The sequence below is a fragment of the Papaver somniferum genome, chromosome 7 (genome assembly GCF_003573695.1).
Source record: "Papaver somniferum cultivar HN1 chromosome 7, ASM357369v1, whole genome shotgun sequence".
Classification (NCBI taxonomy): domain Eukaryota; kingdom Viridiplantae; phylum Streptophyta; class Magnoliopsida; order Ranunculales; family Papaveraceae; genus Papaver; species Papaver somniferum.
Genome location: NC_039364.1, coordinates 86,585,628 through 86,657,716, shown reverse-complemented (window position 1 = coordinate 86,657,716; position 72,089 = coordinate 86,585,628). Strand labels below are relative to the sequence as shown.

The 72,089-nt window shown below is 37.8% G+C and overlaps 3 protein-coding genes across 8 annotated transcripts; 2 read left to right on the top strand and 1 right to left on the bottom strand.

Annotated features, from left to right (window-relative positions):
• Positions 1 to 38,725: 38,725 nt before the first annotated feature.
• Positions 38,726 to 43,055, bottom strand: LOC113292797 (carbon catabolite repressor protein 4 homolog 1-like). Of its 5 annotated transcripts, none has more exons than XM_026541648.1 (8): positions 42,923 to 43,055; positions 42,671 to 42,809; positions 40,737 to 40,878; positions 39,808 to 39,894; positions 39,648 to 39,728; positions 39,482 to 39,568; positions 39,288 to 39,374; positions 38,726 to 38,962 (listed from the first exon to the last, which is right to left on the bottom strand). In XM_026541648.1, the coding sequence occupies exons 3-8, from the start codon at positions 40,770 to 40,772 to the stop codon at positions 38,813 to 38,815; spliced, it is 528 nt and encodes a 175-aa protein (XP_026397433.1). In that variant the 5' UTR covers positions 40,773 to 40,878; positions 42,671 to 42,809; positions 42,923 to 43,055; the 3' UTR covers positions 38,726 to 38,812. The 5 variants fall into 5 exon arrangements, with proteins under 5 accessions (XP_026397433.1, XP_026397434.1, XP_026397436.1 ...); XM_026541649.1 differs by having other exon boundaries at positions 42,671 to 42,805; XM_026541651.1 differs by having other exon boundaries at positions 42,671 to 42,773; positions 42,923 to 43,008.
• On the top strand, positions 41,567 to 42,178 carry LOC113294869 (protein FAR1-RELATED SEQUENCE 11-like). The gene has a single exon (XM_026543244.1). The coding sequence runs from the start codon at positions 41,567 to 41,569 to the stop codon at positions 42,176 to 42,178; it is 612 nt and encodes a 203-aa protein (XP_026399029.1).
• An 11,965-nt stretch (positions 43,056 to 55,020) lies between the features above and the next one.
• On the top strand, positions 55,021 to 59,599 carry LOC113297809 (UDP-galactose/UDP-glucose transporter 7-like). 2 transcript variants are annotated; one of them, XR_003333722.1, is made up of 9 exons: positions 55,021 to 55,432; positions 56,124 to 56,229; positions 56,333 to 56,578; positions 56,836 to 56,946; positions 57,027 to 57,185; positions 57,702 to 57,845; positions 57,939 to 58,112; positions 58,455 to 58,670; positions 59,126 to 59,599. XR_003333722.1 is itself a non-coding variant. In XM_026546390.1 (8 exons), the coding sequence occupies exons 1-7, from the start codon at positions 55,392 to 55,394 to the stop codon at positions 58,101 to 58,103; spliced, it is 972 nt and encodes a 323-aa protein (XP_026402175.1). In that variant the 5' UTR covers positions 55,022 to 55,391; the 3' UTR covers positions 58,104 to 58,112; positions 59,126 to 59,511. The 2 variants fall into 2 exon arrangements, 1 of the variants encoding a protein (XP_026402175.1); XM_026546390.1 differs by lacking the exon at positions 58,455 to 58,670 and having other exon boundaries at positions 55,022 to 55,432; positions 59,126 to 59,511.
• Positions 59,600 to 72,089: the final 12,490 nt, after the last annotated feature.

Genomic DNA, 72,089 nt, shown 5'->3' with positions numbered 1-72,089 from the left:
TTCTAAACTGTCTTGTGATCGTCGAGACTGATTTGTCAAGATCTTCATCTGATGAATCAGTCTCAGAGTGACCATTTTCAGAGATATACACATTTTTTTACTTTTATCAAGTAATTTTGTGTCTTTTTGTGCTTTGAACGCAACATCCTTGCTAGATTTGGATGTATGCTCATGATCAAAGATCTTTAGCTTCCCAACCAAAGTATTTCTAGAGAGGGTATCAAGGTATTTCCCTCAACAATGGCATGCTTCTTAGAATCGTATCTAGATGGCAGCGATCTGAGAATTTTCATCACAATGTCCTTTTCAGGAATAGTCTTACCCAATGCAAAAGATGCACTAACAATTTCAGACACTTTGTGATTAAACTCATCAAAAAAATGTTCATCTGCCATACGAAGGTTTTACCAATCGGAATTTAGTTTTTGAAGCCTAGCTTCCTTTTCACTGGTATTCCCTTCAAATACGGTTTCTAAGATATCCCAAGCATCTTTAGACTGAGTGCAATTAGACACATGGTGTTGAAGATTAGGGGTAATGGCATGTATGATGGCATTCACATCGTCGGAGTTTTGCTTTGCACCAAGTATCTCTGCAACATCGTATTCGCCAATATTCTTTGGAACAGTAGCGTTACCTATTGCCACAACAGGAGCATCATAGCCATTAACTACATATACCGATGATTGAAAATCACGCTATTGAAGAAAAGATCGCATAACAATTTTCCACCATAAGTAGTTTGAGCCATCGAAGACTGGTGGTACATTAATTGAGATAGCACCTCTGTCCATAGAGTCAGATCGCTATAAACACAAACTTTTGAGGTCTTGAACGTGTTTTCCTACTCTGATACCAATTGAAAATGCGGGGGTCTAACAATCTCACCCAATATTTCGATTAGCAATATGTATGGACTAACTCTAATATAATTTTAAGAGAATCAACTAGACAGTCAGACTCAATCTTAATAAAAAGTATATCAAGGAGTTAATATCTTTATCTCTTGATTTAATCCATACTCAAGAAAATAGAAATCTGTGAGTCCTTATTAAATAAAGAGATATAAACTTGGATGGTACGAAAGACCAATATCCAAGGATCAATCAATTTCCAATCAACAACCAAAGGTTGGATTTCACTATTGATCGATACAACGCACAACCTGTGATATTTCAATTATATAACAAAATATAATGCGGAATAAAAATAACACAGACGCCATAAGTTTTGTTAACGAGGAAACCGCAAATGCAGAAAAACCCCGGGACCTAGTCCAGATTGAACACCACACTGTATTAAGCCTCTACAGACACTAGCCTACTACAAACTAACTTTGGTCTGGACTGTAGTTGAACCCCAATCAATCTCACACTAATTCAAGGTACATTTACGCTCCTTACGTCTCTGATCCCAGCAGGATGCTACGCACTTGATTCCCTTAGCTGATCTCACCCACAACCAAGAGTTTCTACGACCCAAAGTCGAAGACTTGAATAAACAAATCTGTATCACACAGAAAAGTCTACGGTAATAGATAAATCTGTCTCCCACAGATAAACCTACGAGTTTTGTTCCGTCTTTTGATAAAGTCAAGGTGAACAGGAACTAATCGATAACCCAGACTTATATTCCCGAAGAACAACCTAGAATTATCAATCACCTCACAATAATCTTAATCGTATGGTAGCGAAACAAGATATTGCGGAATCACAAATGATGAGACGAAGATGTTTGTGATTTCTTTTTATCTTGGCCTATCGGAGATATAATCTCAAGTCAATCTTTCAATTGAACTCGTACGATATAAAATGGTAAGATCAGATCGCTCAACTACAAGAGAAGTAGTTTCGTATGGCTTCACAATCCCAATGAAGTCTTTAAGTCGTTAACCTACAGGGTCTCGAGAAGAAACCTAAGGTTAAAGGAGAATCGACTCTAGCTAAACCAACTAGTATCACATTGGAGGTGTGAGGATTAGTTTTTACAGTTGCTAGAGTTCTCCTTTATATAGTTTTCAAATCAGGGTTTGCAATCAATGTTAGCTTAGTAACAAAGCATTCAATATTCACCGTTAGATGAAAACCTGATTAGATACAAGCTAATATCTTTCAACCGTTAGATCGAACCTTAGCTTGTCATACACAAATGAAATGTATTTCATTAGGTTTGAGTAAATGTACCTAAACGTGTACACTTAGTTGGTTCACAAATAGTTAACCGATGGTTAGCCATATGAGCACTTTCATATTAACCGTATTCATCTTCTTCATAACTAGTTCAAATGACTTCAAAAGAACCAGTTGAAGAGTTGTTCAACTGCTTAGGTCTTTATACATAGACACAATTGAAACAAAGTTGGTTTGGTTCATTTGAATCAATTCATGAACAATATATCCACGGTTTGCAAAGATTGCATTCCTTATAATTTATTGTTTAAGTTCATGAACTACCGATTTGAGAAAATAACCAGCTAGGGTACGCGTACGGGTATGCGTACCTTAGAAACCAGATTGAGTTGGTTTTGGTTTCCAAACTCAGCAAAAAATTTCGGGTAGAAAATTTCCGCCAGTACGCATACGGGTACGCATACCTAAGGTGACTGGTTTACGAGTTTGTAAACTACAAACTCAACAGAATTTTCCAGGAGGAAAAGTTCCGCCAGTACGCGTACCCAACCTGTCTCCTTTACCAATTTCGTATGCACACATATGCACACACTTGGTTTCCGGTACATGGATTTATACACTAATGTGCGAACACACTATATATGCTTGTATCCATAGATGGTTACATAATCTCAACTCTACATTCCAATCATTAAAACATTCTTCTATAATGTTATAATAGTCGTTATTCACAACTATCGTCATCAAAGCAATTTTCAAGAGATTGAAACGTCATCATGAGTTTCGTCACGGATAAAGATGAAAAATGGTTAAAGCGAAAGCTTACCAACACATATTTCGAGAAATAGATAGGCGATATAAACTCGGCTCAAAATAACAAATGTGTATGTATGAAAACTATCATACTTATACGACTTTTGTCTCAAGAGTAGGAGATAGAGTAGATAGACTTTTGAGTGATAGATAAGTTCAAGTATCCACATACCTTTTAGTCGGATGAAGTTCCACTGGTTCCTTGAGTAGTTCTTCGTCTTCGTAAGATGATCACCGTGGAGTCTGGAGCTCAACTACACTTAACTATCCTAGTCCGAGACTTAGCTATAAGTAGACTAGAAATCAAGACATATAGTTTTGACAACTAAATTTGACAAACAAGCTTGAGATAACAACGCTTGCGACCGAGCAATGCTCTAATAAAAATTTATAATGAAAAAATAAAACTAACATAGATTATTTCTTATAGAACCTACAAATTTTATATATGTATGTAAATATAAAAGTGTCATGAATAACACTCCAAGAAAACACCTTAAAAATTCCTAAACTATCTATATGTTTTCTAAAAACTATATAAATATCCCTATTCTAACAGTTACAGATGTCCAACGGAATTTCAAGGTTGCATCTGGACCTAATCCGTAGTCCGTTGGATCCAAAAATTCCATCCGCATCCAACCCATTAGCGAACGGTTCGGGCATCCATCCCAAAAATGCGGTTGGTCCCGGTTAAATATGCGGATTGCGGGCCAAATGCTCACCTCTACCTTCTACAAAGTTGTAGGTAGTCATAGCACCTATCAAATGGACTATATAATCAACCCAATTAAATTAGTAAACCTTAGATATGCTAATGGTAGGGAATGAAAAGGTGTAACACCATGAATGGGTTTAGAACCATTGGACAGTTTACCTAGCCATTAACCGGAGATTTGTATGATATTATGCTATGAACCTTGTATGAGCCTATTGGGTAAACTCTTAGAGTGATTGTGTGATTAACAATTAGTTTTTATTAATAAAGATCGAATCCAAAGGGTGAGGCAGTGGATTACGGATATCGAGGTAGGCGAGGCTTGTCATCAGAATAGGTGGGAACTCTGTAACCTTCTTGTAATTATTAAGCTTTCCTTTATCTTCTTGTCATCAGATAAGACCTTACTATCTGTGTGCATGATTGCGTGTACTTTGATGTACTATTCCTGTATCTTTGAGTATGATGTTTATGTTGTATCTATATGTACGATGTTTGCTATGATGTGTTTGTGTGTGGTATGTATTGTGAGATTTTCCTGCGAGGAGTGATTGCGTTTCCCCACGACTCCTTGATAAGTTAAGTAAGGCGGATGATCTTGCGTCGACAATATTATCTTGGTAGGGTGGATGCTCTTCCGTTTGAATATTATCCTTTTTAATTTTATTGTCTTAATTTAGTAGGGAGGATGCTCTTCCGTTTGAATATTATCTCTTTTAATTTTATTCTCTTAAGATAGGAGGGTGGATGCTCTTCCACTTTGAATATTATTTAGTATGGCGGATGCCCTTCAGCTTTAATATTATATATACTATTTTATTTGGGGGGAATCAGTCGTGTGCATATTATACTTGATTGACTAACTTTATGATCTTGATGGTAATATTCTGAATCGGGATTTGGTTCAACACTTCATGTGGACGATGTTATCATTATTGGTTAGGGTTGTTCTCGCGTCGTCTTCTCCAATGAGTTTGGCGAGGTTAGGATAGAACTTGCTTCTTGATGCATAAATTGTTGAATGCTTTAATTCGTTACAATTATTTAAATAACTGTTATTATTTTAGAATTGTAAAGTATGTTAGTGATTGCTTGAGAGTTATATGTTTCCATTGGGCACCCCTTGAGATGATGTGCTCACTCGTTCCCATTTTAGTTTCCATTTTCTGAAGAAATGGTGCACGTGAAGATATCTGTATTCGTAGATTAAAGCTTCTGTATTCGTAGCTTAAAGCTTTTATGGAGGTAGAGATGTTGTAGATCCGTTGTATATGTATAGATTTGTTAATCTGTAAAACAACACACTGATATATTCATATCACTCGAGAGACTTTCATTTATATATAATAAAAAAGAGTTTTGGGTTTTGTTATTAGCAACTTATGTAATTATGATTCTTAAAATCGGTAATCTAGATTTGATGCTTCAATTAGGTTGTAATCCTATTGGCTAAGCAGGTGATTAGGTTGGGGCGTCACAAAATGTATTTCCAAGACTGCAACCCAGAAGATAACCAACCACACTTCTATTTACTTCGAAGCATCGTCCCCGAACCATGGTGAAGAATTTACATCTTTTAGCATCCATAACATACATATTACCATAAAATTCTCCAACAAGGCTAGGAGACCCAGTAGAGTTACCGGTGTGAATATCACCCCAGTCGTCACGGCTGCAATACAGACTAACATATTCCGGAAGATCAACATACATAAATTTCTTCTCAACAATAATCTTCTTATCATGAATTGATACATATTTATCAAGACAATCTTGATTAACAAAGTAAAGTTCGGAGTTGATATCGAAAATTATTATTCGAAGGGAATCAATAGTTCCATCAGAGAAGGTGAAATTTGGAGTACCTCTTCTATGGGTTTGATTTGAACCTTCTCCTCTAGTGAAATTCCAATTATGCATGTTACTAGGTTTTTTGTAAGAACTTATAAATTCGAACAAAAGTAGAAGAAACTTACATTCGGAATTGTCTGTTGATGTTCGAACTACTCCTTTCGAAGTGATGTTGATAAAAACCGCAAGTACCTTCTGAAGGTTGAGTGGGATTGAAACAAATTTTTGTTTTGAATTTAAGAGAGAATCAAAACTCTTATTGATTTTTGATTTTGAACCAACTTTTTCTCTTTCTTTCGGACTGTTCGAAGAAGAGATAATAAGAGATGAGTTTTCTCTGTTTGTTATTATCACCGAACTGTGTGTCGGTTCCGATTCGGTTTCACATGAGTCGGTTCTAGAGTTAGGCCATGGATCCGAAACCCATTCTTCAAATGGACTGGTTAGCTCATATCCGAAAATACTCATGGGCTTGGAGTATGTTGTATATCCAATGAGAATTTTGGATAATTCATTATTGTTTCCCATATGTTTTTCTCTAGAATCAGTATCTGTATATGATACATCATTGTTTATACAGATATTAGAGTTGATATCAAAAGTGCAATTTACTTTAAATTATACGAACAAATATAATTGCGGAAAACAAAAGTAAATCACACAACAAGATTTTGTTAACAAGGAAAACTGGAAGTGCAGAAAAACCCCGGGACCTAGTCCAGAATTGAATACTCTCAGAATTAAGCCGATATAAAAAATCTACACTAACTTCGTATAGTTGAGACCAAACAACTACTCTTAGTTCACTTAGTTTCCTCAGTATCCCTGCGCTTCCGACTTCGAAGGTCATGCACTGGTACAATTCCTTTGGATCGTATTCCAAATAGTAAAGGAACAACAATCTGTTTGGTAACAATTCTATTGATTCTTTCAAGATAAAGATACGCAAAGTCTCTTCCGTTTAATCTAATAAACTTCTTTTCCTGGTTAGATCAATCTATACAATAACTACCAAAGCATTTAAGTTTAGATTCGCAATCAATCGGTATAGATATCAACGAGAAACTATAAGTGATGCGGATCTCACGCAACTAATCAATCGAATAAATCTGATTCTAGTTGGATCCCATCCAATCAAGGTTTGTGCACACATAAATATATGAGAACTAATAAGAAATCTTCTTCGTCTTCAAATCTTCTTTAATCTTCAATAATAATCTGCACAACACCACTTGAATATCTTGTGATCAATCATGCACAAAACGGAGTCTGTTAATAATAGATTATCAGAAGATATCTTTAGATCGAACAACAGTTCTAAAGATCTCGTCGATACTTCGATCTAGTTTGAGTGAATATTATATCAGAAGAGAAGATTCTCAAGAATAAACAAACTAGGTGCAACCAAAGTTTCAACAACCGTTAGTCAATCAAATCAATCGAAAACTAATAACACTACAATTATCTAGTTTCCCACCAATGGTACTCGTATAGCTTCTTGATCCCACATGTCTTTAAACGAGCGGTCGTAAGAGATTTCACCTAATTAGGATAGTTTCCTCTCTGAATAGACGGCTCCACCAGAAATAACAAGAATGAAGTTTTCCTGGCTCTTAGGATAATTTGCTATAAATGCAAACTTAGGTATTTATAGACCAAGGATTTTTAGACATCAAGGAATTTCCAAAACCAAAAATATTCTCAAGATATGCAATGAATGGCAAAATTCGGTTTTCCTAATTCCAATAAATGCTTGTCCAATATTTATGAAATATCTCAATAGAAAATCTCCAATTAGTAAATGCACATTACTAATTTTTATTCTCTAGAGATATGCATTTAATTGCTGGTAATTAAAGCATATAAAATCAAAAATCTTAATTAAAAGATTCTCAATTTATTTCGGCATAGGATCTCCTTGAGTACTAAGGAATATCTTTGAACAATAATTGATAAGAGTTATTGTACGTATTCAAAGTATGTCGACATCTCTTCACTGTAAATCCCTATTCATATTTACATGGATTTACATTCTTGGAATCAGTTATACCACACTTCCAAACAAGTTTAGAATTGGTTGACCTGTATTCCAAGATAACTATGTGATTGATCAAATATCAAATCATATACATGGGTTCAATCGGTTCTACCAATCACTAGGATCGGTTATACCTCAATATGGAAATACTTGTGGTCGGTCACACAAGTTACCAGGACCGGTTATATCAGTTACCAGGATCAGTTCCATATTCCCATGGTATTGCTTGTGATCGGTCACACCAGTTACCAGGATCGGTTACACCAATTACTAGGATCGGTTACACCAATTACCAGGACCAGTTACCAATTACAAGGATCGATTACACAATTCTCTGTGATCGGTCACACCAATTACTAGGATCGGTTACACCAGTTACAAATATCGATCATACCATCTCATGATGATTACTTAGGATCGGTTACACCAATTAATAAAAATTAGTCATACCAAATCATAATTCAGGCATTGTTATTAGTTATACCAAGATACATAACATAGTTATGATCGGTTCTACCATCTTACACATATTGGTCATCCAAAGATTTGCAATGAATAGCCGAACCAATAAGCCTAATGATTTCCCTTTCGATTCATAAAACAAGTTCATGAATGTACTTCCTTTAAATGAATGTAAAAAAATTGTTTCCTAGGATGAAATCTTCACCATAACCCATTCACATAATCATAACAATATATACAAGATTATGTCGACGTCATATCTAGGAAGTTCAAAACATAAGCGTTATACTTCGTATTCTAATTTTCGTATACTATGATCATACAATTATGACCATGTCACATCACTAGAGTATTATACAATATGTACAGTATTTACAGCTTCGCAGTTATGTTTTTCAATATAACACGACTTGAAAGATACGTTAGGAATGAAACAGTTCAAGTCAATATTACTAACCTCAAGTGAAAGGATGATGTCGTCGTTGTTGTTCGCTACTTATTCACATTCTTTAGGTATTCAGAGTAATACTTGTATGTCTCAACATTTCTATACTTTCGAGTCTAACCTAAACGAAGTTGACTTTAGTATATAATCAAGCGACTTTAGATGAGTTTTGGCACACTAAAATATGACAACCAAACTTGACATACCAACGCTTGGTGAGTTCAACCGAGCTATGCGCTAACAGTAACAAACACTTATACATTTATCACATATCAGATCAAGCCAGTACCGAATTTATAATTATTTGGATAACAAATATCTAATATTTTCATAACTACAAGTTCTCATGGGTCAAAATAAGTCTTATCATAGTTTATAGTATTTATTTAAATCATTATGACCAAAAATTATATCGTTTCATGATGTGCCATTACGACACGAGTTATTTATAGTTGTAAACAAATGTGCTAACCTAGATTGAAAAATGAAATATGCTTATTTGTTAGAGGCAGATTGATACCAAAAGTCTTCACTGAAGTTGAAGTAACTCTGAGGTTGTAAAGTATGTCAGCTAAGGAATCAAACGCCTAAAATCTTACGAGGTTCAAGAGACATAAGGAACACGAATGCAGTTGAATTGCTTGGAGGGTTAATTTGGTCTCATCTAAATTCTAGTCCGAAGTTTGATAGTAGGCTAGTGTTTATAGTGGTTTAATATAGTATGGTGTTCAAAGCTGGACGAGGTCCCGAGTTTTTCTGCAGGTGCATTTTTCCTCGTTAACAAAAATTTTGGTGTCTGGTGTTTTTCCTTTTTGTGTTGTATTATTTTATCTTTTATAATAGGAATATCACAAGTCATACGTAATCAATCTAGATAGTTTAAGTCCTTATTAATTGAGATAAAAAACAAGATTTTTGTTCTTGTTGAATACGCATCTTGAAAAATATATTGCAAATTTCATCCTCTTAATTCAGATACGACTAAATTGATCATATATATTGATTAATGACATCGTCCAAGAACTCTTATACACAATTAGGTTCAAAAAAATTTAGTCTATATATCTTAATTGTGGAAGAGAAATAGAAAAACTGTATATACAATCTTATTCATGGGACTTTTCTTTGACCTACTTTTTGTATTAGATTTTGTCCATATAGGTTTTCAAACGAAAAAGTTGGTGGTGTAATTGGTACCCTCTCATTTTCAATTGGTATCAGAGTTAGAAAACATTGTAGACCTAATAAATCTTTGTTTGTATTGTTCCTAAAAGTTCTACCCTGATGGGTAACTGTTTTAGGTGGCTTTTTTCGTTCGCCTGTAACGTACACCTGTGCCTTAAAGATTCTTCAGAGTCTCTTATCTAGGGGATCAACTGATTGTTTAGTCCCTCTAGAGGCTCTCAACTCAACTAAGATTCCTGGTCTAATGATTGATGGAAAAGAATCTAAAGGAAAAAAGAAAAGTTTCGTTAGAAAGGGCAAAATTCAAGAATCTATCAGTTCATAGTATTATGCTTCATTATCTTAAAAGGTTGTCTCACAATCTTCTTAAGGAATGTGATAAATGACGGCCTATAGACGAAGATCTCTTCAAAGTCATTAAAGATACTCTCGGAGTCAAGGTCATATCCTTGCAAAGTTCCGACTCTGATAAATTCTGTTATCATTATGGGAAAATTGGACATGTTGGGAAGTCTTGCACAATCCCTAAAAGGAATATTTATTTATTTTTGATATGAAACCCCATTCCATACTTTGAGTTGATTCCCCTGATATATGAGAATACCTCGTCACCTTTTTATCCTCCCATGATAGAAACCTTTTTAAAGTGGACCAATTAAAATAAATAAATTATTTATAACTTTTTTTATAGTTAATTTATGTTTAGGTGATGATGTGTCCCATATGAGAGGGGATCCATAACCAAAGTATGGAAACGATCTCCATACTAGATGGTCCGTAAAAGGAAAATTGAAAGGACGTTGACTACTCTAATTGGTTATGGTACTCTATCAATTGATCACATCTTCAACATCAAGGGAATCGACCGGAAGATATAAAACCTGATCATGAAATATCACCCAATTGATCATGCTCCAAGCACGAGAGACAAAGATTATCATTCTGAGATGGTTCGTGAGCACCTACTTGCTCACCAAAATTCTTGGTAATAAGAGCTTGATAGCAACCCATCATTTATATAGCTTGAGATGGGGCAGGTAACATATAAGTAGTTCTTATTTATATTTGTGCTTATTATTGGTTTATTATGATCATTCCGTTTTTATGTCTTATGAGGTGTCTCTTGTGGGATTTGAATATTTTTTGATACTCTATGCTGGATAATAATGTGACTTATTTCGTAGTGAAGACATTAAAAGATCCTTATTGTCGTGTTGAGCCTTGTTCCATAAAGATGTGATTTTACAATGTAAATCCCTATGTGGTGTCATGTTTGTCTCATACACACCTATATCTGTACAAGAAAGTCAATGCGACTTGAGTGCTACCACATCACTAAAAATAAGTCCAAAACATAATGACTCGATATGTGTATCAACAAGTCTTATGCTATTAGAAAAATATTCTCACTGCCTATCTGACTTCCAAGCAAGAGATGAGAACATGATCCATGAGAATTTTTATTAACAAGCCAAGATTAGTCATGCCCTTAGATAATCATCACGTTGATACTTAAAACATAGGTATGTGTTTCAAAGAAAACCAACCACCTTAAGTATTCCTGTGGAATATCAGAAATATCTTAGGTAACACAGATCATCTTGGTGAAATATACACTATTGTCGGATTATGTGTGAATTGTCGGATTATGTATCAATTAACCAGTTTTATATCACAAGCTTGTTGAGTTTTTACTCATCATTTAAGTCTTGTCCGTGAGTCTTAGTGATTGCATCTAAATTTTCATATCGATATTCATATAGAAAAGATCCCCTAGAGAGGGTCCTTTTTGAACATTATTAGATGATATATGTGTTCCCCTCAAAATAGCCACCCGATCCCTAACCGTTTAAGACCAATAATCCCTATATAAGGTTTGCAGACTAACAATCTCCCTTATTCATCTCCTTCCTCAATAGTTCACGTACCGTGAGGAGAAGGTAACATAGGGTTACAAAACCTTTTATGGTTTTCATAATCTTGGAGACCATCTTCTACAATCTTGATACTATTTTTCTTGGAATCAAATTTATTCAACATGGATTGTGTCAATTGAGGTGATTGCTCTCTAAAAGGATTCTTCCAAGTAAGTTCTTTCCTGATCTCCTTCACTGTTTTTTTTTTAAAACATAAAGATTGAATTGATTAAGATTGAGAGATTACATAGTTTGCCTCTTTACTGCACTTTGGCAGTTATATCATTAGGAGGTTCTAACAAACATACACTGCTCAATCGACCTATTCTAGCAAGTTTGGATAAAATATTTGTTGCCTTATTCTTCTATTTAGGAACATAGTTACAATGCCATGAGTTGAACAATCTAAATAGAGATTTTTTTTCTAAAATTGAATTGCGAAGTCTCCAATCAATGTTGAAGCTATCCTTATTCACTGCATCCACCACAATCTTCGAGTCCATCTCAAACTCTACTTTCTCCATATTCTTCTCTTTTTCCCATTGTATTGCTTCCCATAATGCTCTGTATTCGGCTTGTTCCAGACTCGACAGGCGAGTTAGATAGATGCATTTTGATCCCCAGCGTGCACCTACAAAATCACATACAATTAGATTCCACTTGACATATTATAGTTAATAAAAGATCCATCAACATTAATTTTAAATATTCCTCTCGAGGAAGGAGTCCAATGGAGAATTTCTCTTGACTGAGGAGGTGATAAGCTAATCAAAGGAGATGGCTTTGCTTCATATTGTGCAATCTTCTTTTTACACCTTTGAATAATCAAATTTGGAAAATTATTACTGTTAGTAAACGCCTTGTCACATCTGGAAGTCCAAATGCACCAAGCAATGATAGGTGCATTATATGCACTAGTTTGGTACTCAAATGCTTTGCTTTATTGGTAGTTTTTGTATCATTATGCTTTGATTTTGTTTGTTTTGAGATTCTTAGGTGTTTGATGCTATCTTGACCAAAAGGAAGTGCAATTTGTTCAAATAAGGGATTTCTTAACACCATCTTGAAGAGAATGAAAAGACGAAGAGAACGGCGAAAGAATGAGGTCATTCCGACCTCGTACGAAGTAGTTACGAGCAATTGAAGCAACCCAAAGTTGAAGAATGCACAAAATTGATAAGGGCAGCCGCCTGAATTCCTCAGGGCAGCCACAGAGTATGAACTCAACTGCCAGTTTTCTAAAACTGACAGTTGAACGGATTTTGTTAAGGACACCAACAATTATGTTCGGGGCACCTCATTTTCTTCTCCAATTATGCTGATGATCATTCGATGGTGGCTTGGAGATTTATCTGGTGTCAACGGATGGAGCTGTGGTAGCCGTTGTGGTTCAGAATGGGTGTTGAACTGAAGCTTCAATTGAGAGTTGGTCTCTGCTGGTTTTTAGGAAGTAGTTTACTGATCATAGCAGAGAAAGAGATTGTTGCTCGAGTTTGAGAAGTTGAACATGGAAAGAGAACTGTGGTTGCTGCCAGCGAATGAAAGATGGAGCGATCATAATTTTGCTGATATGAATGAAGATGGCAGTTGAGCTCGAGATAAGCTGTGGTTTCTTTCATGGATACGTGTTGCTGCAGAGATGAAAGAGCGAGTCTGGCTGAGCCATCATTAATGGAGTTGAGTTTGCTGGTAACGCTAATGAAGGTTGGTCGATGATGAACTGGGAATTGGAGTCACTGTCACTGACTTGTGGGTGTTGTTGTTATCACCGGAGATGAAGGTAAGGTGTTGTAGTTGCTGGGACGAGATGAATGACATCGAAGAAGGAGGAAATGGGATTAATGATAGAGTTTACCGTGGTGATTATGGAGCTTAACTGTCGTTGATGCTGTTTGAAGATAGAGAAGGAAGACTTTGAACACGAGCTAAGATCGTGGTTTACTGGTAGTGATGATGGATGCTGGTGATCGGAATATGATGTGATGCTGGAAGTTGCTGGCAGATGGAAGGAGTTGCTGCTGGCATTGGCAGTTGACAGAGATAATGATGTTGTTGCTGTGGAGACGATGATTGAATCTCGAGATGAAAACTGAAAGCAGAAGCTGATGAGTTTCATGGAAGTGATGCACCTGTGCTCGATGGAGTATGGGAAAGTGATAAGGTCTGTTGGAAATGAAGATGATGGCGATTGATCGTTTGTTGTTGATTGTAATAACGCTGGGAGTTGAACTAGTGATGACGATGGGAAAGACTGCTCGAGAAACTATTGGGGTTAAGTGGCAAAATGCCCCAAAATCGACCCCAAGGTTGTGAAAATGCCCCAGACGTTGGGTAAAATATTAAAATGCCCCAAAATCTTATCAAAATGCCCCATTCCGTTACTTTTACCTATAATAGCCAAAATGGGGCATTTTGACAGATTTTGACTAGTCAACTGTGTTATGAATGGTCTCTTTTGCCCTTTGACAGAATCCATAATTTCAGGGTTTAGGGTTCAGGGCTCAGGGTTCGGGGTTCAGGATTTAGAGTTCAGGTGGTGGAGTTGGTGGTGGTGGTGGCAGCAGTGGTGGTAGTGGTGGAGGCGGTGGTGGTGTTGGTGGTGGCAGCGATGGTGATAGTGGTGGTAGCGGTGTTGGTGTCAGTGGCGCTGGTAGAGGTGGTGGTGGTGGTGGCGGTGGCGGTGGTGGTGGAGGAGGAGGCGTTAGCGGTGGCGGTGGTGTTGGTGGTAGTTGTTCTAGTGGTAGTGGTGGTGGCGATGGTGGGGTGGTGGTGGTAGTGGTGGTGGTGGTAGTGGTTGCGGTGGTGGTGAAAGCGGTGGTGGTTGGTGGTTGTTCGTTTGGTAGTGACAACCGTCCAAAACAGTCCCCCTCATGTCAGCTTATTTGTCATAAGGGAATAAATGTCATCTTTTCACACGTGCGGAACCACATGCGTGCTAATTTGACCACTTAACCATGTCTAACGACAAAAGTAACGGTTGGGGCATTTTGATAAGATTTTGGGGCATTTTAATCTTTTCCTTAACATCCGGGGCATTTTCACAACCTTGGGGTCGATTTTGGGGCATTTTGCCACTTAGCCCAAACTATTGCTCGGAGATGGTGTTGTTCACGGCTTGATGGACAGGGAAGATGTTGCTGTGATTATTATCAGTTGCAAACTCAGAATGATGCTTCTTGGTTGCACGAGCAGTGACAATGGAAGGTGGCAGTGGTGATGGTAGGGGTGTAAATTGGGTCGGGCCGGGCAGCCTGGCATAATTATTAAATGAGACGGTACAGGGCGGGCCAGAACATCTCTTACCCATGAAATTAAAAGGGTCGGGCGGGCAAGGTTATTTATCTACAGTTAGTACCCATGGCCTTCCCAAGCCTGTTATGTAATTTGGGCTCGGGCGGGTAGGGCCGGGAAGGCCTTGAATATATTACATACATATATATTATTAAATATAAAAATAAAGTAATTGTGATAATACACAAATTTTACTTTAAATTAATAATCAAATACGATATTGAGTTGGGAACAAGATAAACCAAGCTTCCTGTAATTTTTCCTACCTTAGATTTTGCTCAATATTTTCTCTAAAAAGTTAGCAAAGTTAGATTCCCGTGAAGTAAAAGTTAAGAAATACATACGAAAACTATGAGGGTTGACTGTATTAAATATCTGTACCAAGTATATTCTAGGATAAAAAAAATATGAAAATAGTTATTTAGGCTAGGTAAATGGATAACATTGACGTGCTAATAGGGCGGGTAACACTGACGGGCTAATAGGGAGGGTATTGGGCCGGGTAAGAAAATTTAAATTGTGGCATGTGCCCGCCCTCTTATTTAAATGGTCTAGGTCGGGCCAGCCCGTAATGGGTCACGGGCACCCATGCTCTGTCATGGGACAGGGCGGACAGTACTGGGCCTTGAGATGCCGGGAAAAATTTACACCCCTAGGTGATGGTTACTCGGTGATTGAATATGGAGGAGAAAGACTAATTGTTTGCTGCTGTGATGGCAAACTGGGATCAGAGTTGGAGTGGAGATGTTGATTGTTGACAACGACTGAAAGATGGACAGAGTCTGGTTGGATTAGAGTGCAAATTGAAAGAGATGTTGATCACGATGGTGATACTGCTGGATCATGGTGATGGCAGTGAGATCGAGTAACTCAGTTGGAGAAGTTAGAGAAACTCAGAGTTTGAGTTTTCACGGAGAGTATTGAGAAGAGATGAATATGATGTTATTGAAAAATATTTCAGCGTTGTTTACAATGTATTCTTACAAGCCTATTTAAGGCAAACCATTGAATATGTAATAACAGGACTACTCTTGTGTGAAACACACAGACACATTATAATAGTCAAGTCAACTGTTGACAGTGTTGACTAGAGACACAAACTAAACACACTTACAGTGTCTAATACACCCCCTCAAACTGTTATGGGCACAAAAAAAGTTTGAAAAGAACAGTGTTGACTAGAGACACAAACTAAACACACTTACAGTGTCTAATAAGAACAGAACACTTTATAAGAACTAAAAAAATCAGCACAAAATTACTGACAGGTAGTATCCATTAAACTCTTCAATAATCTGGAGAAAGTAGGAGCATAGAGACCTTTTGTAAAAATATCAGCAACCTGTTGTTCACTAGGCACATGTTGAAGTTGTACAAAACCTTGTTCCACCAGCTCCCGAATAGTATGGTACTTAATCTCCATGTGCTTTGTCCTAGCATGAAAAACAGGATTAGATGCTAAGGATAAAGCACTGGTATTGTCACACAAAAGAACTGTTGGCTTTGAAATTAAAACTTGCAACTCAGAAAGTAAATTTGAAAGCCATTTTAACTCTGCTGAAGCTACTGACAAGCATTTGTATTCAGCCTCTGCTGAGGATTTAGAAACTGTAGGTTGCTTCTTAGATGACCATGAAATAAGATTTGTACCAAGAAAAACAGCATATCCTGAGGTTGACCGTCTTGTATCTGGACAGCATGCCCAGTCTGAATCAGTATAAGCTCTCAATTCTGTTAAACTATCTCTCCTTAAAGTAATCGCTAAGCCAAGTGTCCCTTTCAAATATCTGAGAATTCTTTTAACTAACTGCATATGAACATCAGTTGGAGAGTGCATAAATTGGGAAACATAGTTCACCTGAAAACAAATATCTGGCCTAGTAGTTGTTAAATACTGTAAGCTACCAACAATAGTTATGTACTCACTAGCATCTTCCAATTTATTACCATCATGTATTGACACCCTGCTACCCTTCACAACAGGTGTATCACAAGGTTTACTGTCTAGCATATTAGCTTTTGTAAGCATTTCTAAAGTATACTTCTTTTGTGTCAATAGATAGAAGCTGAATTTCTGACAGCTTAAATACCCAAAAAAAATATCCCAAATCACCTAACTATTTCATAGCAAATTGTTTCTTGAGAGAAATAATAAGAGCATCAATCATAACAGAGGAAGTACCAGTTAACAAAATATCATCGACATAAAGCAGCAAGATAAGCATGTCTTGGTTGTAAGTGAACACAAATATGGAATTGTCAGAGATTGACTTTTTAAAACTATTTGAAAATAGAAAAGTACCGAATCTGTGAAACCAAGCTCTGGGAGCTTGTTTCAATCCATATAAACTCTTCTTGAGACGACAAACATAATTAGAATGATAATCTGGATCAGTAAACCCCTGTGGTTGAGACATATAAACAGCTTCATCTAAATATCCATGTAGAAACGCATTGCTTGCGTCTAATTGTCTAATTTTCCAGTTATGAAAGATTGCTTGACACGGAAAAACTCTCACAGTAGTACTTTTAACAACTGGACTAAATGTCTCATAATAATCCACACCATCTAACTGATTGTATCCTTTTCCAACTAGTCTAGATTTGAACCAGTCAATTGTACCATCTGATTTTTGCTTAATCTTATAGACCCATTTTGAACCTAAGATGTTCACATGTGGCTCAGGATCTACATAATCCCAAGTGTCATTATCTCTTAAAGCAGTGTACTCCTCTTTCATAGAAACTTGCCATTTAGGATTTGTAATTGCTTGCTTAAAAGTTGTTGGTTCAGAAATAGTAGTTAACAAAGCTACAAAAGAAGAAGAAATAGGATATTTAACAGACACATTAGTTACATGATCTGGAAAAAGCTTTGGTTTTGAAATTCCTTTTTGATCTCTAGTTACCACAGTGGAAGTAGAAGTTGGAGATTCAGAATCAGTAGTAACTGGAATTGAAAAAGACTGAGAAGTAGATGGAAGATTAGAAGAAACATCTGAAATTGAAGGCACAGGACAAGAAAAATAAAACTGAGACTCATCAAAAATCACATTCCTAGAAATGTAAGTCTTTTTAGAAATAGGATTATAGCATTTTAACCCTTTATGAGATGGACTGTATCCTAGAAAAATGCACTTTACAGATTTTGGAGAAAGTTTATCAGCTCTTGAGTGAGCCAAATGAGGATAACAAATAGTTCCAAAAACTTTTAGAAAGGAATAATCTGGAGCAACACCAAAAAGAACTTCAAAAGGAGACTTAAAATCTAGAATTTTAGTTGGTGTTCTGTTAATAAGATAACTAGCAGTAAGATAAGCATCATACCACATTTCTTTAGGACAAGAAGCATTAAACAAAAGAGTGTTCCCCATTTCAGTAATGTGTCCATGCTTCCTCTCAGCAAGACCATTCTACTCTGGGGTTTTTGGACAAGAAATTCTTATATGAATACCACTCTTGTTTAGAATAGTTTTAAAAATGCCTTTAACAAGCTCTGCAACACCATCAACTTGAAAGGATATTATCTTTGTTGAAAACTGATTTTCAGTATGGTTTTTGAAATGAGTAAAACATTGAGCAGCATCTGTTTTGAGTTCCATTGGATAAATCCAATGAAATCTACTAAAATCATCAATAAAAAAAATGTAATATTTATATCCATTTAAAGAAGGAATAGTTAGACCCCAAACATCACAATGAATTAAAGATAAAGGTTTTTGTTCATGAGAAGAAGACAAGTGAAAAAGAAGCTTTTTACTTTTAGCTAACTGACAGGGATGGCACAAAGATGAAGATAAAGGGGAGGTTAAAAAAATCTGTTTATGAGAATGTAATTTTTGAATAATAGCACTTGATGGGTGACCTAACCTATCATGCCAAACTTGAGAAGGAGCATTTAAAGAAACAGACAAAGAAATAGGAAATTTGGATGATATTAAAGAACCAGTAAGAGGGTACAAATTATTAACAACAACACCTCTAGCAAGCAATACATCAGATGACAAGTCCCTAATTTCATAACCATAAGGAAAAAGCTTAAAATAACACGAATTATCCCTTGTAAACTTAGCAACTGAAAGTAAGTTATGCTTCAGGTCTAGAACTAAGAGAATTGTGTTGAGCCTAAAACTAGTTTTAGGTGCTTGAATAACAGATGTTCCAGTAGAAAGTATTTTTAGAGACTTACCATTGCCAACTTGAACTATTTCCTTGCCATTGTAAGAAGAAGTATGTTGTAGAAGTCCTTCATTACCAGTCATATGTGCTGTTGCACCAGAATCTGCAAGCCATTGCGGAGTATGAGATGTTGAAGATACTCAAAAACTTTGATCTTCACCCATAGTAGTGAAAAACATGTTGTTGTGGTGCCATATTTGTAGAATTACTAATTGAAGAGGATGATGGTGGTGGATAATATCTGAAATGACATCTACTTGCATAATGGCCCTTCTTGTGGCATATCTGACATTCAACCTGAGAAAAATCTCTCCCACCATTTGAAGTACCAGAAGTAGTAGCCTCATTATTTCCACTAAAATTCCAATTTGAATTTGAAGTATTCTTGCCATTATAAGAATTACCACCTCCTGAATTATAAGAATTACCATATCCTGAATTTGAATTACCACCCCCTGAAGTTTTACTCTTGCCTCTCCCATATCCGTTACCACTACCATTAGTACCATTTCTAGAATAGAATGCAGAAGAATTCTGAGTATCAAACAAAGAACTAGTATTTTGATGTTGGTCAATAAGCCACTGTTCATGATTTAGTAATCTTGGCTTCATCTCAGCAAAAGTAAAAGACACTTCTCTATTTTGTGCAGAAATCACAAAATTATCATATTCTCTGCCTAATCCATTCAACACATACATAACTAAATCGGATTCACAAACCTTCTCACCTATGGCAGCTAAAGAATCAATAATTCTTTTAATAATTTGAAGATAAGCAAGAATAGTAGAATTACCTTTCTTGCAACCATGTAATTGACTTCTTAACATACTCTTGAGCGCTATGAATTGGTTCTTGAAACTAACTTCTAGATAAGACCAAATCTGATGAGCTGATGATAAACCCAATGCATCACCAGATACAGAAGGAGTGAAAGTTGCCTTTAAGCAACTCATAACATAAGAATCCGCCTTCTTCCAATATACCCACTTAGGGTTCAAAGAGAGACCCCCATTAACTGGAATTTCCTTGTCTGGTTCTACTTCTTCACCATTGACATACCCAAACAAGGATGCGGAGGATAGAATAGATTCGAACTGATTACGCCAAACAAGATAATTTGTTGAATCCAATTTTTCTGAAACAAAATTCCCAATATTCGTAAATGGAATTGTAAAATTTCCCTCATTAACAGCAGAAGTATGAGCCATATTCTTTCTTCTTGTGTAAACAATCATGAATTATGAAAATTTTCTGAACAAAGACAAAGAACCCTAAATCGTGTTCTTGAAGATATTGATAAGATGAATCGAAAAAGGTATTGAAAAAGTTTGTTGAATCGAATTCAATGAACTGATGTAAAAGATTATTATGAAAGATTATTGAAGCGGAAAAGATTATTGAAAAGAAAAATCAGAATCCCTGGATCAAACCGAATGATACCATGAGAAGAGATGAAGATAATGTTATTGAAAAATATTTCAGCGTTGTTTACAATGTATTCTTACAAGCCTATTTAAGGCAAATCATTGAATATGTAATAATAGGACTACTCTTGTGTGAAACACACAGACACATTATAATAGTCAAGTCAACTGTTGACAGTTTTGACTAGAGACACAAACTAAACACACTTACAGTGTCTAATAAGTATAGTGACTGCAAGTGAATGAACGGAAAAAGTGAAACTCAGGGAAAAATATTTTTCACGGAGGAAGAATATCCGCGGAGTATTTTGGCCGAGATTAAAATCCCGTAACTTTTAGGATTATAAACAGATATAGGCCTACTTTTCAACCCGAAAGACAATCACATAGCTCGTTTTTTTCAACTTTGCAAATCTAGGCCTCCATCCATGTTTCCATCCAAATCCGTTACTTTTGTCAATTTCTCGGTCAATTCGGTCAATTTCTCCTCAGATGAGATGAGTTAATGATGCACACTTTACCCTTATACCCTTATACATGTGTATGGAGGAGGACGTTTGATCTGAAACTAGTGTAAATATCAGAAATAATCAACGGCTTAGATTAAATGAAATTGAAAGTCGCCACGTGTTGCAAGGTTAAGTATGGATCTCATCTGTGTCAATGTCAATGAAAGTCAACGGCTTAGATTAGAGAAAACTAATAGTGGTACGTGTATTTATTTTGTCCACACATCTTATAAGAGCACATCTCTATGAGATCCAATGTAATCACCGGCGACATCATCTTATTTAGATGCATGCTCTGATAGATGTACTCACATTTCCCCCTCTTCTTCATAAGCACCAGCAACACCATCTTCTTCACATAAACACCGGCAACACCATCTTCTTCCAACTCCATTTTCTGCAGATTCAGAGAATGTCTACCACGTCCCTTCAGTTCAGCACCACCCTCACTCATTCCACTACCAGTACAACGACCATCACCACCGTTTCCATCTTCTTCATCCCCTGTTACATCTAATAATGATAAATACCAAAAATTTTGATCAATTTTTTATAAGTTTCGATCAAAATTAATGAGTATCTGGAGAAAATAGTGATTATTACTGAATTAGGTATGAATCATTCTTCTATTTCCTACTTAGCTTCAGTTTTTCTTGAATTTTAGCTAAATTGAAAATTTAGGGGTTCATAAGTTTGGGGATTTTATTGGGTGCTTTAGAAACTGTGTTGAAATATAACAGTTGATACTCTGATATGAATTTTTGTTTAGAGTTTTGTCACTCTAATTTGTGTTACCATTGCTTTAAGAAGCAAATTTGGTTGGACTCGGATGGGTTTATGATAGAGGAAGACTCTAATAGGTTTTGTTGGCTAGAAATTCAATTGGAGTGGTTGTGGTTGTGGTTTTGGTTGTTGTTGAGTTTGTTGTAACATATGGTTGAGGAATTTGTTGTGGTTTAAACAAATAAAGATGAAACTGCTACTGGTGGTGATGAGTGTATGAATTGACTTACAAGGAAATAGAGAATTTGTTCTTTCCAAGAAATGATAAAACAGATGGTGAATGATGTTGATATAGTGGTACAAAAGAAGAGTTGAAGTCTGTGGTTATTGAGTCTCAGAGATTTGAGTTAAAGAGGAATTTGTAATGGACGATCTTGAAGATGTAGAAGAACTTATGGATATTGCGGGTTGGTTATGAATTCAGGGGTGCAATTGGTGATGGTATTGGATGGAAATCTTGAGAAGAAGCAACACAAATGGCTCAAGAATGGTGGTGATGTCGTTGCTGCTAATGCTGAGTAGAAGGTGTCATGGGTTTTTATGTTGGCTATGAGCGTATTTTTGAGACTGGTATTTTTCATGTATGCCTTGGTCTTTTGCAGTCAGTTAGCTATGGGTGATAAGCTGAGAAAGATAAGGGCTATGAACTCAAAGAAGTGAACAGGGAAGTATGGCTGGACTGAGTTAACGATGAAACTCAGAGATTGAGACTGAGTTATTGATGAAACTCAATAATTTGAGGGCTTAAAAGTATGTTTACCCTATACTACGGTGCCAAAAAGGTGGATAACCACCGTTAGCCGTTTTTTCAATAAAACGGTCAAAACCAGCATAGATTTGGAAAGTTCAAAAAAACGGGCCTATGATTATAACCCTAAAAAAACAACCCTATATCTGTTTTTCACCCTAACTTTTATTTCCCACAGAGGGCTTGGTATACGTGAGTTCAGTTCTGCCGGAGTCTCCAAATTCAGAAAATATAGAAGTTCACGGACAGTCTGGTATCCGTGGGAAAACTGAAGACATGTACTCACAAGCAGACCAGTTTACACTGTCAGTTCCCCGAGACTGACAGGCTTTCCATATTTGGACGTCACTAGTTTTGGGAGTTTGGCTAGTTTTTGGCAAGTGGTCACAATCTAATTCGACCAGGATTCATGTACATGCACGTCTACTTTTGGGAACCCTATTTAAGGGAGAGTTTGACAATGTCTCGGATATCTTATCTCATATACTTTTGGGAAGAGAAGAATAAAAACTTTTGGGAAGAGAAGAATAAAAGCTAGGGCTTGGCGATTTTGGATTTGATCATCACGATTGAACCTAGGGTTTGCTTTCTTTTTCTTCATATTATTTTTCATGGGTTTTAAGAAATCCATTAGTAAATAAACACTTCATATTGGTTAAGGATGTAGTCGGATATCATAAACATGCTACTAAATTAATATATTGGTTTTGTTATCTCAATCAAATTATTATTGTCTTGTTCTACGATTTATTATCGCATATGATTGTATGATTGTTTGTTTAGGAGCGCTACTAAATGAGCATGGATGCATAGCTAGATAGACTAGGGTTTTGAGATACATAATTGTTGGTGAACCTTGTCATAAGTAGCATATTGTGATTATCAATTGTATTCAAAACCTTTGTGTGATTGCAAGTAGAAGCTTGACTTATGTTAAATAGTTTAATTGTAGTATTTCTATTGCATGGATTAGTCTAATTCATAGAACTTAAGGCTCTTGGAGGATTAAACCTAATAGCACATTGCATTAGGTTGTTCACTGAGTAGTATTCACATATTCATCGTTATGGTATGTGATGACATAAGGAATTTACCGGAGTATGCTCTCGATGGGGTACCTTAGGACTCTTGATAATGAATGATTGAGTGACAATACCAGTTATTAGTCAAAGTGCATGTATTATGATTGATGATGAACCCTTAACCAATATTCTGAACTTATTCATTCTCATTATTCATTCTTTGCTATTATTATTATTAAATCAAAAAATCCCCCCAGGTTACTTAATTTTTCAAATACGAATAACAACCCATATCTCCCTGTGGAACGAATATGTTCTTATAACTATACTATTATTTATAATTGTGAAGTGAAAGAACTTAAATTATTTTTGCGTCGGCTGACAACCGACCAAGAAACAATTGCAATCTTACGGACTTCCTTTTCATGTAACTGATGTGCAATGAGCTTGTCAAACCAGTCAGTCAAACATCAATACTATCTGTACATAAACCCAATGTGGCAAACCACACTAGTTTAAACGAAGAACATTCTAGAATGCAGTGAGCAGATGTTTCTATCACTTGAGCACAAATAGGACAAGTTAGGTCTTCATTTTGAATAATATGTTGTAACTTGTCTTTAGTTGGAAGAATATCTTTGACATATTTCCAAACAAACTGATTTATTCTAGGCAGCAGATGGAGTATCCAGAGCCTCTTAAAAATTTATTGCATTCTTTGACCAACAGATTCATTTGCATTCTTCTCCTCAATCATTTTCATGTAAGTTGATTTTACAGTAAAACAATCATTCTTCTCCATCATCCAGACTAATCTATCCTTATAGTTGTGATGAATAGAGAATTTTTGAATACTATGGCAGTTGATGCTTCAAAAAAATAGAAAATAAGACTAATATTCCAACCTCCAGTATCTGCATCAAATAGTTGGTGAACAAATGAGTGATCTTAATAATTAGTTGCTCCAGCTCTTGGATTTGGTGGTGCATGTAGTTCTTCTATCCATCTATACTTCCAAAACATGATTTGCTGTCCATCTCAAACTCACCAACAACTAAACCTTTGTATGAAGTGTAGCTCTGAACTTATGCTTATCCAAGACCAAGTGAAGTTAGCATTTTCTTGTATATTAAAAACCTGACTATCTGGAAAGTATTTAGCTTTAAGTGATTGAGCACATATTGAAGTATCATCAGAACATAACTTCCATGCGGATTTTGCCAGTAGAGCTCTATTAAAAACGTCGAGATCCCTGAATCCTAGACCCTCTTCTTCCTTAGGTTTATTCACATTTCTCCAAGCAATGAACTGTTGTCCTCTGTTGGACTTCTTGTTTCTCCAAAACTTTTGCTAGGTTGTATTCATCTTTGTTATAGTACTATCTGGTAGTTTGAAGCTTGTCATATGATGCACAGGAATGGCATTGGTGACATTTCTTATCATCATTGATCTCTCAGCTTCATATATATTAATATAATCCCATCTTGAGAGTCTAGATTTTATCTTCTGAATGAGAGTGGAAAACATGACTTTTTTTCGTTCCTTCCCACAAAAAATGGTAATCCTAGATATTTTTCTTTAGAGATATCCAATTTTCTGAACTAAAGAATACCACTTATGACTTGACAACTTAAGGGGCTAATGTTTTTACTGAAGTATACAGCTGACTTATGGAAGTTAATTAATTGGTCGGAGCATGCACTGAATTCTTCTATCACCTGAAGTAACTTATTTGTTTGAACAAGATTAGCCTTGCAGAAGAGTAAACAGTCATCTGCAAATAATAAATGATTGATCTTTGGTTCTGATCTTGATTTTTCATACATGTTAACTGATATTTGGTCCTTCATTATTTAGTATTTTTAGTAAAATATGGGTATAATTAAAGGAGGTCCTAAGAATCCTAAGAAAATGGCTAAGGTTTCTTCACAAAAGGCAATTATCCTCAAGGAAAAAAGGAGAATCAAGTAATCAATCATCTTGTAGGATTACTTTTGTTGATGAAGAATGCTCCAAAACATATGAAATTTTTCTTCCTAGGGGTTCCATAATAGAATATAAATCGGTTAAGGAGTATGTGGATATTGGTGAAATTTCATGTTTTCAAAAGTGTAATCTGATGTGACTCAATAATGTTGTAGTGATAAGGTTCGTTGAGGCTTGTGAAAGCAATGGATTTTTAGACTTATAAAACTTAAAAGTAAAGAAAACTTATTACAAAATTGACTTCAAGATATGAGAAAATAACCAAGACACTGTTTTTACTATTACACATGAATTAATGATGGTAAATAATCCAAAACTCTAATTATCTTTTAAGTCCTTTATATCTTAACTCACTAATAATCAAGCAAATTCTCAAACATCAATTGTATCCCTTAAGCATAGATTATCTAAACAAAGCATAACCTATCTAATTGAATCACAACTGATTAGGAAAATTACGCAAACAATTTAAAACTCTGCAAAAGCAGTGATTGAGTGAATTATAATTAAATATTAGAGAAAATAAAATAATTACCAATTATTCATGCGTAAATAGCTTCCTCATTGCCTTGGTTGTGGGAGAATTAGCCGCTCATCATGTTGGAAACACGCTCAAAAATCATTATTATTTCTCAAAGGGTGTTTACAAATGATGAAAATGGAGAAATAATTCAAAACCGGGTTTTGTAACAATTATATTTGTTACAAACAAAAAAAAAAGTTACAGAGGATTGTCACTGTTACTGTTGCTCTAAGACCCACGGCTCTGTGTCGCAAACGCTGTAGCAAATAAGTCTGCCTCTGATGTACGACCCACGGCTGTGAGTCGTTGTTACTGTTGGAAAATGACGGTCTTGAATGGTCCGTTCTTCGTGTTCTTCAATGGCAGCAGCAGCAGGTCTCTCTGCAACTTGGTGTTTCGACTCTGTGGTGCTCTATTTCTCTCCCAAACTCTCCGTAACCTCTCTGTGGTTCCCCAGGACTCTATATATTCTCGACAGGACCCCGGATTACTCCTCATAAATCCAATATATCCGGCAGTTAATCAAGAATATATCCATGCAAGATTCGGGATTTTCTTCCCTGATTTAATTCTTCACGCGTATACAGCTGCAAAAATCTCCTTGTTTATCTCTGACACGACCTAACTGGTGGTTGGATCCTTCTAAGCACACGCAAAGAACAACAAAGCTTGGGAAAATCCGTGAAATACTTCTCTCGGATACGTGTTGCTCTGCTTCACTCCATGACACGATTGAGCCAATTCTGATTCAAACGAACACCCATGCCAGCTTTCTATTGTCATATGACGTCTACCCATGAAGTTTCAGCGATTGAGTTAACCTCTAACCCCTCCAAATTCCGATCGAAAAATCCACAGTTTGAGAATGAAAATTTCGCGCCAAAACAAATTTAAACGAAGAAGAAAGGGTTGTCCCTTATCCAACAGCTGGGGTGCGAATAGCAAAGAAGGTGCCCCTTAGTAATTGAGGTGCCCCTTAACCAACGGTGAGAGTCTGAATAACAGGTGTCCTCCAAGGGTGCCCCGGGCAACTTTTCGAGCCGAAATTTCCAAAAATATTTATTTCCAAAAAATACCTACAAACACATAAAACACCATAATAAGGACGAAAACGAGTACTAACAATACAAAACATTGAGGACAAATTAGACACATAAATGCGTCTATCAAATACCCCCAAACTTATTATTTGGTAGTCCTCGAGCAAAACTAATAAAAATAAAACCGAGTTAATCTCGGGAGGGTTTACCAGAGGTGTACCCACAAAACCATGACTTCTACTTGGTCACAAGTATCCAAAGAGCTATGAGGGCATACATATTCTCAACCTATCTCCAAGTAACTAGAATGCTAGAGAAATTAAAGGTGTCAGCTCTAAAGCTGACTAAAGAAAAGGGGAGACACATCCGCAACACTGCTAGATAAAGAGATATCCGCTACACAGCTAGATAAACATTGTAAGATGCGTCCGCTGATTTACAGCTGGATAAGATTAGGAGAGAGATAAAGATGAGAGGGACATCTGCTACACAACTGGACTAATTACGTAAGATGAGTTAAACCAGTGCTAGAAAGATCTTGTGCCATATTGAAAGCGGACTAACAAAGCAACCAAATGTATCTTTCTTCGACTCTCTCATAGTGATCAGTAGAAACAACGTCTTCTTCGGTCTTCAATTGTTGATGATGAACTATCGAACCTCATAGAACCTTGACAATTAACTCTTCTCTTCGATTTATTGCTTGACTTATAAATTTCTACTTCCCTTTGGTCTTATTGAACAAAAAGTAAAGATGATTTTTTTCATTTTTCATTTTTTTTCATTTTTTTTTTCAACACAAAAATAACAAGACAAAAATTTAAATGGCCATGATAGAAGGACTTTAGAACTTGGATCTTTGCAACTTGTAATGTCTTGGTATCATGAACTTCAACAACTTATATCATTTGTTCTTATAACTTTTTGTAACTAAGTCTTCGACTTTGACCATTTTTTTTATTTTTTTTGAATTATTCTTTTCTATTGTTGCTTCTAAACCTTAAACGTCTTCAACTTTCTTCATAAATTTTGATGTCGCTCTGCTTGTTGATGATGATAAGTTTCTACTGAGAGAGAGTCGTAATCCAATAACTAAGACTACATTGTGAGGTTGCTTTGTCTTTCTGGAATTTCCTGACCTACTTGCCTTTCCATCATGGATGGTTAGGTCCATCACGGTTACCCTCTAAAAGGAACAAGTTCTCTCCTTACTTTCAAGGATCTCAATATCTTTTTCTCTAATGTCTCAAAAGGTTGTTATCCCTAGCATTCCAATTTTTATCTTTTCGGTGAGAAACAGTATGTAAACTTAGCTAACCGGATACCATGTGACGCTAGAAGTTTCAAAAGTGCAACTAAAAAGTTCTTCCCCACCCCCAAACTTAAATCTAACATTGTCCTCAATGTTTCTAATGAAAGAGCAATACCAAAAGTAAAATAACACGAGGAGAAGTTGGAAAGATAATACCTGGGTGAAGAAAATCAAAAACTAATATACAACATACAACTTCCTCGATGGTCAATCAAGGGTAAACAGGGTCCTCCAGAGGGACCTCCTCAACATCACCTGTAGTAAAGGGCTCTAAAAAGGGTTTCAATTTCTGACCGTTAACCTTCGAAGAACTACTACCATCCGGTGTCTCAATTTCAACAGATCCATGAGGAAAGACAGTGGGAACAATAAAAAGACCCGTCCACCGAGAACGTAACTTCCCAAGGAATAGATGTAAACGGGTATCATACAGAAGAACTTTTTGACCTGGAGAAATGACTTCCGTAAAATATTTATATCATGCACAAGTTTTATTTTGTTCTTATACCCCTTCGCACTATCGTAAGCATCTATACGAATCTCGTCCAACTCATTGAGCTGGAGTTTCCTATGGGCTCCTGCCTTGTCAAGTGAAAAATTTAGTTGCTTAACATCCCAATAAGCTCTATGTTCTAACTCAACAGGTAAATGACATGCCTTGCCATACACAAGCCGATAAGGCGACATTCCAATGGGGGTCTTAAACGCAGTGCGGTAAGCCCATAAGGCATCAGTAAGCCTAGACGACCAGTCTTTCCGATTAGGATTAACTGTTTTCTCTAATATACGTTTTATCTCCCTATTGGAAACCTCTACCTGACCACTAGTCTGCGGATGATACGGGGTAGCTACCTTATGTGTAATACCATATTTGTTCATCAGAAGCCTAAAAGGTCCATTACAAAAGTGCGACCCTCCATCACTAATTATAGATCGCGGTGTACCAAAACGTGTAAGTATATTATTTTTCAAGAACTCAATCACAACCCTATGGTCATTGGTTTTACACGCAACCGCCTCAATCCACTTAGAGACATAGTTTACGGCGACAAGGATGTATAGGTTACCAAAAGAATTAGGAAACGAACCCATAAAGTCAATACCCCACACATCAAAGACCTCAACAACTAAAATAGGGTTCAAGGGCATCATGTTCCTACGGGAAATGGTTCTTAATTTCTGGCAACGCTCACAAGTAACACAGTAACTATGGGAGTCTTTAAACAACGAAGGCCAATAGAATCCACACGGCAATATCTTAGCAGCAGTCTTCTTAGCACTAAAGTGACCCCCACAAGCATGATCATGACAAAAGGAAATAATACTGGACTGGTCACTCTCAGGTATACATATCCTAATAATCTGGTCTGGACAATACTTAAACAAATAAGGATCATCCCAAAAGAAGTGCTTAACCTCGGCTAAAAACCTAGAACGATCTTGTTTACCCCAATGTTGGGGCATTCAGCCAGTAACAAGATAATTCACTATATTCGCATACCAAGGTGCTTGGGTAACAAAGAAAAGTTGTTCATCAGGAAAACTATCCCTTATAGGAGGGGAATCATCAGGGGAATCAACAACTAGCCTAGACAAGTGGTCTGCTACTACATTTTCGGCACCCTTTGTCTCTAATGTCTGGAGAGAACTCTTGCAACAAAAGGGTCCACCTAACCAATCTAGGTTTCGTATCCCTCTTAGACAAAAAATATTTCAAAGCAGCATGATCAGTATATATGACGATCTTAGAACCTAAGAGATAAGGTCTAAACTTGTCTAAGGCAAACACAATGGTTAACAGTTCCTTCTCGGTAGTGGTATAGTTCAACTGGGCATCATTCAGAGTTTTGCTAGCATAGTAAATCACATGAAGTAATTTGTTTTCTCACTGACCTAGCACAACACCAATAGCATAATTTGAAGCATCACACATGATCTCAAAGGGTAAGTTCCAGTTGAGTGCCTGGACTATGGGGGCGGTAGTGAGTAAAGTCTTAATCTTCTCAAAATCCTCTAAACAAGCATCATCAAAGACAAACTTAACATCTTTTGCAAGCAAGTTGCAAAGAGGTCTAGAAATCAAGCTAAAATCCCTAATTAATCGACGATAAAAACCTGCATGCCCTAAGAATGACCTAATATCTCTTACGGTTTTTGGGACCTGTAAAGTCTTGATAAGGTCAACTTTAGCTTTATCTACCTATATATCCTTAGAAGATACGATATGCCCTATGACAATACCTGATCGAACCATGAAATGACATTTCTCCCAATTAAGCACTAGATTCTTTTCCTTACACCTAGTCAACACTAATGAAAAAATGATGCAAGCACTCATCGAAAGACGAACCAAACACTGAAAAATCATCCATAAAGACCTCTAAAAAGTTTTCTACTATATCGGAAAATATGCTCATCATGCAACGCTGAAAAGTCGTAGGGACGTTACATAGCCCGAAAGGCATGCGTCTATACGCAAAGGTACCAAAGGGACAAGTAAAAGTAATTTTTTTCTTGGTCTTCTGGGGCAATAACGATCTGATTGTAGCCTGAGTAGTCATCTAGAAAACAGTAATGACTATGTCCAGCTAATCTCTCTAGCATTTGGTCGATAAAGGGAAGGGGAAAGTGGTCCTTCCTAGTGACCTTGTTCAATTTCCTATAGTCAATACAAACACGCCAACCCGTGGTCACTCGGGTCGGGATTAACTCATTGTTATCATTATGGACTACAGTAATACCGGATTTCTTGGGAACAACCTGAACGGGGCTGACCCACTTACTGTCTGAAATGGGGTAGATAATGCCTGCATCTAACAGCTTAAGAACCTTGGTTCGAACTACTTCTTTCATATTAGGGTTTAGTCTTCGTTGCATCTCCCTAGAAGGTTTGGTATCTTCCTCTAAATAGATCTGATGCATACAAACAGTAGGACTTATACCCTTAATGTCTGCTATGGTCCACCCTAAAGCTTCCTTGTTGTTTTGAAGGACGGTTACTAGCCTACTTTCCTGATCACTATCCAAGTCGGAAGCAACAATCACAGGTAAAGTCTCATACGGGCCTAAAAACACATACTTCAGGGTATCTGGCAATGGTTTTAGGTCCAACTTAGGAGGCTCTTCTAACGAAGGAACGAGGGTAGACTTAGAAACTGGTAGTGGTTCGAACTTAGGTTTCCATCCGTTACTAATGTCTAACAAAGGGGTTGAATCTAACAAAGCATTCACCTCATTAATCACATTATCATCATCGAAATCAATCCCAAAGTGAGCTATGCATTTCTCTAACGGATCTTCTAACAAAGTGTTTGGTAATGACTCCTCAACTAATGTTCCTATCATGTTTACCTCTTCTATGCTCGAGTCATCTAGTTCAGAGGGTAACTTACTAATATGAAAGACGTTCAGCTCAATAGTCATATTACCAAAAGACAAGTTCATAATACCAGTTCGACAATTAATGATCGCATTGGATGTTGCTAAAAATGGGCGACCTAAAATCATTGGTATCTGGTTCTCTGGGTCAGGGACAGGTTGGGTATCTAGGATAACAAAATCCACTGGATAAATAAACTTGTCGACCTCAATAAGAACATCCTCGATCACACCACGAGGAATTTTAACGGACCTATCAGCTAACTGAAGTGTCATCTGGGTAGGTTTCATATCACCAAGTCCTAGCTTAAGGTACACATGGCATGGAAGTAAATTCACACTAGCTCCTAAGTCAAGCAAAGATTTCTCAACACGGTATTTACCTATTGTGCAAGAAATAGTAGGGGACCATGGGTCTTTATACTTAGGAGTAGTGGTATTCTGAATAATGGAACTCACGTGACTACCTAGGAAGGCTTTCTTTTGGACACTAAGCTTACGCTTTCGTGTACACAAGTCCTTAAGAAACTTGGGAATCTTCTTAATCGCATCCAACAATCGTAGGTTGATAGTTACCTCCTTAAAAACCTCCAATATATCGTTAAAGTTGGAATCCCTCTTAGTTGGAACTAGCAGCTGGGGGAACGGGGCTCTGGGAACAAAGCCGGGCTCAACAAGACCCTCATTGGTCTCTTTAGAGACTCTATCAGTCTCCTCATTTTCTGGCTCAGAAGGGTGAACTACAGCATGTTCACTTTCAGGCATGGTGACCTTATTGTCAACTTTCTTCCCACTCCTAAGGGTTGTAACAGAATTCACATGATTGTACGATTTATCTCCTTTTGGATTATGATCAGTATGACTAGGGAACCTTCCATCTTCTCTCTCAGTGAGAAACTTAGCTATTTGGCCAACTTGAAGGTCTAATTTAGCAAGAGACTGGGAACTATTCTTAAAATTCTGTTTGGTTTCCTCTTGAAAATTAACCTGGCTCTTTATTAACATTTCCTAACTTTGTGATAGCATATCCTGGCTGTTTTTTAATATACTAAGAGATTCCTCTAAGCTAGTCATTCTATTCTCAAAAGGGTTCTGGAACTGGGCTTGACCTGAAGAGTTCTTAGCATAACCAAAATCTGGGGGAGGCTGAGAATTACTAGACTGACCTTGATTCTGGCCCTTAGACCAAGAAAAATTAGGATGGTTTCTCCATCCAGGATTGTAGGTCTCTGAGTATGGGTCAAACTTCTGACGGTTCTCAAACCTAGCATTGTTATAGACAGCATGGGATTGCTCTTCACTAACCTGACCTTCCCAAAATGAGTTATCGGGCTCTATTCCACAACTAGAGACTTGAGAGGCTTTATTGGGTTCAACAAGAGACCTATGTTTAGGCTGATTTAATTCCAAAGCTTCTAACATTCTAGAAAAAGCAGCAAACTTAGCATCTGACCCGATGCTTGTATCTACTACATTGGTGCTACTTTTATTGACCAAGAGTCTTTTAGGGGGTTCAACACAAGACTCCCACTGTTGGGATTTTTCAGCAATAGCTCCTAAGAAGGTAAAAGCATCATCGGCATTTTTACTGGTGAACTCACCAGCGCACATAGACTCGATCATGGCTTTGGTCGAATAGTCTAAAACATTATAAATAATCTCAACAAGTTTCATCTTATCAAATCCATGGTGAGGACACTGGGATAGGAGATCATTGAATCTCTCTAAAAACCTATAAAGAGACTCTCCCTCTTGTTGCACACTAGCACTAATTTTCTGCCTAACAGCTGCAGTTTTATGCTTCGGGTAGAATTTCATATAGAAAGCAGCAACAAGTTCCTACCATGTTTCAATGGACTCAGGTGGTAGGTTGTTCAGCCAAGTCTTGGCTTTATCTCTCAAGGAAAAGGGAAACATCATAAGTTTCAAAATTTCATCTGTGAGGTCTTTTATTCTAACTGTCCCACAGATTTCCTCAAAGTCCCTAATATGAAAATAAGGGTTCTCATCATCTTTTCCTAAGAATATAGGGATCATCTGAAGAATACTAGGTTTTATCTCGAAATTAGCCGTATTGGTCCGAAATTTAATGCACGAAGCTCGGTTGGTCCTAGTTGGGAACATGTAATCTTTCAAAGTTGCCATCGCTGGCACAACTGAAGTACTAGGGGTACTTTCCTCACAAAGAGACAGATTCTCAAAACTGAAGTTTCCAAAAACGGGGCTCTCAAAAGAAGAGTCTTCGAGCTCCCCGCCTTCACAAGAAGAATTACTAGGTTTATCACTAATCAAACGACCTAGAGTGTTTCTTTTCCAAGCCCGCTCTCGAATAACCTCGGGCATACACTAGAAAAACAAAGGAAAAAGAAAAATCCTAAAAGGAAGGGAAGTTCTATGCAAACACAAACAAGGCTGACTCCACCACAGCAAACCTACTGATTTCTAGCAAACAAAAAGCATGATGGCTCCACTTAGATTATTTCTAGACCAGCTTTTAATCCTTCGAATGGGAATTCGTTACAATTTGAGCAAACCCCTCTGGAATCAAACCGAGTCAAAGTAAGTTGAATAGAGGCGAGGGAAGTTGCGTAGAGCTTTGATACCCAAGGCCTCATCGCATTCCAAGGCGGCGCAGTCACGCATTCAACTCACAGAAACCATCATCAACTTCGAAGTATGCTCAAAAGAGTAACCAATATTTTTCGAACGACTTTCCTATTAAGCTCGTTAACCTATAGGTATCGTTCTATTCCAAATTTTAGGTTTAGGTTCGCGTTTGGTTTTGTTTTCCTAAGGCGGGAAAGAAGAGAACGGTGATGAAATCCGAACCCTTATCTTGTATGCCAGTCCTTGCCCTTTACTAGGAAATTAAAGCAGTCGTTTTCAAGTCCTCAGCATATATGCAAACGGGGGATTCGCGAGTGTTTCGACAAACTTATCTCCCGTTCCAGACGGGGGATGAACCGCTGAAGTCGACTCGGGCCACAACTCCAATGTCGTGCACGAACCCGAGGGGGCGAGGTGATATCGTAATCACCGTCCTTCTCTGCAAAAAGTTTAATATTTAATACTACCCTTCCGTAGGGTTTAAGAATAAAAGAATGTCCAAGTCCAAAGTCCAAAAGAAAAGGAAAGTCTAAAAAAATATAAAAAATAAATAAAAACAAAATAAAATGTCTCTCTTTTTTTTTCTCTCTTTTTTAATAAAAACAAAAAAAAAATCTTCTTTCGCTCCTTTCGCTTTGTCTTTTACTCCAAGTCTTTAAGTATTCACCAAAGCTTTGGCAAAATTTTCTTTCGCTCCCAATTCCAAAATCTGTAAGGAAAAGACAAAAACCCAAAAACGTAAAGAAGAACAAATAAAATAAAAACAAATAAAAACCTAAAAAAATCTAAAAACTCTAGCCTAAAGACAAGCCCGCGTCGGCGGCGCCAAAAATTGATGTGACTCAATAATGCTGTAGTGATAAGGTTCGTTGAGGCTTGTGAAAGCAATGGATTTTTAGACTTATAAAACTTAAAAGTAAAGAAAACTTATTACAAAATTGGCTTCAAGATATGAGAAAATAACCAAGACACTGATTCCACTATTACACATGAATTAATGATGGTAAATAATCCAAAACTCTAATTATTTTTTAAGTCTTTTATATCTTGACTCACTAATAATCAAGCAAATTCTCAAACATCAATTGTATCCCTTAAGCATAGATTATCTAAAAAAAGCATAACCTATCTAATTGAATCACAACTGATTAGGAAAATTACGCAAACAATTTAAAACTCTGCAAAACCAGTGATTGAGTGAATTATAATTAAATATTAGAAAAAATAAAATAGTTACCAATTATTCATGCGTAAATAGCTTCCTCATTGCCTTGGTTGTGGGGGAATTAGCCGTTCATCATGTTGGAAACACGCTCAAAAATCATTATTATTGCTCAAAGGGTGTTTACAAATGATGAAAATGGAGAAATAATTCAAAACCGGGTTTTGTAACAATTATATTTGTTACAAAAAAAAAGACGTTACAGAGGATGTGCCACTGTTACTGTTGCTCAAAGACCCACGGCTCTGTGTCGCAAACGTTGTAGCAAATAAATCTGCCTCTGATGTACGACCCACGGCTGTGAGTCGTTGTTACTGTTGGAAAATGACGGTCTTGAATGGTCCGTTCTTCGTGTTCTTCAATGGCAGCAGCAGCAGGTCTCTCTGCAACTTGGTGTTTCGATTCTGTGGTGCTCTATTTCTCTCCCAAACTCTCAGTAACCTCTCTGTGGTTCCCCAGGACTCTATATATTCTCGACAGGACCCCGGATTACTCCTCATAACTCCAATATATCCGGCAGTTAATCAAGAATATATCCATGCAAGATTCGGGAATATTTCTTCCCTGATTTAATTCTTCGCGCATATACAGCTGCAAAACTCTCCTTGTTTATCTCTGACACGGCCTAACTGGTGTCTGGATCCTTCTAAGCACACGCAAAAAACAACAAAGCTTGGGAAAATCCGTGAAATACTTCTCTCGGATACGTGTTGCTCTGCTTCACTCCATGACACGATTGAGCCAATTCTGATTCAAAGGAACACCCATACCAGCTTTCTATTGTCATATCACGTCTACCCATGAAGTTTCAGTGATTGAGTTAACCTCTAACCCCTCCAAATTCCGATCGAAAAATCCACAGTTTGAGAATGAAAATTTCCCTCCAAAACAAATTTAAACGAAGAAGAAAGGGTTGTCCCTTATCCAACAGTTGGGGTGCGAATAGCAAAGAAGATGCCCCTCAGTAATTGAGGTGCCCCTTAACCAAATTTGAGAGTCCGAATAACACGTGTCCTCCGAGGGTGCCCCGGGCAACTTTTCGAGCCGAAATTTCCAAAAATATTTATTTCCAAAAAATATCTACAAACACACAAAACACCATAATAAGGACGAAAACGAGTACTAACAATACGAAACATTGAGGACAAATTAGACACATAAATGCATCTATCATAATCTTGGAGACATTTTTTAAGAACATGGTGAAGGATTTGATGTTTTTACAAGGATATTCTATGCTAATATCCATGATGTGAATCTTAAAAAATTGTTCTTTAAGACCAAAATTAGGGATAAAGTCATAGAAGCTGGATTTTTTTTGGCAAGTATTAAAAATCTTCCTATGGATAACCTCTCACTTCCAAGGCCAAAGGAAAGTGAGCTTTCTTGTGAGACTATTTACTTAAAGTTCACTGGCCGAAGGGTTAGATGGATACCGAAAAATATTTGGGCCCAAAAAATGACCAACACATTGGTCTGGTACCCAACATCTTCAAAATTAAGATTTGGTACCTAAATCCGTTATTGACCGTCAAGTCAAGCGGTTGACCATACAAAGTTACGGTTATGGTAACAGAACCTACGTTATCACCTTATTAGAGCATCCACAATGGACGATCAAACCTATAAATTTGGTCAAGAAACGAGACACAGCGGGACAGACTATCGAGTAAAAGCTGGACCAAAACCAAATCCCAGACTATATTTGGTCTGGGACCAAGACCAAATCCAAATGTAGTCGAGCGAACGTATAAAGTGATCATGTGATGGGGCGTACGTATAAAGTGATCTTGTGATGGGACGAACATATAAAGTGATCCTTGTGATGGGGCGGACATTATATGTGATCCTTGTGATGGGGTGAACATTATATGTGATCCTAATCAAGTTTACTCTTCCATCCTAATATAACACCACGGAGTAAAATCAAATTTAGTCGTTTTTTTTGTTTGGCCTTTTATTTTGATCGCACCACTGCAGTTGCTCCTAGCCTTAAAAATTACGGCATTGTCTCCGATTATCCTAACGTCCGGTATATCATCACTGTTTAGATCTAAGACAAACCAGAACCAAATCTCATAACGAATTCTCTGACATCATCATCGTAAATTTATTTGATGAAACGCCACGGGCTATGGCCACCACCATCGATCTGTAGATCTTCACTTGAAATTTTTTCCGGCAACGGTGCTGCCATTGAACAACTCTCAATTACTGCTACTTATTCTTCTTATCCTCCTATAAAAACTCATAAAGTGGAGGAGAATTATTTATCATAATCATTCCTAAATATTATAGTCATATCAGGAGCAAAAACAACCAATGTATAGAATTATTAAATCTACTCTATGTTCATTTTCTAGTAAGTGATGAAACCCAAACTTAATATTAGCTGCGGCCTTCTTGTTTGATTAATGTTTTTGGAGAGAATTAAATCATAATTTGGGTCTTCAATTCTCATTTGAATAGATAAGAATTTTGTCAGACATTAGAAGCTTGAAGAGAATTTGCAGTTGCTGGAATTAAAAATTCCAAACTTATGTTTTAGGTGGTTTTCATTCGTTGGATCTACAGATGAAATGGAAAAAAGAAACATAGCGTAAAGTGAATTGAATGTGTTGGAGACTGAATATGAAAGTGAAGGATTTTGCTACGGAGAAAACCAGAGATGGGTTCAGTGTAGAGATCGCTGGGTTTATTGTTTTTATGTCATTTAGGCATTGAAAATGTTGATCTAAAAATTCGCAATGGCAGCTGCAGGTTCAAAGGAAAAAGAAAGTTATGGTGCTAAGGTGTAAAAGATTCCTAATTCAACACTATTAGTTTTTTATAATTTTAATTAGGGTCCGGATCATGGGACTTCCCATTTGAACGCATAAGTTAGACACATTTTTATAACCGTCGATTATGGTATATCCTACGGCAGTACATTTCAATGAGGTGGCATTCTTTTAAGCTATACGGCTTTCATCCAAGGCGAGGCAACAACTTAATTAAATAGCGGTGTAATTAACTAAAGAAATATATATATATATATCAAATCAATGTTTATTTTAGGGTTATAGTAGGGTCCAACCGTATTTTTTTTTATTTAGAGGTCCAAAATTAATTAAAACATGGAAATGACCATAATACCCATTGTTACCAAACGTGTGTGTTTACACATTCATTATATTGAGTACATATCTATTACACTGATTATAAATTCGAGTACATATCTGCTACACTTCTTATAAATTCGAGTACATATCTGCTACACTACTTACAAATCTGAGTACATATCTGTCGCGCTGCTTACAAATAGAACATGTATCTGCTAAACTGCTTACAAATTCGAGTATATATCTGCTGCTTACGAATTCGAGTATGTATCTGTTGAACTGCTTACAGGAAAAGTACATGTTTGTTAGAATCAATGATAAATAAATTAGAAAACGTTTTACATCACATATATTGTAGGATCATACCATTAATCTCTAGTATTTCTTTAATAAAAAAGAGGTACAATTTTGCATGATTGAACAGGGTGACATAACCACTAAAAAACTAACCAACAAAATTAATGTCCATAAGAAGCTACTGAATATCTACAGCAAATCCTGAAAGTGATTATCAAGGATCGAGTGATACATAGCAAACTAGAGTAACATATTAGGATGCTTTGCACAAATGAAAATGTAACAGACAACATTTCAATTTTCTTACCACACAAAGAAGCTGTCGCTTTCCAGGATTATCGGCTCCGTGGTTGCTAAATTTTGCTTCCAGAACCGCTATTAGCGCAACATTATCCTATACAAAATTGAATGGACAAATAAAATAATACATGGAGTAAGATTCTGGGAAAGAATCTAAGCACCAAATAACTGCATAAGAGACTCCCAAAGAAGAAAAATCACCTTAAGAAGTCGAGACAAAGCAGCTTTCTTCTGAGTGATTGGGACCACAACATCTGTCAGTGACTGAGCAGCCTTGTTGAATTCGACCTACATACAAAAGTAAACTGTTTAACATGTGAACCAACAGAGTAACAATAATTCAAAAGAAAGTCTGTCATCTCCAAACCTCGTATTTCTTCACATGGGAAAATCTGTCCCTTCGGAAAAATGTTGCACAACCATCGATAGCATAAGTCCCGGTGTAAACCTACAGTGAACAGATTCATTATCACAAACTGAATATTTGGAGTTTATGACCATTAAATCAAAAATTTCTGCAAGCAAACCTCTGTTGTCTTCTTCTTGTAGAGAGCTTGATAACCATGTTTGTCCAACTCAGGGGCGAAAAACTCATCAAAATGATCACTTTGAACCTGAAATAAGAAATGATTAGCTTTGTTGCAACTAAATCCTTAACTTAAGGATTGGCTATGTGGACATAATCTTGAATCCAAGCTAATACAACAATTTCATATCTAAATAACTAATATGAGACAAGAATAATCTTTTTCTTATTTAGTATTCCAGTTCATTATACATGCACTGGAATACCATGAAAAGGAAAAACCAGAATGGCTTCTGTCAAAATTATTTGATGTAAGAGAGAAGTTTGTAACAGTACGTCATATATGTACTGCATATTCATGAACTAAAAAATCAATTGCATGTCAAGAAGAAGTGATGAATCCATGCATATAACTGAATCAAAGCACATACTTTAGTATTACACATATGTACTCATGGATCAAACCCAAAAACAATAGCAAAACTCGGAAATATAAACGAATCAAAGCACATATTTCAGTATTACACATACTTACTCATGGATCGAACCCAAAAACAGTGGAAAACTTTTGAATATAACCGAATCAAAGCACATACTTCAGTATTACACATACGTACTCATGGATCGAACCCAAAAAAAATGGAAAAACTCTGAATATAACCGAATCAAAGCACATATTTCAGTACTACACATACGTACTCATAGATCGAACCAAAAAAATGGCAAAAATTTGAATATAACCGAATCATAAGAATTTTGTATCAGTACGTCGTATACGTACTGTCAATCCATACACAAAAGCAAACTGTATCAAACCTAAAAACATAATAGCATCATGAAAATCGATTTGATCTTCATAATAAAATCGGAAAAAAAATCAAATGAAGAAAAACGAACAAAATAATCAAAAAAGATGATTAAAAAACATACCCGGAAACACAAACAAATCTTCTCGTCGTAAATCATAACGATGCATAATCATCATCTTCTTCTTCTTCTTAATAAATTGAGTTTCTGTCAGTACGGGATATACGTACCGTTGCTTCATATACAAAAACAAACTGAAACACATCTAAAACCAACAAAATGGAAGTGGTATAAGTAAATCTAACAATGAAATGAACAAAAAATATGATTATTCATCTGGATTTGGTAAATAATCAACAAATCAAACATGGAGATAGAAAAGCGTAATCAAACACAACAACGATTCGATCGTGAAACCCTAAAATAAACATTGATTTGATAGAAACGAGAAAGATTGAAGAATTTTTTTTGGATCTGTACAGAATCCATTTGCAGCAGCAGTGAGAAGAAAGAGAAGAAGAAAACGAATATGAAAGGTTAATGTTCTTCTCGTGCTTATAATCCCTGTTAAATAGGGAGGTTTATTTGTGGTATTTTTAAATTTCGCATTAGTTATCCCGCACGTGTAAGGACCTGGGCTTAAAAAATTAGGTCCATTTTTATGTTTTCTCTTAATTATGGACCTCTGTTTACTGGGCTTTAGTGGGTGGACCTGCCACTAACTAAGAACACTATAATAGGATCTATAGGTAATTCCTACATATATATATTCCCATATCTTCTGTTGTAACTTCCCATATTTATCTACCACGATCTCTTTCTTTACGTTTCTGCTTGATTCCAAATTTTGTTTTTGGAGAAATTTTACCGTGATTTTTTTTCCCTTTCTTGTTTATGATTATTTTCCCCTTTTTCCTTGCGATTATCATCAAATTATCACGTCAAAATCTGGTATGGACGAGCCGCCAAATACTTTCACTTGCGGTGATGATCAAGTTCAGAGTGATGAGACTGAGGCCATGAATCATTCTTCAAATGGAAAAAATGATGTGAGCAATCTGGAGATTCCATATGAAGGAATGCATTTCAATACACATGAAGAAGCGCAAGAGAATTGTACCGAATATAGACGGCGAAATGGATTTTCAGTTAGGGTTCAATCAACAAACAAAACACGCGTTGGTGTAGACGAAGTGACATCAGTTTATATGGTCTGTGCTCGCGAAGGGAAAAAAAAGAAAGAACAGAACATTGAAGGAATAGATAAAAAAGGGAGAAGTTGCAATACGATCAAATGTGAGTGCAAGGCAAAGATTCGATTTATTTTTGACGAAGAACGTAGTAAATGGATAGTAACAATATTTTCAGATGAACACAACCATAAATTTGTATCACCAAGCAAGAGGAAGCGTATGCGCATTAACAGATGCATGCCAGACGATGCAAAAGATTTGACAGAGGCATTTAATAGGGAAAACATTCAAATTTCCAAAGTCCCATCCATTTTTGGTGGTGCAGACATAGGTTTAGTCGAAGAGATTATTGGAATCATTTACGCAATGTGAGGCATAAGAATTTGGAAGTTGGTGATGCCCAGTCAGTCATCAATTATTTACAGATGAAACAAATTGAAAATCCGCAGTTTTTTGGATTGACATTTGGATTTTTAAATTGCAGAGATGAAGGAAGATGTCAAATTTTACCATGTATACTGTTAGTTGTTATAAATAAACCACTCATTTTGCTATATGTTAACTGCTTGTATGCCCTTACCCCAACAGGACGCACTTTTTACACTCACATATATTGTGAAAATTGAGATCTTAGTCCTACTCTTAGTTAGAGGTTACTATTTCACAAGCATAATCAACCCCAAGTCATTCCTTTATAATTAGGGATGAAATATATACTCTAGCCAGTCCTAAGGTTTGGTTAAATGTTCATCTAATGATAATTAACCCAAGCACATGCTACAACAGAAAATTAAAGAGATAAATATGTAAGTAATACTAAGAAATATAGTCTTCTTTCAGGACTTTCGACAAACAGTAGAGTACCTTTGTTCTCTGATTTGATTTGAGCTTCTCTCAAAGCTTCTCCACCGTGTCCTTGGAATATTTCAAGAGATCCATATTAGCCCAATCTTCCATTCCTTCTTAACTTTGAAATCATCTCACGAAATTCTTAATCATCTAACTTTCAAACCCAATTAAGATTTTACTCAAATCAAGACCAAAATTAGGGCTCAACTTATTTCAAATAACAAACAATAAACCAATTAAAGTACATAGTGTTAAGAAAAATCATACCTGCGCATATACTAGTACGAATTCCAAACAATAAACTCAATCTCAAGAACAATCTGGAAGCAGGACCAAAGTAAAAGAGAGAAAAGTATGCATAGAGAGCTACTATAGATTTGTTTCCAAAGATATACGTCGGTTATCGGCTCCGCTCGGCTTGGAAAAAAGCCGTATAATTTTTAAGCCTAATAGAGTTCCACCTCATCAGTAAATACTTCCGTTGGATTAAGTATGATGGACGATCAGGAAATTAGGTCCAAACTATGTGTTTAAACCAAGAGTCCCATGATCCGAGGTGAAGGACTGTCAGGTCCACGACTTGATTTGAGGGTCAATAACAGATCTAGATACCATCCCTTAAATTTTAAAATGTTGGGTACCAAACCGATGTGTCGGTCATTTGCTGGGTACCAAACATTAAATAACCCAAAATATTTCCATGTTATTGAAGATTTTTGAGAAATTTGGAATTCCAAATATTTTTTCTTCCACCATTGAAAATTCTCGTTGGAGTCGAGACTTCGTAGAAATAGTTTATTTCCTTGACTTGGAAACTCAAGATCTTGATATTTGCGATTTAATCATTCTTCAAATGGATAGCATGATGTTTCCTTGCTTGATTGGGAGAATTTGTAGAGCTTTCAAGACTGCTCTAATTGGTACTTTTCTTGGTACCCCGACTCTTACGAGCAAGTATACCTTTCGACGGATGAGAATGAGTACTTGCAAGTGTAAGATAAGTCATTCTCCTTGATCATCGATCGGTTCTTGTGATCCTACCTCTTTGAGCCTTTTTATGAAATTCTCAATAATGTGTAAAAGGTTGTTGATGGTGGTTTTTAGTTCAGGGCTAAATTTGTAAAATCTTACATTTAATGTGTCGTCACTCTGCAAAGAAACGGAGCCATGTAAAAGTGATGAGTGTTCAACCTCTCCACTGGCGCATTTATTGAGCAACTTAATATATTCACATGAAATTTATCCAGAATGGTGCATGTAGCAACAATCCCAGATATTCTGTAAATTTCGGCATCTTGCCTATATTATTCAGTTAATATAAGTTTCTTTGAATGCTTTCTGTGCTATGTTCCCCGGCTGAACCCTTAATATTGATATGACATGACATTTTGTGTTCACTCACAGCAGAATAACGCGAATTTCCAAGTATCAAGGTTAAGGTCCTTGCATAAAAGTATTCAATCGGAAGGCATACTGCTCCCTGACAATAAACTTAAAGAACTCTATGAATTCAATCAATTTTGTGATAATTCAGAAGATTCAGATATTACCCTAACTAATTTGCAAAAATTAGGGTTTTACGTCCTGCGCAATATATTAGACCTCGCCTGTCGAAATTTAAGCCTAGGCGAACTAGGCAATTAATCTGCCATGGATTAGTAGGTGCAAAATCCTACCCACAATCAGAAAACAAGGAATAAAAGGAGCCGTGGAATAGGAGCAGCAACAAAGGGAGGTGTGTCCATGCCATAGGCGCCACTTACAAGTGGCCACACCCCATGCTGCTCGACCGACCCCTATTTCCCGTCGACCAACCAGGTCGCCTTAAACCCGCCACACACACATGAGTTGTGGCTGGGCCCATACTTGTCGGCTCTATTTTCATCGACCAATCAGGTAGCTTTAAATCCGCCACACACACTAGAAGTGCGGCCGCGCCCACGTTTGGTCGGCCCCCCTGTTTATTGACCAATCAGGTCACTCTAAACCTGCTACAGTATTAAAAGAGTCAAAATTGCGCCAGATGGTCACAATGCCAAATTGGCTTTCCAAAAGCCACGCCAACATGCTAATTGGCATGCCAAACGTGCATGCAAAACGTGCATGCCAAACATGCCACTTTGCCACAGTAGCATGCCGAATATGCCAGACATGCCAAACGTGTCACTTTGCCGCAGTAGCATGCCGAACGTGTCAACATGTCATAAATTGCGTGCCAACGTGCTAACCCACTTCTTGTTCGTGGCCAAACGCCATAACATATTCCAATTAGGGTATTCCAAACACGACTCTGCCTTAGTGGCATTAGTCGAAACCCTAATTTCCAGTCGTGGCCCAATTATGCCACTTTGGCCCTACAAAATGCCACGAGCCATGTGGGACCCAACAATCCCTAAAAACGACTCCATTCTATAATCACCTGTGGCCATCCCTGCGCCTGTAGTATTCTCATATTATGCCCTGCCATAATTCCTTTAATGTGGCCATGGCACCGATTGCATAAAGCGCCACCGTGCTGCGGCCATGTCACACGCGCTAATTAGGGTTTCGATATGCCAAACCCCAATTTAGCTAAAATTGCCACGCCAACTAGGTCAAGTAATTCTCCTAAGGCCTTAAGTTTGATATAGCAACAGGGCCAATATTGTCGGAGCCATATTTGGGTCTAACTCCAATATGCCAAAACAGCTGCCATGGCTACGCCAGACGCCACCATGCCACTGGCATGCCGCTATATGCTACTACACCATTGGCATGTGCCAATGACGCCACTGTGCTACCATCAGGCGCCAACAGAATGTGGCCATAATCAATGGCCATCCTTTCTCATGAGTTACAATCTCAGCCGTACAAATTCGCCATAGAATTGACAGACCTGTGGCAAGTTTTGGGTGACCAACTAAGACAAGCCAAATAGCATCACGTGCTATTCTCCTGTGCCAAGTCTCCTGACTTTGACTTTCCACACATAGCAACCTGCTACATGTTTTCCATGAAAACACTCGAGACATCAAACATGTCACAAACTAGGGGATGCTCATCAGGGTATTGGTATGGCGGTTTACAGCGTGCGGCGTGCAACACGCCCATTATAAAAAAGTGTCAGAAAGCAGGGCAGTTAGTTGCGGCAAGAAGTAGTGGGTGTAAACTAACCAGTTTCCTCCATAGTGGGAACATGGTTTCTGACAGTTACACATAACCCCACTTCTGCATCACTCAATCACTCCTACTTTCTACGAGATCAGGGTGCGTTCAATATGACTTGTATAAATAGGTTTTACCTATTTTGGACCAAAGAACAGTTTTGGTTAACAACAACACAGTATCCAGAAAAACACCAAAGAACTGATAGCTTACATTCCGCAAGCCAGTTCCATATTCTGATACAAGTCACAAAATAGCCACACCTTCAGAATTAACCGTTCTGGTCTCAATACTTTCTTTGCTTCCCTCCCTAAGACCAACCCTTCTCCTTCACTTTGTGACCGAAGCAAGACTGGAACGGCCTTGGTTTAGGCCAGGATTGTACAGATTGATCTCTCGAATCTAAATTACTCCCGTGCAGTGCATTTGTTTTAGGTTTAGATTCGTTTCTCATCCACACACCCAAATTTACCAATACCGGCAGAAATAGTTTTTACCCCAAAACAAAGGTTTACAAGGTAAAATATGCGCAACAACAATTGGGCTTGATTACTACAAAATTTCCCGCGATCAATGATGATATGAAAAAGATTCAAGCTACATACATTAACTCTGAAAGGGAAGATGATGCTTAACTCCTTTACTTACTTCCTCTTTTTGTTTCTAGTTAACTCCTTATAGGAATTTTATTCTTATTGTTTTAGGAGGAACACTAGCTTTTGGAGTAGCCTATTTATATATTCTACATTAGCTATTATCATCTTATAATTATTAAAGTTTATTTAGTTTATTTAGTTAAGTTTTATTTTGGAGATGATTGCAATACTTAATATTCATCGATTATTATGTGTATTTCTTATTTCGTGAGATTTATTCTTTTCTATCATATTTATGGTGATTAGAACGAATATCTCATATGCGCTCATAGGTTAAGCTATAATTGGCTAAAGAGGAGTAAACTATTTTGAGAATTGTAATATTGATCTTCCCACAATTATGCTTTGTGAATATATTGCAGGAATTCCATAAGATGGTTTTAGTTGTCGCCTTTCCTTCCCGAAACTGTAACCGGCAGGGAATAAGAACGAGAACTTTAATCACTTATGTTGAGTCATATCACTAAAGTTGCGCTCTATGTTCATAACTAGCTTAGAGAATAATTTTTTTCGATGTTAATTTTCTCATGAAATTAATGTTTCTTAGTGCATTTAACATTAAGATTGTTGTTTTTAGCTTCTTTGTTCGTAACTAGCGAGAAGAAAGAAAAATAATTTGGATACAAAAAATCCTTCCCTTGTAGTTATAGAAAGGTCTCTCATGTTGTTATTTTGAAAATAACATAAAATAGGGGAGAGTTCAATTTGAACTTGTGCTTAGTTGATATATCTTTGTGGGGGAATGCGGCTGTGGAATTATAGGAGATAAATGTAGTTTTATCTCTTCTTGATGAAGATGCTAAGTTTACTTAGTGGAATCTTCTAAAAAGTTGGTATGTTATCTTTAGTCTCGATAATTTCTTTGTGAAGTTCATTACGATCCCTTATTTTTCATCTTTGCCAATTTTCTTGACAAAAAAGGGGGAGAATTATTAGTAGTATACTACTATAACATATGGTTTTTCAGAGCATTAGTGAATTACAAGCGTAGGTTTCACCTATTATGAAAAAGAGATAAGTAAAACTAAGGGGGAGAAAATATCACCGTAGTACGCTTCAAAGTTTTGGTACAATTAGACTTTGAGGTAGGTATAAATACTACGCGTCGATGTAACAACCATTGAGTAGATTGACTTTGTCATTCTTGGAAGGAAAATTAACAAAGGTGCCCTCATTTTAAGGGCCGATAGACAAAAATGACCACATCTTTCTCCAAATTAAAAAACAGTCTCTCTGTTAAGTCAGACATCCATTGTCCGTTTAAATTTTGAAAAGTCAAAATCTCGTCGCCATAAATGTGATTATACGGTTAAGAGAGTATTAGTGGTATGGTTATGTTTTTAACCTTGAGTTATATCTTATCAATCTACCAATGAAGTGATTAACCTTGTGAATGTGATTACTTCTTTCATTTGTTGTTTCAGAAAACAGTCAAATCAGAGTTAGGACTTTTCCCCAAAACCTATTGATAATTACAAATATTTTTTCTAATCCCTTTACTTGTTCGAAGATCGACAAAGGTTTTCGATTTATCTCAAGAAGAATATGGTTAAGGACTTAGGGCTTCTGATTGGAGTGAGGATAAATCCCCCTATGATACACTTGGTACGCAAACGAAATGAGAAAAATCCAATATTTTTTTTCTTTTATTTTTGATTTATATAAATTATTTGATGTTTGATTTTTGGATTTGCAGAATTAGAAAGATATGTTGATGAAAAGAAAGCAACGTTCTCTTACAGACGCCTCTCTAATTTTATCAGCCCAATTGTTAGTCAATTGCCTAGCAACACCTTTGTTGATTGCTCAATATATCGGATTTTTTTCTTTGTTTATTAACTTTTGGGGATGAGTTCACTTTTTGCACGATAATGGCATCCTTTGCATTTTCGCTCCATAAATTCTAGGAACGGTTGTACTGGTTAGAAAGAATTCATTGAAAGTGAATTGATTTGTGTTGATTTTTTTTTTTGGTTCAAGTATATAAGGGTAGAGGAACTCTTGAGAAAGGTGAAACAGCTGAAGCTCGATTCATAAAGATACAAGCAGCATATGAATTTTTCATAGACGAGGAGAGGTGCATAAAATGCCTGTGTTAATGCTATGGAGGTACATATTGTTATCCTCGTATTAATCATGATGCTCTTCTTTAATTTTATTAATCGTGTTACATCTTGATAAGGTGGCATTGACATTGGCATTTGGGGCTCTGTTAAGCCACTATTACCCAACACTGAAATTAGTTTACTTGTCACTTTTCCTGCACCCACCAGCAGTGTAGCTTAAGTCCTTTCGAGCATCTAGTCATGAAAGTTTTCCTTTTCACTTTTCTATCTTCAGTTTACTGAATCTTTTCATATATAGGATTATGGTTTTCATATTTTAGTAAATTATATTTGTTAATTGTGAATTTTCTTTAAGGGGTTTTAGTTTTTTATGGTATATCATGTCTATTGGAGTGATGTGGTAGTAGCAAGCATGATTCAAGTTAGTCCAAACAGATGAAATTGCTAGAAACCTCTGTGATGATTGATGAAAATGATAGTATACCCCAAACTGTAGTAGGAATTCAACATGATTTGGATACCCATTTCATAGAGTTACTATTTATAGCAATAAAGAACCCTCGAATTTTAGATTAATATAATAGGTGATATGGCTGTCGCAGAGAGCCGAACATCAACAACATAAGTTGAATGGTCGTGTACGGTGCCTCTCTCGTACAAAGTTAAAGTAACATTCTAGAATGTGTTAAATAGGAAATGGAATATCTCATCTTTCGTGCAACTTTTTTTTCCTTCCAGCATGGTCTGAACTTTTACTTATATCAAAGAGGTTTTCCCTCCTCTTTATTACACTAGCTTTAGTTTTCTCAAGGATTAGAACTTCTATCCCACCACTCATCTTGATGAATAACATAGAAAAAAATATCGCTAAATTTTTTAAAACCATAATTCACTATAAAATTGTGGAATCATTCTATCATAATGAACTACTATGTAATGATTGGATACTTCAGGACCCAGATGAGGAAAGAATGATACTGACTAAAGAAAAGAAAGCATCCTAGGAGGTCCATATCTTAACTTCTCGTCAACTAGCCCCTACCTTCCGTCCAATGCCTCATTTATGAAGATGAACAGATCCATAGTATGTTCAGCTGCTCCAGCATTCTCAAGCGGCACACAATAGTTATGAAAAACAGGGTTATAATGTGGACTATAAAAAAACACTCATCACTCAAATTCTAGCGTCCGAAGGAGAGATCGCATAAATGATGAAAATGATGCGATGTACCTTGTTGCTACTGGATCAAGTGATGCCCTCCTTCGTCCATGAAGCTCATCTGTTTGTCACACAATTATCAAATATTTTTGTAAATTTTAACTATGCTATAACAGATAAGATACCGAGGGCAATTGTGGTTTTTATACTATCAATGGAGGTTGAAGAAGAATTATGTCTAATTAGAAAAAAAGTAGATCTACGAGTCTATGGTGTCTATTTTTTGGTTCGATAAGATTTTCACATGTATTTGTCCGCCTTGAAAAGTTAATCGGGGCCACTGACTTCAAAATGATTTTTACACGTGTTACATTAACTATGGTTAAGTTTTGGAGTCGAAAATTTTGGTATCTTTTGTTTGACTTTTTTTTTTTTTTTTACCGTTAGATGTTTGTAAAAAAAAAACGGGATGTAAAAGTTTGTGACAGGACATGTTCGCAATTTGTGGAAAAACGGGACAAAAATGTAAAGTGTACACTATAGTGAGGTCACATTAGTAAATCACCCTTCTCGGAAATCTCTAAACGAGCATTCTCATAAGTTGCTATCGCTACAGATCTTCAACAACAAGGGTGTTGAAACGATCATATGCAGGACCATAGAAGAACTTGAAGAACGAAGAATTCAAGCAGACTTTAAAGATTCAAAAAATCAAACATATGGATATTTGAGATGAAAGGTTTATTTTATTGAATCCATATGCACTGATAGTTTTGTCACCAAAATTGACCAGGGAAATTTTTAGAGCACTGCTCGGCCGAACTCGCAAGTTTTACCATCTCAAGCTTGTTACCAATGGTAGTTTCACAAAATTATATGTTGATTTTTAATATACTAAAGTCAAGTCTCGGATTAGGATTAAAGTGTGGTAGTCGAGTATCAGACATGACTAAATAACCCTAGAAGATTGGAGGCTGAAGTACAAACGAAGACATTTGCGAGAACTTCATCAACACAGAGGTTTGTGAAGACTGGACTATCCTGTTTACTCACGTCATTTACCATTTTATCTTATGAGCATGTCATATGATTTTAGTACATTTAATATTGCAAAGAATAAATTTCGAGCCAAACTTGTCTAGATAAATCTCTCGAAATATAGTTCAAGCAATGGATGTTCTTAGATCCTTAACAATCTTGGTTAAGAACAATTTATTGTTTATGAACTATTTTTGTTTCAAGCCGATCATTTGTAAATTGCCCAAGCAATTTTATGTTGTCTATGGATGTCTATTAAGAAAGTTTCAAATCATTTAAAGAGAGTTTTCAGAACAGTCTGAATTCAGCGAACATGACCCAGTACGCGTACCCTGTTGATATGAGTTCGGGAATAGAGGAGGTATGCATACCAAGTACGTGTACCCTTGGGTCTGAGTTTGCGAGCTGGATAAGGTACACATACTCAGTACGCGTAACCTTGGAGGATACATTCGTGGACTTTCCATTGGTATGCCTACTACAGTTCTGATTTAAGCATAAGCTCATGAACTGTTTATAAATGTGTTCAGTTGTGCTACAACTCTTATAAACACTTTTAAGACAACTTTTTTCACAAAATTTCTTGAGCTTGTGCATCATGGTTTAAGTTTTGAGTGTTATTGAACACCATTTATGCTTGTAAGTTTAATAGGCATTCTTGCCAGCATGAAACGTCATTGTGCACGATTCCAGAACCCTAGACTAAAGTGCATATTCTTTTATGTAATTTCAAAGCGTACTTTTGACATGTTACATGGATTCTTAATACAAATTTCATCTAAACTGAGAAAGTGTTCGCTTGAATTCCACGCAACCCTTGAATTCAAAGTTACATGGAGCCTTGATAATCTATAAAGAGAGAGACTCATGCAACAAGATTTTTCGATCCTTGGAACTCTATAACCTAGGTTTCTTTGTGAAACATAATTAAGTTATGAATTTTAAGATTTTACTTAGGGATCCGTGAAGCTCGACCAGACCATCTTTTACTTGATAGTTTGTGTATCTGAATCTTGTTTTTATTGATCTTTGTGGTTTTAGTAATCTCAGATCAGGAACGAGACAGATAGAAATCACTTCGTCCTAGACTTTTGTGATTCCTAAAGATTGCTATATAAACTATTCTTTGATTTGTTTGGATTACTCTTGAGAGGTGGCTAGTAATCCAGGCTTCTCAGCTAACTAATTGTAAGGTTCCGGATTCGCGAGGTTTACTGGACTTTGTCTATTGTAAACAGATTTCCAAACCTAGATTGAAAAATCAAAATGGAAATCAAATAGGCTTATATGAAGTATTCAATGAGGTTGAAGCAACTCTTAAGTTATAAAGGACGTCAGCTAAGAGAATCAAGTGTGTAAAATCATACGAGGTTCAAGAGACGTAAGGGATACGACTGCAACTGAATTGCTTAGAGGGTTAATTCGGTTTTAACTGCATTCCAGTATGAAGTATGATAGTAGGCTATAATGTCGGTAGCGGTTTAATATGATATGGTGTCCAAAGCTGGACGAGGTCCCGGGGTTTTTCTGCAGGTGCAGTTTTCCTCGTTAACAAAATTTCTGGTGTCTTGTGTTTTTGCTTTTCCGCATTATATTGTTTTATTTTTATAATATGAATAACACAAGTAGTACATTATCAATCTAGATAGTTTAAGTCCTTATTAATTAAGATAAATAACAAGACTTGTTCTTGTTGAATTCGCATCTTGAAAGATAGATTGCAAGTTTCATATTTGTTAGGATTCAGATCCTCTTAATTCTTACATGACTAGATTGATATTGGATAGTGATTTTTGAGATCGTTCTAGAACTCTTCTACACAATTAGGTTCATAGGTTTTTAGCCTAAACATATTGATTGTGGAAGAGAAAGAGATAAACTCTCTATATAATCTTATTCAATGGTGTTTACTATGACCTACCTGTTGTATTAGGTTTTGCCTTATATAGGTTGTCGAACGAAAAATTTGATGGCATACTTGGTACTCTCTCTTTTTCAGTTTTTACCCCAAAACAATCATCAAATATATTCGGTGTAGGAAATTTCCTGAAACTAAGGTTCACTAATGTACTAAGTAGCCATAAATCTTATCTAAGTAGTCATATGACTAAATTTTCAAATATAACTACAATTTCAAAAGTCTTTTCAAGAAATCGAATTGAAAATGCTGACATTGATGAAAAAGAATGAAACCAAAAACCCTACCAGCAAAATTTATGCAAACAACTCTAGTTGTACTAATAACATCATGAATTAGAGGAAACTAAAAAATTCTAGATTTTACCTTTGAAATTAGGAAGTACATAACACACACAGGCGGATACATCTTATTGCCGATGGTTCTGGTAGTTGTTGTCTAGCTGATTATATGCAAATAAGATCATATCCTTATACATCCGGAGATCAAAAATTTAGTAAGTTAGCAAACTGTGAAAAAAAGTCAAAAAGTTTCTGACAATATGCATAGGAATTATACTACAAGGGCTTAAAAATTTAATTGCACTCAACAAATAACTCTGTTAACTGCTATACAAAATCTAAACCGGTTTTTGGCTAAAGAAAACGTCAAACCCCATTTACACCAAAAATCTCACTGTTCCAATGATCAAACACTCTTCGGGTCTTCATGATCCATACGACATCAAAGGCCATCCACCATATAAGTTATGGGCGTTTGCAATCCCAAATGCCAAAATGCAAGACAGGAAACAAAAAAACGTGATAAATGGATCACAACATTGCAGAAAATCCTAAAATTTATGGTTTTCCAGATCAATTTGGGATCTAAATTTTATAGAAGTGAATAACTCCATATACATAAGAACATGCCCGTGAACTCCCAAATTTTATAATAAAATACGTTCTCAAGGTTAATAGCGCAACTTCTTTTAATTGAGAAGAAAACATTTGAGCATACAAAATTCAGGTTCAGAAATGATTAACAAAAAAGTTTTTTTAGGTGTGCAAAAATAGGTATAATAACCGAAAAGAAAACAGTTGAACATACAAAATCCAAGTTCAGAAATGATTAACAAAAATTAGTATTAATATAATTTTTTTTTTGAAATGACCTCCATGGAAAAACCTGGACAATCTGAAAATGCATAATGCCCGACCAGAAACCTAAATAACAACCATATAAGAACTCCATCCACTTGCGCTCCATGTCAAGGACCGGTATCTAACTTGACTGGACAATACATGCTATGTACCGATATCTAGTATTCTCGTTCTTTGCTAGTCATTCGAAATTGCCGAGTACAAACACGAGCTTTAGTTGTTACTTACTTGTTAGCGACAAGCAGAGTTGTCACATGGAAGTGCCCATATTCATGTCATTTATACATCAAAAAAGGTATTGATATCAAAGCCGTTCTCTTCTCTCCAAAACATACAGGAAAGAACTGTAAACCTACTTATTTCTTTGTTTAGAATCCTTGATCTGTCCGGATTAGATTTGATTTTTCAGATCTGCCGGGCAAATCAAGCTTAGTACTATTAGTTTTTATAATTTTATTCAATAAAACAAATTGTTGATCCAACAATTTTTCTATTTAGTTTTTTTTAATATCTTGCTTTGATTGATCTAATGACTTCTCCATGTCATCTAGATTTGTTATATATTAGCCAAGTTGGTGTTTTTTTGTGGTACTGCTGCTTCATTGTTACCAATCACATTTTGGACGATGATCTTCTTCAACAAACAAGACCAAGATTGGCAGTGATGATTTTATTTTAGGCATATTACTTCCTTTACATGGAAGCATCTAACATATATGATGTTAATGATCAAGAATCAAAAGATCATGAATCAAAATGATTTGAATTAATGACCATTAGAAGGATGTCAATTTCGTCGACGGAATGTAAATCAGTACAATTTCGGTTTTTCGTTTCTTTAAGTTTCGAAATCTGTAAATTTAGTACTAGGTTATTCTTTCTGTTTTTTAATGATGTAATTGATATTGATGTTACTGATTCCAATGGGTGGAATGGTTATTCTCCACCATTATGTATCCTTCAAACCTTAATTCTAATGGGATAACTTAATAAATTTCGGGTTGTTAAAATCCGTCTTTCCTTCAAAAAAAAATTTATACATCAAAAAATCTCAACAGACCGAGCAAAAAACCCACCAAACAACCGCCCCCACACACAAATACTTGTGGCCCAGCAAAACTCCCTAGGGACGGACCCACTAAAACTTACAAATTCTCAAAATCTGTGAGAAGCCGTTTTTCTCGTTGTTTTTTTCGGGGTCTGTCTAGAATAGCTGTTTATACATTTCCCAGCTACTGCCAAAATTGTGAATATCTTCGTTTTACCCCATTTTATTTCTCTCTCCATCATTTTTTAGTTTTTTTACTTCCCTTCGTTTTCCATAGAAAGATAATAATTTTACTTCACTTCATTGAATTCACTGCTTTCAAACACGAAATTCAAAACCCTAGATTTGTCCATATCATAAGGCTTTTCTTGCAAAACTTACATCAAACATTCTTTCATCTTCAAGTAAAACTAACCTTTTCTACACTTTCTATCTCGTAACAATGTACTATTGTTCTTGTTTAGATCAAAATTAATACCCTCTTTTGTTTTGTAAATTTTGGTCAAGATTTATTATTTGAAAGGCTACAACTGATTTTAGGGTTTAGTCTATTGTTTTCATTCAAATGGATCCTGTTATTGTTGCAGAAACGGTTCCGTATTTGAGGTTTGTTATCTCTCTCAGCAAGTTCTTTTTTATTTTGATTCCGCAACTGTACTTTTTTGTAAAATTTGTCTTGAGATCTTGATTGGTATTGTTTGAGGTGTTATAGACTACTGAATTCAAGTAAATAAATCATAATTAGTAGTCCAACATTAGAATCTTTGGTTTTGAATTTGTCACATTTCAGTTTGATGAGTTGCTCTCATGAATTGATGCTCAAAAGGAATCTTATTTGGCAATTGTGCATTGCTAAGGTGAGTTATGTTCAAATTTACAGAAGGGGACTACGGTTCTGGAAAATGTGGCCGTAAATATCTTTCGATCTGTTGATACTTGATAGTAAACAATAGTACCTTTATTGTATCTAAACATATCACCAAAAACTGAACAGGCTTGATAAGAAAAACAGAATGTTGTTGAACAAATAAAAAAAATAATGCATTGGGTGAGAAAGATTATGGGATAAACTGATAAGAATATTTGTCCTGTTATCTGCCATATTGCGTGAAAGATGTGATCATAACTGTTGTTTTCATCGCATGTGATATATCCGTCTCTTGATTGCTCTTGGTCCTGCCATCCTATTTGAAAACTATAAGTTATAACTTTGATTTTCACATGTACGTTGCTGTCCGAGGAGGTAGTCTAAACTCTTAAGGTTTCTAACTCTACGTCTGGTGTGTGTATGCTTCAGTTTATTCTCTGCCATCTCCTACGGGATCGCGTCTATGGCCATGGTTTTTATCAATAAGGCTGTTTTGATGCAGTATTCACACTCAATGACTCTCCTCTTTCTTCAGGTGCATGTCACTGTCAATAAATCTTTTATTTTCCGAAGTTATGTACAATCTAAATTTCTTCTCACCGATACGAGTGTTGTTAACTTTCTTTGATTTCTTCTAGCAATTGGCAACAACTTTGCTTATATACTTTGCCCGTGTTATGGGGTATGTAAACGCTAAAGAACTAAACTTGGTGACTGCAAAAAAACTATTCCCCGTGTCACTGTTCTACAATGCAAATGTGGCATTTGCTTTAGCTAGCTTAAAAGGGGTCAACATTCCAATGTATATCGCATTGAAGAGACTTACACCACTTGCTGTCTTGGTAGCTGGATTTTTCTCTGGAAAGGGGAAGCCTCCAACACAGGTTTGTGGTTTGCTTGTGTATAGACAAACTCATTGCTTTTTTGTTTTGTTTTGTTTTCTTCTTATGTATTTGCAAACTTGATGAAGTAAATTACTTATTGTCGTGTGGTAATGATGTAAAGTTGCTGAAGTCCTACGTAAACAGTGGCTGTGGCAACAATAAATTCTTCCACTATTTCATACTACCTCCCTGCACAAATGCTTCATTAGTTGTATAATTGTCGCATATCCTTACAATTTTTGCCCATCTTTTTGCAGGTGTCTCTCTCAGTCCTATTTACTGCTTTCGGGGTCATCATTGCAGCACTTGGAGATTTCTCGTTTGACCTCTTTGGGTACACTATGGCCCTCACATCTGTCTTTTTCCAGGTTAGTTTGATCTTGGACTGGCTGAGTCCTCAGCTCTCTTTGTTTGTTGATCTCATTCAAAACAGTGGTTATGTTTGTAGACTATGTACTTGGTACTCGTTGAGAAGTCTGGTGCAGAGGATGGGCTATCCTCAGTGGAGCTAATGTTCTATAATGGATATTTATCTCTTCCATTTCTTCTATTCCTTATCATAGCCACAGGGGAATTTCCCAATTCTGTGTACTTATTATTCGACAAGGTAAGGATTCTTAAACTTTTTAATTCTTCAAAATTCGAAATTTACTCCATTTTTTCCAGTGTGAAATTCACCATCCCTGTGCACAGTGTGGAATTTGTTTCCAGTATCTCATTGTAGAACTTGCCGTGTCTATTTTCTCGGGACCTGACTTTACTACCAGTAGTGCTACTCAAGTAAGGAACTTTGACTTACTTGAATTAGATATCCTGCTCTAACTTCAGTTAGGAGGATTTGGCACGCTATTGGTGTGCTTTCTGAGGTATTGGAGTTTAGGGCACTTCGTGGTTACTGCATTTCCAAGAGTTTTAGCTTGCTATTCATACTAAACGTTTCAGATGGGCAATTGGGAAATCTAAGCTGTAGATCACAAAATTAAAAATAAGAGATCTCATTTTAGAAAATTTGATTTCTTTTCAACATACATTCAAGGCTATCTATGTTATAGAAATATGCTACTATTTCAATCAATCGAAACATTCTATTATTTCTGACTAATTTTCATTTTTGATTGGACAGGCTATCTCGTTTTCGTTCTTAATGGTTCTCATTCTTTCGTTGGTGATGGGAATCGTTCTTAATTTCACCATGTTCTTGTGTACTATAGTCAACTCAGCTCTTACAACCACCATTGTTGGAGTTCTCAAGGGCGTCGGATCAACAGTAAGCATACTTCTTTAATGAGTTCGATTGTTTCTATTACGACCTAGCAAAACAGTCATCTGTATAGTAACAAGTCCGTAATCTTTTCTCTAGACTCTTGGTTTTATCCTGCTTGGCGGCGTGCAAGTACATGCCTTAAACGTTACAGGATTGGTCATTAACACGGCTGGTGGTGTGTGGTATTCATATGCTAAATATCAGCAAAAGAAAAGCAAACCAAAGAAGGTAATTACAGATGAAGAAGCTCATCATAAGTAATCACAGAAGGTAAATGCTCCATCTTGTTGTTGTCCTTCTCTTTTTTAATCAACTATGATAAATGGTACATGCATAATGCGTTTTACATTTACTAGAAATTGTGTTTAGAAATTGAACACAACATTGTTAGTTTTAAGGAAATACGGTAAACAGTTTGTGATACTAATAAATGTCTCAGAATTTTAGTGGGGTTAAAGTAGCCATTTCTTGGGTTTTCTGTTGTAGAATTCCTTTTCGCCCCCCTTCCATTTCCTCGTAAAACTATGGATGATGAAGTTGTCTGTGGAGAATTGAAACAGTTTGGCTGATTGTTTTATTTTGAAATAATATACATTTTCCTGCTCTTTCCAGCTTTTCTTGGACATGGAGTACTGCACTAGAGTGGCACTATCATGCTCATTTTAGCAAATTCTGTATAGAGATCAAATTATCATGCAATCAATTTGATTTTGGTCCATAATATCTACTGTCTATAAGTTATCACCAGTTCGGGCAACATGAGCTATAATCTTTGTGGACTTGTAGGGCCCAATTGCAACCAAATCAACAGCTCATCTGGTTATGAAGGTATTCTCCGTGTATATAATCTCAATAAAATTAGCTCACTCTAAAATTTGCAATCCCAATTCCTGTGATAGGATGATCTTGTATTATTGAATCATCCAAATACTTGATAATTGGGTGAAAAGTTGTAAATTGAGCTTTATATCGAGTGACAACGGTTTACAGGATGATTAGAATATCTCGTCAGTTTATGAGCTGATTGATTCGATTCCAAGTGGGCTCTACAATAGTGCACTGGCTCTTCAATCTCTGTATATGCATCAGATATTTTAACTCTATGTTTTCCTGTTCCAAAAAAAAAATAAAAAAATTCTTCTTAAAGAGTCATCATACTGTGTTATGAATATGTGTGTTTATAGTTATGATGTGCTTTCGTAGTTTACTGGATTACATGTTGATATCTATTTATGAACTCCCATGATAATTTTATCTAACTTTTACTTTTTCTGAGGAAGCAGGCAAATGTTATCATCTCCTGGACCCTCTGAAGAGTATATAATGGTGTTTCTGGTGAAAGTCAGAGATGCTTGCCTTCGAAAGGAAGAGGGTATCTTGTCAGGGGATACAAGATGGAGAGAACTAGGACAGTGCTAGGGTTAGGGCATAAAAGAGTATAAAGCCTCCGGGCTGTCGTCTTAAGGTATCTAGTTTGTTAAATTAAATCATATAGGGAGAGAAAAAGGATTTCATCCGGCCATGTAAGAAATTGTAATGTCGTATCTTGAAAGCGATTTTGTTCAATTGCTGGGCATTGTTAAGTTAAACATGAAAATGGAGAGAAATAGGATTTCCTCTGGCCATGGAAGACATTGTAATGTCCAGTTTTGAAATAGGATTTGTTGAATCGTTAGGCTGAAGGCTAAAATGCTGGCATGGAATATGTACAGCGCATGAAAATATTGAAATCATCTACAAAGAGAACTATCGATACATACATGTCTCACTGATGCAATATCTGAACGTACTTGGGATCTCAGTTTTCTATAAGCCGGTAGATAAGATCGGTAGTCTAGCAAAGATGATGTTATGACGGTACAATTTTTATCCCAGTAGATAAGATCGGTAGCTAAAGCAATGTAAACTGCTTGAATGCTTCCTCCCTCCAGGTATCCGCTTCCGTGCGGAGTTAAATCCGTAAAATGAGAAGAAAATGGAGAATGTGTATCTCAGAATATACCTATCGCTACCCACTATGTCAATAGGCTTTCAACCTGCTCAAATGAACTGAGAAAGCGCTTTCCCGTGGGCTTTATCTCGAATGTGCTTAATCTATAGAAATTAGAAAGATAAGGTAACTAACTATCTCGACTATTCCCCTGGAGAAATGAGAAGCTTGAAATGTCTTTGCCCACCCTAAAAGTATAGATTGCTCATATATTTTCTCAACGAAATCTTATTTGGAAAATAGAAAAAAAAAAGATTTACGACCGTGCTAAATCTTATTTGGAAAATAGAAAAAAAAAGATTTACGACCGTGCTAACTTTGACTAAATATTGACGCGTATTTGTTGAAAGTTTGTCTATTTGGAGATGGGAGCACGTGAGGAGTTAGGTCGGCGGCCTATTAAAAAAGAAGAAGATGGAAGCACGTGAGAAGTTATGTGGGTGGTATATTAATAAAAAAAGAATAAAAAAAATTATGGTGGTGAAAATACACACGGAAGAACCGTAATTCTCTTACCCCATCCCTCTTCCTCTCTTATTCGTTTCTCCGCAGGATGCCCTCTTTCATGGCTATAATGCAACAGTTCTGTCCCATGGACAAGTATGATTTCTGTGAACACATAAATCACGAAGCCATTCACGTGTTAACAAACAATATTCGCATACATCCTAATTCTAAAATTGTATGTCGTATGCGTAAAGGGGATGATTATATCGATTCATCGACTCGAAGCCTTCGGACTTGTCATTGTCTAGTCGAATATTATCATAAATAATGTTCGTACAAAGGAATAAGCCAAGAATCAAGTATAAATGTAAAGCATATGAAGTTTAACGCTGAGTGTAAGGTGCTGAAATGTAAATAAGAAAGATTTACGTGGTTCGGCACTAAGGCCTACATCCACGGGGCTGGTGTTTCACTATGTATTGAATGGTTACAATGATAGTCGAATGACTTTAGAGTATACATAGGTCTGCAGAAGTAGGGGGATTACTTACTCTTCCTATTTCTCTCTCATATATTCTCCTATAATTGCTCTCAATTGGTCGACCCCTTCTCTCTTAGTGAAGAGGGGTATTTATAGGGTTGGAACGTGGGTCCCATTTCTGAGGCGCCGTTGTAGTCTTATCTTCTTGTGCTTTGTGCCTATTACGCAGAGGTCTTCGGCATATGCTGCGGCCTGAGCTTGAATACGAAGGATTATCCTCGCCTCTTCCACGAGCTGATTGACACGTGTATATCTCTTTGGTATTTAATGCGGGTAGATGGATGTCTGCTCGTGTCAGACAAGTGTCTCTTTGTCTGGTCACATCTGTGTCAGCCAAACTTCCTCTCGGCCGTTGATTTGGGATCTTCCTCGGGATTGGGTGTGATAACACCCAAGGGGTGTTATCTGGTGCTCCTCTGAGCCATCATACCTATGTGATCCTCTGTCCCTGACCGTCAGATCTGCTGACCGTTGGCATATTCTGATGAGATGCTTGCTATCATGTTTTGATATCTTGTTTTGCATGCCTTCTACGTGTCTCTTTCTGTACACGTGGTGGATGATGAAAGGTGTACATACAATTTGCCCCTCTTCTTCTGACTTGGGCGTATTTTGCAATTTTGAAGAAGAAAGGTCGTCCTACACGTTTCCCACTTTGCATTAACTTTCCCCGTAACTGCTCCTTGGTACGAGGAGCAGTTATTGTCTTCTCTAGTTTCATAAATAGGAAAGAGAATGTGAAAAAAAAACTTTTATCCTCTTCTTGTAAGTGTTCATCCTCTTCTTGTTTTCTATTCTTGTTCTTTAGTCATTTATTATCATCATTCTTGTGAGGAAGATAACAACATTCAATTTTCTGTTTCTTTCGCCCTCGATTGTTGTTGCCCATGTATCTTTTGATATCTCCGATCCTCCTTTCTTCGACTGTAGTTGGTGTTTGTCGTCCTCTTCTATACAGGTATTGGGGTTTTTCATTAGCTGTTCATCATTGATTTATCTATGTATCTACCCGTTTGTCTCCTGCTGCTGTATTCTTGGTTTTGTGATGAAGAACATACATGTCGAAGCATATATGCTTGCCCCTGTTCTTTGTTACAACGTCTGTGAGTCCGTATCTAAGTATTATCCCTGGAGTTGGATGGAGTGTTTTTTAGTTCTTAGGGTTTTTAATGTTTATCCGGATGAACCATCAATTATGGGTTTTTTGATCTTTAGTGATCTCCTCGTATTCTTCTCTAAACTGTTTTTGTGTTTCCTTGTAGATATGTCTGATCGTCCACGGGCTCCTTACCAAACCCCGTCGTCTAGTCCGCCAAGATCCCCTCAGCGTCGAGATTCTGACAGATCTCCACTTGGGGAAGGTCCTTACAAGTCTTCGCAATCGGACCCTCGGGGTCATAGGGTTTCATCTTCCTCTGGTGCGAAGGTTGTGCCTACTAAGAAAGGGGATGTGCCGAAGGGTCCTTCTGGATCTAGGTATGCTGTTAACCGCGCCCCTTCTCGTCCTCGTGAAGATTCTAGGAGTACGCAGGCTCCTCCTCGTGATGACTCTAGGAGTACGCGGGCTCCTCCTCCTCGTACTGAAATAGTGGATGTTCCCCCCCTTCGTTCAATGGCTCCTCCTTCAGTGCCTCCGCAGAAATCTTTGCCTTCTCCTCCCGCGGTTTCTTTCAAAGGGAAGTACTCCAAGGGTACTATGTCGAGAGCTGATCCGTCTAAAAATCTTCCTTCTAAAAGGAAAGCTTCGGAATTGAGTCCTACTTCTGATTCCGCAGACGAAGAAGAAACTGTCCCCGTGATACGCATCATTTCAGTTGGTAAGAAGAAGGTCACTTTCAAGCATATTGATCTTGAGATGTTCAAGGAAAAACATGAACTTCAAGCTTTTGAGGTTCGCTTCTATGCCCCTGACGATGATATCACTTACGAGCTCCTTACTAAGTATCAGTTTGACGAGTTTCATCTGTTGACTACGGTTGGAGCTTTCGAGGAGGGTCTCATGTTGCCCCTATATAAGTCGGGTGACTCCTTTTATTATGACGTGTTGGCTAGTCGCGCAGGCTCTTCCACGAACACTCATAATCGTTCCGTGTCACAACTATCTGGGAATTATCTTCGTTCACTGAAGGAATGTTACATGCGAAGCAAGGGAGAGACTATGATGACATGCTATGTTCCAAATCCCGCTGAGAGAGAGTGGTACACTCCTCAGAATTTTAACAGTTCTTTTGGGGATTATGTCAACAGCAGAAACCGTAAGCCGTGGAGTGTTAGTCTTCGTAATATTGCTGCTCCCCGTAGTGAAATTCGTCTTTTGAGTGAGGTGAGTGATGCCAAGCTGAAGTATGTTCCTGGTACTGAGGGATCTGCTAAACGGAAACTCTTTCCTGCTCGTGAAAGGATTAAGCGTGACCATGATTATGAATGGCATGCTACTGTTATTGAGGTAGTTGGTCCTTGGGCTTATGGATGGATTCCGGGTCCACGCGGTTGGCGTCCTTCTGAAAATAGCAATCCTCGTGAAACTCCTCCTGCTCGTTATGGATATTTCTGTCCTTGGCGTCCGAATTTCGCGGGCATGAATTTTCCTTATGCTCTTGATGTCGTTGATGGAGATGAGGAGGAGGGTTCTGGTGCTACCCATCCAACGAAGAGTGCTGCTGCTGCCAAGGTATAGTTTCTTCTTATATTCTCTATTCTATTTGCCCCTTTTTCCTTGCTTGAAATAATTTTCATTTTTGAAGTGAGGGAAAAAATGAGCCTTTGTGGGATGTATACTGGTTTGTAGGTGTCGAAGAAGAAGAAACTTGGACCCAAATAATCTTCTACTGCGGTTACCGCTGAGGCTGAGGTTTATGAGGAGGTTACGAGTCCCGTAAACGAAGGGTATGGTGAGGATGAAGAAATGTCCGATGGAGAAGAGCGTACCGACACTTCTCACCCTAATGACGAAGGTGGTAATGGTGAAGAAGAAGTTGCCGCGGGTGGTGATGGTGAGTCTGAGGGTAATATTACCATTGGTGGTACTGGCGGGGGTGGATCTTCCCCTGTTGGCGATGATATTGTTGGTGTGGGTACTCTGCCCGTTATTTCCCCTGAATTTTCTTTCGGTAGGATATATTCCGCGGGGGAATCCTTTGATGTGAATGCTGCCATGGGTCTTGCCGAAGACCTCTCATTGCTTTCCCCAAATGATGATTGGGATGTGCTTGGGAATCTTGGCAAATAAGGTACCACTGATCAGCAAGCTGAGAACGCAGGTGGTCATGCTGAGGGTGGTAATGTCGAGACTTGCGCGGGTGAGGAGATAACCGCCAAGGGGAAGTCTGCGGTTGAGTCTCTTCAGAGGATTTCCCTTACTCGCTAACGCCTGAAGGTGAAGATGCCATTTTGGCTTGGCTTAAGAAGAAGAACCTGATGTTCGTCCCTAACCCTGCCCCAGTGGTCACTGGTGAGAAGAATTCCGACGCTTATACTCGTCGGATGATGCAATTGTCTTCTGAAGCCCGCGTTGCTGAGATGTGGGAGAAGAATCTGAGAGCTTCGGAAGCTAACCTAGTGGTTGACCCTCCCTCCTCTGTTGCTGATATGATGGCCATAGATGATGGGTACCAATACGGTTTTCCTCAGCAGCGTGTCTTAGAGGTGAATTCTTGTACTTTTTTTTTCTTCATGATATCCGAACATTGTATTCTTCGTGATATCTGATTCCTTTGGTATAATAATGTTTGTTGTTTGTGACATAGATGATGAGGAGTGAACATTGTAACCATGTTCTATACCAATTCTTCAAAGCAAAGTCTTTAAAGTTAGAGGCCAAGCTTCGTCATAGAGAAGAGGAACTTTCTGCAAATGAAGTGGAAATAAATGAACTGAGAGCCCGTCTGAAGGAAAAAGAACAACTGGGTAATGCTGAGGAGAGTCTTCGTTCAGAACTTGCTATAGTCCACAACGAATTGGAGCAGACTCGTAGAAATGTCTCGTCCTTCACAGGTTTGTATTTTACGGATCTTTCACTCCTCGTGATTCCCTATCTGTATTTTGGTGTTCTGTCTGAGTCTCCCCACCCTATCTTCAGTGGGTGGAGTCCCCGAGCTGATATGGCTTCGGAAAGAAAGGGAACGACAGAAATCCCGTATTGCAGAGTTGGTGGGTAAGTTGAAAAGCGAATCCGTAAAGTGGAATGCTCGTGCTGATGAGCACAACGCCTTAACAGCTGAGTGGCGTGAAAAGCGAACACTGATGGTTGATATGCAAAATAAGTACAATCATGACCGTTGTCTGTTTAATGGTACGCTGCTATGGACGCGTGACAACCTGCGTGATGCTCGAGAACATGCTTCGGACTTAGAGGCTAGAGTGCGCTTTTTGGAAGGAGAGTTACAACATGCTCGTTTTTTCTTAAGCCCCAGGGTTAGGGATAGTATGCTGCGTCTTTCCGAGGAAAGAGATAATGCTAGGGCCGAGGTTGGTGCTCTTAGTAAAGCCCTAGCAGCGTCTCGAGATGATGTTGCTCGCCAAGTGGAGTCTGAAAGAGATCTTGAAGTGAATGTGTATCGACTCCATAAAAGGATGGGGGAGATGAATGAAGAAGTCAACCATCTTCGTCACTTGGATTCAATGAAGCAGGTAGACTTAGACGTGAGTCAATTTGCTCCTACGAACCTTCAAACGGATTATAAGAAACTATTCAACGAATATGACTTTCTTGTTGAGGCTCGGGACGCAGTTGTCAATGAGTATGAAGAGGCTTCGGATAATGTCGAAGGTATAACCTCGTTTTATCGAGTGTGATTATGTTATTTCTTCATTTTAACCCCTTGTTATTTCTTGTTTTCAGCACTCGAAGGACAGCTTCACGCAGCAAATGATGAGCTTAAAAAGACTCGATCTGCCTTAGTGCAGCAGGAAGGACAAGCCAACTATTTCAAAGGGTTGGCCGCGTCTCGTGAGGAAGCAGTAGAGATTGCCTCCAAAGAGGCGGAACGCCTATCTGCATTGTTGTCTCAGGCCAACCAGCGGACCGCTGTTATCACTTATAAAGCTCGATGTCAGTTGGCTGAAGAGACCAAAAAAGTCCTAGATAAGATTGAACTTGATCTTAAAGTCGAACATGGTCTTGTCAAGAATTATCCGCGTCGTCCACTTACCGCGCCCTTGCCTGGTTCTTCTGGGCCCTCTTCAGGTGGTAGCGTACCTTCATCTCGCAGAGACAACCCTGTTGATGGAGCTGTATCGTCCAAGCAGATTTCTTTTATTAGTCATAGAAAGTTGATCCTTGTTGATTATATAATTTCGGATCATTTTTTGATGTGTTTCCTACTTTATCTTATTTGCTGAATCTTGTAATCAACTCTTTATGAAATGGATCATCCTTTTGGCATACCTGCGTTATCAATTCATCTTTTTATTTTAAGTATTGTGAAGTGTAATAACTTGCTTTGTAAAAAGTTGAGAGTGTTTGGGTGCGACACCGAAGGTAAATACCTTCGTGATCGTCTTGAGACCTGTCACCCCGCTGGCGAATCCTGGGCCAGAGGATTCCCAAACGTTGGGGGCCGAGGCAGCGTTCTAGGATATGGAATGCTTATTTGAAAATATTTACATGCACCCATTCCGTCGACCCGCTGCCTTAAAATTGGTTGGGTATCTCTTTCTGCTGGGTGCCTTCCCCCTGGTCTTACACTCATAGACACTGATAGGGGAGCCCTGAGAGATTGTAGATTAACTACTTTCCCCAATATTGTTAATTTATTATGTAATGTACATGCGTTCATCCAGCGGGCCTTTTGACCATTTCGTTTGCTTGAAGATTTCCCAAAAAGTTTGTTTGATTAATAGGTTGAGGCCTGCTACTCCTCGTCCAGAGATATAAACATGTAAAGCGGTTACGCTGCCTTCTTCTTCCGGTATTCTTCACGCAGATGCAAAGCTGCGCTGCTCCTATGGGTAGCACGGTTTGAGCCATTTAGCATTCCAAGGGTGCCGAAGGACCTCGCCTTTCAGATTGCGAAGATAGCAGGAACCGTTTCCCGCAATGTCGTGTATTATAAAAGGTCCTCCCCATGTAGGTGCTAAATTTCCCCATTTCTTCTCTCGTTGATACTGCGGGATTGTTCTTATCACATACTGCCCTTCTACAAAATTTCTAAGCTTAACCTTTTTGTTGTACTCTCTCGCTAGTCTCCGTTGATAATTTTCCATCTTTTGCAATGCTGCTTCCCTCCTTCCTTCCAGGTCGTCCATTCTCTCTAACATCATGTCTGTTGTGAGATTTTTCTCCCATGCTTCGGTCTTTGTGGTTGGCATGAGGATCTCCGTTGGGATGACTGCTTCAGCTCCATAAGTGAGGAGAAATGGGGACTCCCCAGTGGAAGATCTTCGTGTTGTCCTGTATGCCCATAATACATTGTGTATATGTTCACACCATCGCCCCTTATGTTCGTCTAATTGCTTTTTGAGGATAAGGGCGAGGGTCTTGTTAGTAGCTTCCGCTTGTCCGTTGCTCTGAGGGTATATGGGGGTGGACTTGTTTTTCCTTATTTTGAAAGTGTCGAAGAGCATGTCTATGTTTTTCCCCTGTAATTGTTTACCATTATGGGACACGATTTCCGCTGGTATGCCGAACCTGCAAATAATGTTTTGGAATATGAAAGTAAACACGTCCACGTCTCTGATCCTGGCTAAGGCTTTGGCTTCCGCCCATTTACTGAAGTAGTCCGTGGCTACTATCAAAAATCGTCTTTTCCCTGATCCTTCGATGAAAGGCCCAACGATATCTATGCTCCATTTTGCAAATGTCCACGGACTATCCACAGAATTCAACGTTGTTGCTGGTGCGTGTATCTTTTTGGCGAAACGCTGACATTCTTCACATCGTCGGGACATTCTTGCAGCATCTTGTATCATTGTGGGCCAGTAATATCCTTGCATTTTTGCTTCGTCGTCTAGTGATCTCATGCCGCTATGATTCCCTGCGTCACCATAATGGATGTCATTTATAATTCGATGCCCCTCTTTCCTGAATAAGCAACGTAGTAACGGTCCGAGGAAATATTTCTTGTACAGGATCCCATCCCGAAGATCATATCTTCCTACTTTGGAGAGTATTTTCCTGGTTTGTTTGTGATCCGCGGGTAAGGTTCCATCCTTGAGAAACACATGGATCATCATTCTCCAATCATCTTCTTTGTTTAAATCTTTGTCTTGATTTGCTCTTGACAGGATATCTTCTTCGTCAAAATCGTCACGGATGTCTTCTCCCACCTGATTTTCGATATTTCTTCCACGATATCTTGATTTGTAGCAAAGGAAAATTGTGATGCAATCGAAGGCTCGTATACCCTTGTTATTTTGATAGCTTCTATACTCTTGTCCTTCAGCATGGATGATATATATGTTAGGGCATCCGCGTGCCTGAGATCCCTTCTGCATAAGTGCCGGAACTTGATGTTCGGAATTTGTGATGCCAATGTTTGGACCAAGGCCATGTAAGCTGAGAGGGTGTCGTCGTACACATTGTATTCGAGCCCTATTTGCCGTATGACAAGCTGCGAATCACTTGTAGTCTTACATCAGTTACCCCCATCTCTATTATTAAGCGGAGGGCATGTACGACTGCCTCGTATTCGACGATGTTGTTAGTATGCTCTTTGAATTCTAACCTGAGTGCCTGTACGATCCTTTCTCCAGTTGGGGTGGTGATGACAATGCCTATTCCTGCCCCTTCCTTATTTTTGGAACCATCAACGAAGACTTCCCATTGTCTTTCACTCGCGAGTTCGAGGACATCAACTGGATCCCTGCTTTCCTCGTCGGCTTCTGGTATTCCCCTAATCTCTTCATCGTTGTCCAGGGGGAGGTCTGCTAAAAAATCCGCCAAAACTTAGGATTTTTTAGGAATGTTGAATTTCATGAATGATGTTGAACTGGTCCAGGTGGGTGTTCTACTTGGCTATTCTACCTACTTTTCCCGCGCTTTTGAGGACTGCTTCTAGTGGTGCTTTGCATGGGACGCGGATGAAGTGAGTTAGGAAATAGGTTCTCAGCTTTTGAGTAGCCCATACTAATGCCATGATGAGTTGTTCGATCTTCGTGTAATTCCTTTCCGCAGAATTGAGGGTCTTGCTGACATAATAGATAGGCTGTTCTATCTTCGTATTGGTTTTGACCAATACTGCGCTAACTGCGTCTTCTGTCGCTGCTATGTACAATGCCAAAACCTCATCAGGATCAGGCTTCTGCAGGATTGGAATTGAAGCCAGGTGTTCCTTGATTCTTTGGAAGGCTTCTTCGCATTTTGCGGTCCATTCAAACTTACTCCCTTTTTTGAGAATATTGAAAAAATGTTTGCATTTGTCCGAGGATCGGGCAATAAATCTACCCAAGGCTGCTAAGTACCCATTGAGATTTTGCACTTCTTTTACATTCTTCGGAGATGGCATTTCCACTATGGCCTGAATCTTCGCGGGGTCTACCTCAACCCCTTTTTGTTACCAGATATCCGAGGAATTTCCCTGAGGTGACACCGAAAGTGCATTTTTCTGGATTTACTTTCATGTGATGTTTCCTCATTGCTTCGAAAATATCTCTCAGGTCCTGGTGGTGATCTTTGCGCAGCCTACTTTTGACGAGCATGTCATCAACGCAGACTTCTAGGGTACTACCAATACATGGCCTGAAGATAGCATCGACCATTCTTTGGTACGTTGCCCCTGCGTTTCGAAGTCCAAAGGGCATTCTAGTGTAGCAATAAAGGCCATGCGGGGTTTGGAATGCTGTGTGTAGTTGATCTTCTTCTGCCAGGGCTACTTGGTTGTAACCAGAATATCCGTCCATGAATGACATCTCTTCGTATCCTTCCACTGCTTCAACCAGTTGATCTATGCTCGGCAGGGGATAGCTGTCCTTTGGACATGCCTTGTTGAGGTTAGTAAAGTCGATGCATATCCTAACCCCTCCATTCTTCTTAGGAACGACGACCATGTTGGAGATCCATGTAGGGTATTTGACTTCCTTGATGAAGCCTGCTTCTAGTAGTTTCCGAAGTTCTTTTTCTACTACCTTATGATACTCTGGTGCAACTTTTCTTATTTTCTGCCTGAAAGGTGGCGTGCCTGGTTTGATGCGCAGCTCGTGCTGGATTATTTTTGGATCAATCCCCGGCATGTCTCCTAACTTCCAGGCGAATACATCCGCGTATTCTTTAAGTAATTTGGTTAAGGAATCTTCTCTTTCTTCGTCCATTATGGTCCCTACTTTGATCATCTTCGGGTTTTCTTCCGTTCTTATGTTGATTTCTTTTACGGGCTCCACTGGTGTGAACACCGGCTTCGGGTCCCCAAGGACTGGGACGTTCTTTAATTGCTATTTGGTATGTTTCTGTCCTTCGTTGGCTGCTGAAGTACTTGCCTCTGTGTTAAGGACATTATCATCCTTTGTCAAGCCCTTCCTTGTGGTTTCCTTGAGGAACAGGTCTATGGCCTTTTCTTTCGCAGCTTCTTTATTTTTGATCCTTTGGGTTTTTCGCTGCTCTTCCTGTTCGTTGTTGATACGATCCTGAGTGGTCTGACACTCTTTTGCAGAGACCCGATCTCCCTTGATTTCCATCACTCCCTCGGGTGTAGGGAACCTGAGATATTGGTAGTAAGTTGCTGCCACTCCCTTGAGTTTATGTACCCACTTTCGTCCAATAATAGCGTTATAGGGGGATGGGGCGTCAACCACGCTGAATCGTGTTTCTACTTTCATGGGCCCGGCGTTCACCTGCAACACGATGTCTCCCAATGGCTTTGTGGGCGCTCCGTTGAACCCGTAGATGGTGTAATAAGAGGTCATTAGTTGTTCATCATGGAGCTTCATCCGTTTGAAGGCGTCGTAGAATAGAACGTTCACTGAGATTCCCCCGTCGATGAGGATCTTTTTGAGGTTACATCCGGCCACTGGTAGTGTGAGGACCAAGGGATCGTTATGGTCTTCCAAATCTTCTTCGATATCTTCAGTATCGAAGATGATAGGTGTGTCCATCCACTCTTCGTGCTCGTCCACCTCTACGCCATCAATCTTATATAATTCACAGTGGTCTTCGAATTGCTTCCGTAGCCTCTTTCCTATCTGCGCTGTAAGTGAGGCCCTACGGCTTCGGAACACGAGATGGTGTTGATTGTGCGGTTTCCCTATGGAAGTTGGACTTGCTTGGTTCGTTTGGATCTGTCCTCGGTGACCTCCTTTCATATGTATTGCTTGAGTTCGCCAGCATCAATCAATTTTTGGATCATTATTTTGAGGTTTTTGCATTTCTCGGTCTGGTGTCCATTGAAGCAATGATAGTCACAGTAATCTTTAGACTTCTCGGTTCTTGGGGGATGTTTTCCCTTAGACCACGTCCACTCCAAATTTTCCCTTCCTTTGATCTCTCGCAAGATCCGAGCGTAGCTAGCATTGAGCTTCGTGTAAACCTGATCTTCGAATTTTAGATCGTCTTTTCGTCGTTCATCTCTTCGTTCCTTCCTATCTTCGTGAGGCCGTTCCACTGAGCTATTTCTTTTGGCCCCGCTGGTTTGTTCTGCGGAATTGGTATGGTGAGACCTCTGCGTTTGTGCCCTCGGGTTCTCACGCTGGATTTCTTCAAGACGAGCGTACTTCTCAATAATTATTCGAAGATCTCCTTCTGTCTTAGGTACGCTTCCGTGGATCTCAACGAATAGTGGACTCATTCGGTCTAATCCCCACTTGTAGCAGTTGATACTTACTACGGGATCCACACTCCCTATGGCTTGGAAGATCTTGTGCCATCTGTTGGTGTATTCCCTCGTGTTCTCCTTGTAACCAATTGCCAGAGAAAAAAGTTTATCCATTCCGGTGTTGAAAGCTTTGTTGTACATGTAGGTTCTCAAGAATTTCTCTGCGAGTTGATCGTAGGAGTTGATGGAATCAGGTGGCAGGTTGTCAAACCAAGACAAAGCCGATCCCTTCAGACTTGATGGGAAATATCTACAGAGGACGGCATCGTTTTGACTCTATCAGGCTAAGATACAATTATAATACCGTATATGTGCCGCGGGATCACTGGATCCGTCATAGCATTCAAAAGTTGGTACAGGGCACTTTAACGGAATGGGGGTATTTTCCAGGCGATGAGTTAGGGGCGTGGAGTTATCTTCTTTCATCACCTCTTCAAGCCTTCCTCCGCCTTGTCTGGCTTTTAACTGCCTGATCTCAGCCATCATCTCATCACGCATCTCCTCCATTGCGCGGTAATATCCCACGT

Coding starts and splice junctions, on each gene's coding strand:
- LOC113292797 (XM_026541648.1), bottom strand. CDS start 40,772: ATGATTTACGACGAGAAGATTTGTTTGTGTTTCCGG. Junction 39,895..40,736: donor AGATTTGTTTGTGTTTCCGG/GTATGTTTTTTA, acceptor TTCTTATTTCAG/GTTCAAAGTGATCATTTTGA. Junction 39,375..39,481: donor CTTTGTCTCGACTTCTTAAG/GTGATTTTTCTT, acceptor AATTTTGTATAG/GATAATGTTGCGCTAATAGC.
- LOC113294869 (XM_026543244.1), top strand. CDS start 41,567: ATGGACGAGCCGCCAAATACTTTCACTTGCGGTGATGATCAAGTTCAG.
- LOC113297809 (XM_026546390.1), top strand. CDS start 55,392: ATGGATCCTGTTATTGTTGCAGAAACGGTTCCGTATTTGAG. Junction 55,433..56,123: donor GAAACGGTTCCGTATTTGAG/GTTTGTTATCTC, acceptor TGTATGCTTCAG/TTTATTCTCTGCCATCTCCT. Junction 56,230..56,332: donor TGACTCTCCTCTTTCTTCAG/GTGCATGTCACT, acceptor GATTTCTTCTAG/CAATTGGCAACAACTTTGCT.